This window comes from Pinus tabuliformis, chromosome 8 (assembly GCF_031772625.1).
Source record: "Pinus tabuliformis cultivar Carrire ecotype Pingquan chromosome 8, CPIR1, whole genome shotgun sequence".
Taxonomy (NCBI): domain Eukaryota; kingdom Viridiplantae; phylum Streptophyta; class Pinopsida; order Pinales; family Pinaceae; genus Pinus; species Pinus tabuliformis.
The window spans coordinates 367160036-367232124 of record NC_142294.1 but is presented as its reverse complement, the minus strand read 5'-3'; the positions used below and the strand labels follow the sequence as shown (position 1 = coordinate 367232124).

The 72089-nt window shown below is 38.2% G+C and overlaps 3 pseudogenes; 2 read left to right on the top strand and 1 right to left on the bottom strand.

The window, feature by feature from the left end:
- The first annotated feature begins 32240 nt into the window (after positions 1–32240).
- Positions 32241–34025, top strand: LOC149235642 (pentatricopeptide repeat-containing protein At2g13600 pseudogene; annotated as a pseudogene).
- A 4144-nt stretch (positions 34026–38169) lies between these two features.
- On the top strand, positions 38170–39411 carry LOC149235641 (mitochondrial carnitine/acylcarnitine carrier-like protein; annotated as a pseudogene).
- Positions 39412–67353: 27942 nt separating this feature from the next.
- Positions 67354–68273, bottom strand: LOC149235640 (putative pentatricopeptide repeat-containing protein At1g26500; annotated as a pseudogene).
- Positions 68274–72089: the final 3816 nt, after the last annotated feature.

The window sequence follows — 72089 nt, the reverse complement described above, 5'->3', positions numbered from 1 at the left end:
GGAGATTGAGTGAACACGGACGACTGACCAGACATATTTACAGGAGTATAAATACCTCCAGGTGGAAAAGGAGTACGAGGTGGAGAAAAACTTATCCCTGAGTTGTCTAAATAATTGGTTAACGAAAGGTACCAAGTAGTACTTCTAGGAGGACTGTAAAAGATAGATTCACGCTCCCTTAGATCAATGGTAGGTTGATCTTCAAGGATAGATACGCCAAATTCTTCCTCTAGAGCAAGTTCTTCAATAGCTATCAAACCAGCAGGAAGATTTTCGGTGATGACTCTTTCTACCCTAGGTGAATCAGGTGCACTAGAAGTTGGAGTAACAGGTTCAGATATTTCAGGTTCTTCGCCTATATCACTAGTAGATGAAAAACTACCAGCAAGCTCGGAAACTGCAACAGCTTCGGGATTATAACCTGTTTCTAAACCTTGGTAATCTGGATGGACTACCAACGACGACTCTCCTTCTTCGGGTGAACCTACTTTACTGCCACTAGGAGTTACAAGGACTTTCAAACCTTCGTAATGACCCGGAACCTCTTCAGGAGGTTCGCCCCGAAGTCTACGGGACTTCCTCAACAAATCGGCCATGGTAACAATCTCAGGAGACTTGCCCCGAAGTCTACGGGACTGTCTCGGTAATTCAACCACAGTTAAAAACTTTTAACTACTGCACACGCAAACAAAGTAAAATCTCAAAGCAAACCACCTAAAGTCTCTAAAGAACCAAACAAATTTGAATCACACGCCTAAAGAATCTAGGGCATCAAACCATACACAAACAGTAGCCTTCCGGACTGAAAACACTAGTTGGAGATGAAACCCAACATCGCCGAATTCAGTACAGAAGTGGTGGGCGGAACAGTTACCCCGACAACCTGCTTAATGAATAGACCGACACAAGTTCCCACTTTAACCGTCTCAAGTGAAGTGAATCCCCCGGAAAATCCAAGTGAGTCTAGCTGACGTCTGCTCCAGGTACAGTGGGATCTTCCCTCCACCGTCACCTCGGTAGAATCCTAAAGATAATGGTCACTAAGGTTACCAACAGCAACAAATATACCTGGGGGAATAGTCTACGACCCGATAGCACGCAAGGGCAGAGTAACAAGCTCAATCCCCTTGCCGGCTCCTTGACAATAATCTAAGGTTTACCGACAAGTGACCCCAGGCTCCTCGACAATAATCCGAGGTTTACCATTTGTAGTACATGCGTATCTGGCGTCTTTCCCAATGAAGGAGGATTGATCCCCTCACTGGTTCGGACACGGTCTCGTGCTTCTCCTTTAAGAGGAGCTTTCCCAGAGTACAAATGAAACAGTTGGATTTATCCTACCACAAGATGAGCTACTTGTTTGGTTTTACTGTCTTGGAGAGTTAATTACTCTCCTACTCCAAGACACTAGCCTGATCTATATTGGTGTTTCAGAGCCCTAGTAAATAAAAAGTTACTAAGTTGATTTTACTTTAAGCGTTAATTTTTATGGCTTTTCTTTAAGACAAAAGGTAATGGAGATGAAACTGATGGTGTGTAGACTCGACCGAAATCCACTAAAAAGATGCACTCAGGATGATTTATACTAACTTTTTTTTTTCAATGAATTCCCTAGCTAAGAGAGTTGGAGAATGCAAAATTGATATAAAGACAACTTTCTTGGCAATGAAAATCAAAGAAACAAAACTCTTTATCTTTTCAAAACATGCAACACATGACCACTAATCACTTCATGAAAATTCCTTTTTCTTTCAAAGATTCAAATGCTACCAAGGCAAACTTTCCTTCAAAAGATGTTTTTTGTATTTTTTCCTAATTAATAAAGCATGTAAAACTTACTTTAACAGAAATCAAAATTAAAAAAGCTATGGCAATCAAATCAACTCAAAATCAAATCTAAGAGAAATGCACCTAAAAGTAAATCTAACGAGGCAAAAGCCTACTAAATGTGATTCCTGGATGTTTTACTCAGTCAAAATGTAACTAAGGACTAGTTAATGCAGAACCAAAAACCAGTCAAAAACAAAAATCAAAGTCTTTTGTTCTTTTTCTCAAGAATAAAATTCAAAGTTCAATCAACAAACTTTTTCGAGATTTGAAAAGAGAAGACACAAAGGTAGGTTTCTCACAAGGGTGGATTCTATGAAAGGCCCGACTCCTAAGAGGACTGAACAAAACCAGGGAGATCCAAAGTTTGACAACCTCTAACGCCAAAGTCACTACAGGACCAGTTAAAAATCAAACCCTAGAGCAAAATCTCTATGAATTTCACTAAAACTCTCGACACTGACGAAACAAGCTTAGGTGAAGATTTATGGCAGAAAACTAGTGGATCTGGGCAGAAAAAACAAATTAAAACCAAAATCTAAAAGGCAAAAAAGAAGAAAATTGAAATTTTCTTAATTTTGACAGTGTATGCAGGCGACCTGTTTGCACAGGTGCGGGTACGCTCTGTGCACAAAGCTGCAGTGCGTACAGGTACGCACTGTGCTCAACGCAGAGGCTGCGTACTTCTAGCAAAACAAAGAAAACCAAAATCTAATTTAACCCTAAGCTAGCCCACCCAAAAACACAGTCAGACAGCCAAAAACCAGAAAACAAACGACTTTTCTCATATCAAAATTTCATACAAAGGAAAAATCATTCACTTCAATGGATTCCCCAGTGGAGTCGCCATTTTGTCATGTGGAAAGAGTCGATAGTGCGGACACGACCGACCTCCCTAGAAGCAAAGGCTTTCTAGTGACAAACAAGACAAATAAACACTACCTTTCTCTAAACATGCATTGAAAATACAAGTAATCAGGTGATTTTAACATACCTTTAGTCCAACGCTTTGTAGTAGTCCAGCCTCGCCGATCCGGATGAGCTCCTCCTTCTCTTCGAAACTTGCATTCACTAACAAGCCAAAAGATTAAATAGCACCTGATAAACTCATAAAACAATACATATCCATCATACAGACCAAGGATTATATGAAACAAATCATGAATAACAATCTGTTGAGAAAAATGAGTTCATTTGTATTAAGTGGAAACAAAAGAAACCATTACAACCTGAGCCTTGGTGTTGTGCAGGTCCCTCCTAGGGTCCATCAAGAGTTTTCCTTTACTTTGATCAGCTCACCCACTCTCAAATAAGGCTAGGAAAGGATGGGAATCTCTCCTCTCAAGCTTTACAAGGGAGTCCTAATTCCAGCAGCATCTACCCTTAGGAATGTTCAGCTTTCAACCTCCCCTCCCTCTGGCCCAATGCTTGTATTTATAGTGTTCTAGAGGAAGTTATTCAGGTCCACCATCAATGGGATAAGCCCCTCTTTGAATGGGATAGCTCCCCTCTTGATGGGATAAGTTCCTCTTTGATAGGGATACATGAACCATTTGGAGGCGCTCCATACACGTCAAACAAGCTTCTAGAATGCTCTAGAAATGACCACAAGTAACTTTTTTGGAGTGAAACTTGCGCCTTTTGACCTTTACAGGAGTACAAAACCATTGCTTTACAGACAGAGCGTACAAGTACGCAGGTATTGTGAACTTGGGGTGCGTACGCGCAGGTAAGGCTAAGAGAAACTGCGTACCCAGAGATATATAGATTTTTAATGACTTTCTCTCTTTCTTGGAGTTTGACATGGAGAGAAGAGGTATGAGGCTTGCCAAGGAGGATAGTATGACAGTTGATGGAGCCATACTAACTGAAAATAGTCATGGTGACAAATTTTAGTGTAACACTAATAGCATCCAATTACCAAAAGTTACTAACTCTTACAAGGAAAAAAGACCATATTAAATAAGTAATAGTTTTGAAGTCAAAGATCGAATGTGAGTAACATGATAACATCCAATTACCAACAGTTTTGGATAGCTTAGATGAAATACACGTGAATGGAATTTATTTCGACTACAACTCAGTTCATGTACACATTCACCACCTTTTCCATAACGAAAATACCATGCCCTAACATAATCCTCACTTACATGTGTAAAATATTCTCCACTTGTATCTCATCAAAATTGAGTGCACATGATTTGTATGCCTCCGAAATAATAAATATATTAGAGATACTAATCATTGCCAAGCCTTTCGTTATCTAAATCTGATAAATGTCTACAACCACTAAAGATATTTCTAGAAAATATTTAAAAAATTAGAAGATATGGGCATCACATGTGGAAACTACAAATACCTTAAGTAAACCAATTTAAGAAAAACTAAGAGAATCAACAAACTAAGAATCTTCATCCAATATTACTTAGAATTTTGCATAACAAAAGACTGAATGTGAATGCAAGATAACACAAAACATACTTTTAAGAATCCAAATTATACCTCGACCTGTGAAGATGAATTTCTCCCCTCCTTTCCTCAAACCATATTTATTTGATTTTTCATTACTGATCCATTCATAGGGGACATTCCCATCCCAAAAAAACATTTAATAAGAAGTAAGTCTTGAAGCAATTCTAATTTATTATCATAGATCCTCTACAGCATTTGGGTGAAAGAATATGCAGTTACCATTCCTTTAGAACTTCAAGATTTTTGTACTTTTTTAACATTGATGAAGAAACAATAAATATGGATCAAGTATGTATCTATATAAACGCTCATGCTTTCTCTTTGGCTATCTAATAGGTATCTTTTGGCCTTCTAGAGGAGGGATTAAGCACTTCACTCTTTTGGAAAGTGGGGGGCAATGTCGCTCCCTAAATGCAAGCCTATGAGCATCATACTTCATCTATCTCTTGAAAGATGAGACTCGAACCATTTTAAAAGAATGAAATTGAATGACATAACTCAGAAGCCATACACAAAAACCTAAAAAAACTATTTCACTACAAACTAACAATGAAAAATAAGATTAAACATTTTTCAATAGCAATGCTTTTCCATGAAAAAATTATTGAGAAGACATGCCAAGTAGTTTATTGGACCTTGTCTCCGAAAAAAAGAGATTAATATCCAAAAATTACCAAAATAGGTCAATGGGACTAGAAAGTACAACACATCACAATATAGAGAATAAAATATGTAGTGTGCATCCTATGCCCCAACATGGGAAGACCTAACTAGTTCATCCAATGTGGTTCATTGGTAACAAACAAGAAGTTGTGATATATATTGTCTTATAAACATTAAGTCATTTAGTAGATTCACCAAGAAATAAAAACTACTATCTTAGTTATATTTAGACCAAAAAGTAACGAAAATTGTGTATCGGTTACAAATTGAAAGGTTTATGTAATTCTAGCTCCTCAAAGGAGTCAAATGTCCAAATCAGGCAAGGTATGTTTCAAACTCTTAAAATTATTACAACAAAACCTATCACAATATAAATACCTTTGGATCTATGCATGGAGTAAAATCTTGATAGTCACTGATGCACTCTTCAAAATCCATGGACTTCACTTTGGAAGCATTGCAACCAACTTGTAGAGGGGCAAGTGATGTTTTATCTTCTAAAGAGAATCTATTCTTCTGAAAGAAAAAGATAACCCCAAGGTAAAGTGAAATGGCACTTATGGACAGGAGCATCACAATTATAAGAACCAATCTCAAGGACTTGTCCACGTACATTGTTGGTTCAAAATATTATTTATCCTTCATTTTTTTTTATTGAGAAGTAGCTTGTGATTAAATATTTGTTGAAAATTGACACAAGAGATGAGAACCAGATAAAAACAAACATTTATACTATATGATTAAGATTACTGAACAAAAGTATACTATATAGCAATTTACTATCTCAACAAAACATACCCCAATTCTTGATGAGCCTCATCATTGGGTAATTATATGGGCCTTAATTCACCTCCTAGCTTAGTCAAACCAACTATTCTCATAATTTATTGCATACTTTTGATTATATTTTCTTTATGAGATGAGTTAGAGTTGGATATTTTGCTTTGTGGTGTAATGTGCATTTAATGCAGGATTAAAGGATAACAGCAAGGAAATTTTGGCAAAGACCAAGGTCAAAACACGAATAGGACAAGGGAGAGGAATTATAGGAGGTAAATCCTCCTTGTTTACTACCCCTCCATTCAAACATTCCTCCATCATCTTGGAGTGAAAATAGCCAAGTCATGAGGACTAGAAGGAAGCCGCACAAGTGAAAGACAAAGCATCAGTTGATCTCGAGTTTGGGATTCAAGCCTCCCTTATTTTGAGGAAGTCATTGGAGACTTCAGATGTATAAGTAGAGAGGCCTAGGACCTCAGTAGGATTCAGACTTTTTATTGTAAAACTCTACTCTATTTTAGAGCTACAAGACTTGTGACAGTTTTGGATGTAATCCATTGTTTTAGTAATAAGAATGCGTTTTGTTTTGAGCTAGCACTAAGTTAACTCATAGGGCCGCCGAAGCTCTTGGGTTAGGGCCCAACCTAGCAACCAAGTCTTCTTTTTATTGTACATGTATGCTAGTATAGATTCATAGCTTAATTGTTCATTTCCTTAGTAATTCATTTCCATTACAACAGTATAGATTAGATTGGTTGTGTGATAGTTTTCTTCCATTTGTGCCTTCTTTCAAGTAGCAGGTTAGAAAGGAGAAAAAGGATCACTGCAAGTTTTCTAGTAGGTGTCTTGGCCTCACTTCCTCCCTCTAGGACCATGACTTGAGGAAGGGACCCTTCAACATCCCCAAAAACACAGATTTCTAGTTCTTGTATGAGATTTGGAGTATGTTGTCATTCATTCAGTATTTGGTTCATGTAGCAAGGCATATTTCATTGTCATCTCTTTCTATCTCTATTTTTACAATAAGATCTCACTCATGCTTTCATTCCCTTCAACAACTTTCTTCATGCATAATATAGGCAATTGATTCATGTTTTTCTAGTTTATGAAAATGTATCTTGTTGCAGAGTTCTTGGAAGAAACACACGTTTTAAGCAGAGTAAGTACTTTAGGAGGAGACCCAGACTTCATCACTAGAATCCACCTTCCACTTCATCCACCATAGCCATCTCTTGTTTCACCATCACCCTCACTAGTTTTTCATCACTTTTAATTGAAATTCCCTTAGATACATTGAGTGAATATAGCCATCTCTTATCTTGGATATTGACTCCTTAGTGCTCCTAGAGCTTCTAACACCCCATTCCACTCATCACACACCATTCCAAAGCTTCCCAACACCTCCAAAACATCACAATTAGCTCTCGGCTGTATCTTGCAGGTTTCCTATAATTCCTAAATGATCATCCTGTAGATTTCTAGTACATCCTGTAGGTTCTCATGAAACGACCTCTTTTGAGGCCGAATTGATAGGAAACGTTTAGGAAGTCATAGAAAGCCGCCTAGGACCCCTCCACACCATCCAACCACTTCATAAACATTCTAGCCATCGTCAACCACCTTCCATCCACCTGTCACATCCACAAGAACAATTAGTTTGCATACTTGATTTTGCCTTAAAAAAACCAAAAAAGTGAAAACAGATTTAGTTTAGTTTTTGCTTGCACATTAGTATGGTTTGATACCCTTTACTTCTACAACTCAAATAGTAGCATTTGTTTAGTGTTGATTTAGCAATTTTGCTTAGCATAGCTGCTTAAATGGTTAGTTAGGGTATGGTGTGATTTAGAATTACATGTTGTTTTTTTCATTACTGCAGTATGGTAGCTCTCTTAGAGTAGATTTTCCCTTCTTCCATTAAAGAATCAAGCTTCTTCTGACTCTATAGAAGTCTGGCTTGGAACTCTCGTGGTCTCTCACCCGCTGAACAGTGACAACAGGCAGGGCCATCACTTTTACTTGTGCATACAACACTATCAGCAACAAGTTTGTACGAACCCCGAGTTAATAAGTAAAGTTGCTAGCCCAGGAGTTGCAGCATCCTTGCTACAATATTGGCGCTCATCACTTTTTTACGCCATTCCCAGGGAGGTGTCAGAGTAGAATGTGATTAGTGCTTTCTTTTCTTATATTTCTTGTCTTGAATATTCTTTCGTTAGTTTATTTCTACAAAAGTAATCTAGTTGCTTCCTTTCTTTCATTTTTCATTATCTGCCTTCGTTTCCATTCTGCAAGTAGGATTTCAATTCAGCAAGTAGCTTTTCCATTCTGTCAGTGATTTTCATTCAATCAGAAAATTCATTTCTACAAGTACTTTCCAGGTTCAAAGAAAAGAAAAAAAATTACAAAACCAACCCAAAAATTATTCCTTTCATGCCTCGTAGGAATATGGACAACTTAGGGAAATTTTTTCCAAATACCACCATTGCATCCGCATCCAACAACCAACCTTCTCTCTTCTTCAGTGGTTGTGAACTGGAGGAACCTTTAGGTGGGAAACCTGGCATATTTGAAGAACCTACAGGGGAAGAAGAAGAAGATAAACCCATTCCTACTGAACCAATGGATGAAAACCAAAATGACAGAGGTAATAGAGAGAGAGTCGAGGGTGCCTTCCCCATTAGGGAAACCAACAGGGACACTGAGATGAAAAATATAAGCCCCTCTATCATACATCATTTCCATGGCCTGACCATAGAGGACACCAACGCTTTCCTATTTGATTTTTTTGTTATATGTCGAACCTATGACTATACAGATGATGAGAAAAAGTTAAAACTATTTCCATCTACCCTCAAGGATGTAGCATTGCGCTGGTTCATGGGCTTCCCTGGAGATAGCATCACAACATGGGCTCAGATGCAGCACGCCTTTAACAACAAATATTAGGTCTATTGTCGGTCAAAGGATACTAAAGAAGAAATTTTCAGGATGACCATAGGCCATGATGAATCCTTAGAATACTACAAAGAAAGATTCCATCTCAGTGACAAAAGGGCCAGGTGCACCTGAGTCACTAAAGCTAGTCCTGCTCAGGGGAGTAAGAGAAGATCTTCTGGATACCTTACATTTGTTAGAAGGAGGAGATATCTACAAATTACCCTATGAGGATATCAAGACTGTCTTTAAAAATGATTCTAAGGCAGCCAGAAAAAAGGGTAGGGGTAGTCAACCTATGGGTAGTACATCATCTTGCAACTCATCCATCAAGGGTGAAATTGGAAACATGCTGGAGGATTTCAAAAGCAAGATGTTGCAAACCCTTGCCTTGCAAATGGACACCATGAATATTAAAAGGAAGCATGAGGAAGCAGAGAGAGCTTTGGCCATATTTTGTCCTAGATGCACCAAGAGGCATCCTAAGAACAAATTTCCATTGAAATGTATTGAAGTTTGCTCGGTTTACGAAGAAAACCACTCCACAGACAAGTTCCCTTCTTTACCCAGACACAAAGTTATATATCAAGGAGCTAAAGGGGTCACTGAGCAGCTTTTCTATATTAACCAAAGGAGACCTCCTGGGCCTAGGCCATACCATGAGGGCATGCAAGGGTCATCCCATGCACATTACAACCCCAACCAAACCATAGCTATAACTTCTTGGAGAACCTGACTCATCCTTCCTTGTCTACACCCCCTCCTTGGTCCTATGGATCTCCAGATCATTCCCAGCTAGCAAGCCTATCATTTCAACCTTACACTCCACCACAACTTCAGTGTACACCACTCCAGGGGTGTAGGCCCCATTACAACAATTCTCCAGCTCTATTGCCTCCACCACCTGCCCAACCACAACTCCTACACTCTACTCCACCTAAGCAACCCTAGATTAGGGAAAATTTTAAGGATGGAACTTTATCTTAATGTTTAGAAACCTTGGCGAATATTACTTGTCCCTAATATGTAAATTGTAAATTTTTTGTTGATATTTTTGTAGAAATATTTAGATTTCCAATGATTTTATATTAGTCAACATAATATTTTGGTGATTTTTAAGGTAAAATAATGGTGTACTATAAAATTTGGGCGAATCATTTTAGAAAAAAATGGAAATTGGCAAATCTTTTTTTAGGAAAAAACATGGAAAATTAACCCACTTGCAAATATTAGCCCCTAAAGTTTTCCCTGCCCCAGATGCTTGCCCAGCCAGATCCGAACCCAAACAATAGGCAGGCTCAACAAGTATACAGTGGAGAGACATCATATCCAGCTTATGATGTGGAAATCTAGGAGATTAACCTGAGATCTGGGAGAGTTCTCCTAGACAACCAAACTCCCTCGCCGCTTAGGGAGGTTGAGGAAGAAAGAGAGGAAAAACCACTCTTAAAGTAAATACACCCTTTCATGAGAGATTAGCCCAACCACTCCAACCTACCACAGAAGAGACTCAACTTCTGGGAGAATTGAAAAATCTATGTGTAAAGATCCCCCTTCTCCAGGCAATAAAAGATGTTCCCATTTACAATAATTTGATTAAGGGGAAATGCTTCAGACATCCATGGAGGCAAAAAACAGATTCCCCTACCATTAATGTAATTGGGTAGCTATCCGACTTAATGCTGGGGTAGGTAATATGTCCAAAATATTTGGAACCTAGAAGCCCTATAGTAGATGTGCACATGAATGACACCATTGTGCCACACACTCTAATCGATCTTAGGGCTGCCATTAATGTGATGACCAAGGACACCATGCTCAAGCTCAACCTCCAAGGGTCATTAAGGAAGACCAAAATACTTCTGCAACTTGCAGACCATTCCACAGTAACCCCTGATGGAATAATGGAGGATGTGATGGTCTCCATTGACTCCTAGGAGTACCCTGTAGAATTCCTATTTCTCCAGACTAAGGCTAAGCATACTGGTTATCATCGTATCCTTGGGAGGCCATGGTTGGCCATATCCTATGCTTACATTAGCTATAGAGCTAGGAATATGACCATCAAGAATGGGCATATGTCCAAGCACTTAGTCCTATACCCTCCTGCTCAACCATCTCTAGAGCATGATTTACCTTTATGGTTGGAGGAGGAGGAAGAAGATGAGGTTTGTTCTGCCCAACTTTATGCTTTGGAAAAAACCTTTGGAGGTGGACAACAATATGAGGATTACTTGATTGAATACCTGCTCCAAAGTCCAACTCCTAGTTCATTACCTTTTCCCCCTTTTTCTAAGACTGGTAGAAACTGTTGAAACTAAATTTTTTGTTTTGGATGGTGAGTGCATGGATGATGATGGTGGACAATGTGAGGTGTTAGATCATGCATAGGGTGAATTTTAGGGACCTAAAAAATCCATCATGTGCATTCGGATTGCTTCCTGTAGGATTTCTGGGTCACTGTAATGATCCTGTAGGTTTTCAGGGGATCCTATAGTAAACACAGTCTTTACATAAATCGAAGCAATGGAGTGGAAAAATGATAGAAATGATGGAGGGATGCATGGTAAGGAGTGGAGGAGATGAATATGTGAGAGGCAGGGTTCCCTTTGGATCCTCTTTTGCTCCATGATTGTCTTTCTTGCCCACCTGCAAATGGAAATTTCATGACAATTATATATTTTTCTCTTCTTTTTTTTTGAAAAACAACTAGGCCACCTCAAGGAAAGTTTTCATCCAGGGTTCTTCTTATTCTCTTTTCCTTTTTGTTCTTTCTTTCTCTTTTTTCCTTTTTTTTCATCAGTGGGATGCCTCATGAGGTTTTGAACCCAAAGATGGGACTTAGGCACCTCATGGAGGTTTTCAGATGAATCCTTTTTTTTCTTTCCCTTTTTCGGTGATTGAATGGGGGGGGAGCTAGAACTTGCTCCACCATCATCACTGTTTTATTGGTATTATCATTGAGCTCTTGTTTTGATAAAGGTATCTTGTACATTTTCAATCGGTGTCCATTAACAAGCAAAGGAATGGCTTCTTCATCTATAGTTCCGATTTGCTATAAACCATTATCATGGAATCTTTCCACAACATAAGGTCTAAGCCATCTTGTCCTTAAATTGCCCTTGAAGTATTTATACCTAGAGTCATATAACAATGCCCAATCACCCTCCTAAAATTGCTTCTCCTTAATATGTTTATCATGCGAGATCTTCCTCTGAAGTTGAACTATCTCTATATGTAGGATGGCCTGCATTTTGAATTCATCCAAGCCATTCAATTGGAACGATATGTCTTTCTGTGCATTGCTGAGATCCAAATATAGTTGGGCTACCATCCTTAATGTGTTATATTCAAACTCAATGGAAAAAAATGCATTTTTTCCATAGATCAACTCATAGGGTGTGAGTCTAGTGGTGGTATTCCATGTGGTATTATAGGCCCAGGTGGCCTCAACTAGTCTTTATGCCCAATATTTCTTGTTGCTACTCACTACCTTGGTTAAGATGCCCTCCAGTGCCCTGTTGGTCACCTCCACTTTCCCATTAGCTTGTGGAAGATAGGGAGCGGAGGTCCTATGCTTGATCCTATGATGGCTGAGCAGGTCTTCAATCATGTTGGAGGTAAACTGGCTGCCTTGGTCTGTGACTATCTCTCTAGGGTACCCAAATTTGTAGAATACATTCTCCCTTAGGAACTCAACCACCTTCTCTTCTGTTCCTGCCTTAATTTCCTTGGTTGCAGCCCACTTAGTCAAATAATGAGTGCACACAATAATGTACTGTTTTTTATTTGAAGGAGGGTTGATAAGCCCAATGAAGTACATTCCCCACTTGTCAAATGGCTCGAAAGTCACTTGAGGGTGGAGGGGCATTTCATCTTTTGGAGTAGGCCTTCCCATCCTCTGGCACCGATCACACTGACTATTGTAATTTTTCACATCCTGATGAAAAGTGGGCCAATAATAGCCTAATTGTAACACTTTGAATGCTATCCTCTTTGCTGCAAAGTGCCCTCCTCAAGGCCCATCATGATAGGTCAGAAGGATGTCAAAGACTTCCTCTTCCCTGACACACCTTCTCAAGATGTGATCTGGTCCAAGTTTGAAAAGATTTCCCCCAATCCAAGTGAAAGGGGTGCTTTTCCAAACTATCTTGCTCTTTTCTTTAGAGGGCAAGTTTGGTGGGAACTGTGCTGAAAACAAACAATTTTCTATATCAACAAACCATGGAGAGAAAATTGAAATAAAAAACAAGTGCTCATCTAGTAACTGGTCATCCACCATTCCTTCTTCACCTGCAGTCACATTTACCCTAGATAAAAAGTTTGCAACAACATTTTCCTTACGAGGCTTATCAACAAGACAAATAAAACTGTTGTAATAAAAGCAACCATATTATAATTCGAGCATTCACATCTAGTTTTTTCATTAAATATTTGATTACGGCATGGTCAGTATGCACAAATGTTTGATAGCCTGTAATGTAATGCTTGAATTTTTTTAATGAATACACAAGAACCAGGAGTTCCTTTTTAGTCACTGTATAATTTAGCTCATCCTTTGACAAGTTCTTATTGATAAAATAGATAGCATAAGGCATTTTTTCCTCTACCTAACCTATGGCTGCTGCTATGGCTTTGTGTTAGGCATTAGCATGAATATGAAAGGGGAGGGCCCAGATTGGGCCTCAGAGAATTGGTGCAGTGGCTAACTTACCGTTTAGAATGTCTAAGGCCTCTTGACATATTTTTGACCATATAAACATAGAATATTTGGCCAACAACCCATATAAAGGAGAGGCCAACTTGCTGAAGTCCTTTATGAACCTTCGGTAGTATCCACCTAACCCTAAGAAGCTTCTAACATCTCTCTACTTTTGATGAGGTGGGACACTTTGGACGATGGCTATTCTTTTTGGGTCTACCTGCAATCCTTGCTGAGATATTGAATGACCTAACACGGTCCCTGTAGTCATTAAGAATTCACATTTTTCAGGACTAAGATACAGGTTCATTTCAATGCATTTGTGTAGTACTTTGCCTAGGTTAGTGAGGGCTTCTTGAAAATCACAGCCATAAGGTGTAAAATCATCCATATAAATCTCCACTGCATCATGGACTAATTCGATGAAAATACTCAATACTGCTATCTGGAAAGTGGCAGGAGCATTGCACAGGCCAAAAGGAAGGACCCTATAGGAAAAATTACCCCAGGGATAGGTGAATATGGTCTTATCCTGGTCTTCCGGGAAGATTTAGATTTGGTTGTACCCACTGAATCCATCTAGGAAAGAGAAAAACATTTTCCCTGCCAGGCCATCTAGCACTTGGTCAATGAAGGGTAGAGGAAAATCATCCTTCTTTGTGGCTTTGTTCAACCTCTTGTAATCAACACAAATCCTACACGTACCATTTTTCTTTGGAACTAACACCAAAGGGGAGACCCACTCACTGTTGGAGATAGGGTAAATGAATCTTGCATCTACCAGTTTTTGCAGTTCTTCTTTGATAATATCTTTAAGAGTTGGATTCATCCTCCTTTGTGGTTGTCAGACAGGCTTGCAACCTTCTTTGATGTATATGTGCTGAGTACACACTAAGGGGTGTACTCCCTTCATTTCCTTGTAACTCCAAGCGAAGGCTTCTAGATTTTCCTTTAACATGTTGCATAACTTCTCCTCTTTGAGAGCAGAAAGAGATGGATTAATTTTCAAGGTCTTCTCTGGGCTGAATTCTGTGGTTTTGACATGGAGTGGATTGGAATCAGCCAAGCATAGTTCAATTGGATGATTGTTCTGGGTTTCCTTTATTGCTTCTTCTAAAGGTAATGAACCATGAGTTGGACTTTAGAGCAGGTGTTCAGTCAATTCATCCTCATCTTGTTGTCCTCCTCCAATGGTTGCTTCCAAAGCATAAAGTTGGGTGGAAGAAACCTCATCTTCTTCCTCCTCCTCCAACCATAAATATAAATAATGCTATAGAGACAGTTGAGCAGGAGGGTATAGGACTAACTTCTTGGACATATGGCCATTCTTGGTGGTCATATTCCCAGCTCTACAACTAATGTAAGCATCGACTCTGGCAAACCATGGCCTCCCAAGGATGAGAGAATAACCAGTAAGCTTAGCCTTAGGTTGGAGAACTAGGAAATCTACAGGGTACTCCCAGGAGTCAATGAAGACCATCACATCCTCCACATTTCCCTCAAGGGTTACTGTGGAATAGTCTGCAAGTTGCAGAACTATTGTGGTCTTCCTCAATGACCCTTGGAGGTTGAGCTTGAGCATGGTTTCCTTAGTCATCACATTAATGGTAGCCTCAAGATCAATTAGAGTGTGTGGGAAAATGGTACCATTGATGTGCACATCTACTACAGGGCTTCTAGGGTCCAAATATTTTGGACATATAACCTACCCCAGCATTATGTCAGACAGCTACCCAATGAGATTATTGATAGGGGCATCCCTTTTTTTCCTCCCTAGATGCTTGAAGCATTTCTCCTTAACCAACTTATTGTAAATGGGAACATCTTTTATTGCTTGGAGAAGGGGGATCTTTACACATAGATTTTTCAATTCTCCCAGAAGTTTAGTCTCTTATGTGGTAGGCTAGAGTGGTTGGGCTAATCTCCCATGAAAGCGTGTATTTACTTTAAGTTTGGTTTCCTCTCTTTCTTCCCCAACCTCCCTAGGTGGAGGGGGAGGTTGGTTGTCCAGGAGAACTCTCTCATATCTCAGGTTAATCTCCTGGATTTCCATAACATCAGCTAGATATGATGTCTCTCCATTGTAGACTTGCTGAGCCTACATATTGTTTGGGTTTGGATTTGACTACGTAGGCATCTGGGGTTGCTTGGGTGGAGCAGAGTGCAGGAGTTATGGTTGGGCAGGTCGTGGTGACAATAGAGCTAGAGAATTTTTGTATTGGGGCCTCCAACCCTAGAGTGGTGTATTCCACAGAGGTTGTGGCAGAGCATAAGGTTGAAATGACGGGATGGCTGGCTAGGAATGATACGAAGATGCATAGGACCAAGGAGGGGGTGTAAACAAGGAAGGATGAGTGGGGGGTCCCCAAGAAGGTATAGTTGTGGTTTGGTTGGGGTTGTAATATCCATGGGATGACCCTTGCATGCCATAATGGTATGGCCTAGGCCCAGGAGGTCTCCTTTGGCTAATGTAGAAAGGTTGCTCAGTGAATCCTTCAGATCCTTGATATATAGCTTTGAGTCTTGGTAAAGAAGGGCACTTGTCAATGGAGTGGTTTTCTTCATAGACCGAGCAAATTTCAATACAATTCAATGGACATTTCTTCCTAGGATGCCTCCTGGTGCATCTGGGACAAAAGATGGCCAAGGCTCTCTCTGCTTCCTCTTGCTTCCTTTTAATGTTCATGGTGTCCATTTGCAAGGCAAGGGTTTGCAACATCTCACTTTTGAAATCTTCTAGCATGTTTCCAATTTCACCCTTGATGGATGAGATGGAAGATGATGTATTGGCAATAGGTTGACTACCCCTACCCTTTTTTCTGGCCGCCCTAGAATGGTTTCTAATGACAATTTTGATATCCTCATAGGATAATTGGTAGATATCTCCTCCTGCTAACAAATGTAACATATCTAGAAGATCTTATCTTACTCCCCTGAGGAGGACCAACTTTAGTGACTCAGGGTCAAGTGTGCACCTGGCCCTTTTGTAATTGAGATGGAATCTTTCTTCATAGTCTTCTAAGGATTCATCATGCCCTATGGTCATCTTGAAATATTTTTCTTTAGTATCCTTTTGACCGACAGTAGTCTCGATATTTGTTGTTAAAGGGTTGTTGCATCTAACCCCAAGTTGTGATTAAGCCCATGAAACAATGAAATGTTGCATCCTTGAGGGTAGATGGAAATAGTTCTAAATTTTTCTCATCATCTGTATAGTCATAGGTTTGGCATATAACAACAAAATAAAATAGGAAAGTGTCAGTTTCCTCTGTGGTTGGACCATGGAAATGAGGTAAGGTAGAGAGGCTTATATTTTTCATCTTAGTGTCCTCATTGGTTTCCCTGATGGGGAAGGCACCCTCAACTCTCTCTTTATTCCTTGTGTCATTTCAGTTTTCAACCATTGGTTCAGTAGGAATGGGTTCCTCCTCTTCTTCATGCCCTGTAGGTTCTTCAAATATGTCAGGTTGCTTACCTAAAGGTTCCTCCAGTTCACAGTGTAGGTTTTAACCCCGTACAAAAATTACCTGCATACAAATTATAAACACAAAAAATAAACAATGCGAGAGCATAACACATAAAACACATATACACAGAGATTTTCCCGTGGATCGCAAAACCAGGACTACCAGCTTGATTTTTCATTATGTTCCTTTCAATGTTACAATACATATTTATACATGCCGAAGCATCCAATACCATGGACCGAAAACCATCGCATCCAAAACCATGGACCGAAAACCATAGGTATGTCCGCTAGTCGTGGAAAGAATATAACGCAACACAACATTCTCCCACTTGTTGTTTTCTTTCCACAGGGGGCCACAGGAGAGCTTAGTCATTTATCCAGCCCTGAAATGCCCATTGTTTCTCTACACCAAGAGAACCTCTTAGAGCTCACAGATTTTGTCAATGCATCTGCACAATTCTTCAAAGTGCCCACCTTTACCAGTAACACCTTTTTGTCTTCTATCATATCCCTCGCAAAGTGATACTGAACATCAATGTGCTTTGTCTTTGAATGATAAGCAGGGTTCTTTGCCAAGAAAATTGCACTTTGGTTGTCACAGTCTATCCTTATAGCTCCCTGTACTAACCCCATACTTAAGCACAATCTCTACAACCAAACTGCTTCCTTGCTTGCATGAGTGGCTGCCATGTATTTTGCCTGTGTAGTTGATAGTGCCACTACAGATTATTTCTTACTCATCCAACTCACTGCACCTCCAAATAGGTTAAAAACATACCCACTTGTAAATCTTCTCTAATCCAGATCTCCAGCCTAGTCTGCATCAACAAAGCCATGAATATCCAACACTCTGTCCAATCCTGGTCTTCCTTGGTATCACAAACCATAATCACTAGTGCCACGCAAATACCTAAAAACCTACTTTAGTGGTGTCCAGTGCTCCTTCCTGGTTTTGATATAAACCTGCTCAATACTCCCACTGCATGTGAAATGTCTGTTCTAGTACAAACCATCACATACATCATACTACCGACTGCACTTGCATATGGAACACAGGACATGTCCTCTTCCTCTTCTTATGTCTTGGGACATTGTTCAGTAGATAACTTTACACCTAGAGGAATAGGAACTTTCATTGCTTTACTATCCTTCATATTAAACCTCTAGAATATTGTCCCAACATACTTCCTCTGGCTTAGCCAGAGCTTCCTCTTTGTCCAATCTATTTTAATTTCCATACCCAAAATATAGTTTGCAGCACCAAGATATTTCATGTCGAATTTGGAGGACAAATGGGTCTTCAAATCCAGGATAATGTCTTTGTCATTTCCAACCAGCAACATATCATCCACATACAAGACCAGATAAATAACATGGTCACCAATTAATTTAAAATACACACAATGATCTCCTTTGCTTCTGGTGAAGTAAAGTCCCCATATAAATGTATCAAATTTCTAATACCACATCCTTGGTGATTGTTTTAACCCATACAGAGACTTCTTTCACTTGCATACCAGTTCTTTCTTAACCTTCACCACAAAGCCTTCAGGTTGCTTCATGTAGATCTCCTCTTCCATATCCATGTGAAGAAATGATGTATTCACATCCATCTGTTCTACCTCAAAATCAAAAGTAGCAACAACAGATAAAAGTAATCTAATAGAAGTTACCTTGGCAACATGAGAAAAAGTATCACAAAAATTAATTCTCGGCACGTGGGAATAACATTTTGCTACCAACCGAGCTTTGTGTTTCTCCACCTTTCCTTCTGCATTCATCTTCTTCTTGAACACGCATTTGATGCCAATGGGTTTCCTTCCAGCTGGAAACTCCACCAAATCCCAAGCCTCATTTTTGTGCAAAGATGCCATTTCATCAACCATGGCCTGTTTCCAGAGTTTTCCATCCTCTGAATCTACTGCTTCCTTCACAATTCTGGGATTATCATCAATAATAGATAAAGAAAAATTTGAATAGAAAGTAGATGGACTATAACTTTCTAACTGCCTTCTTTCTCAAACTGATCTTCTCACACCGAGATTTTGTGGCTCTTCATCTTCTGATTCCTCCTCTACTATAGAGTTTGATTCTTCCTCCTTTAGCTCAAACTCTATCTTCTTAGGTTCCTCTGGTTGGACTTCATGTTTAATAACATCTTTCACCTCTCTGAACACCACATCTCAGTTGTACACAACCTTCCTTATTACTGGGTTCCAAAGCTTATAACCCTTTAAACCATCGTTATACCCAATAAATATGCACTTTTCAGATTTACTATCCAACTTGGTTCATTTCTCCTTTGGAACATGTACATATGCATCACATCTAAATACCCTTAGATGTGAAAGAGAGGGTTTCTTACCAGTCCATACCTCTTGCGGAGTCTTATCCTCCAACACTGATGAAGGCGATCTATTGACCAGGTAACACGTTGTCTCCACCGCCTCTGCCCAGAATTCTTGTCCTAACCTGGCATCACTAAGCATGCTTCTTACCCTTTCCATCAATGTCTTGTTCATTCTTTCTGCAACTCCATTTTGCTTAGGTGTATATGGAGTAGTCTTCTACTGTTCTATACCACACTTCTTACAAAATTCTTCAAATTCCTTATTGCAAAACTCTCCACCCTTATCTGTCCTCAGCACCTTTATCTTCTTCTCTGTCTGGTTTTCCACTAGAGCCTTAAATTCTTTAGATCTCTCAAAGACTTCATATTTCTTCTTAAGGATGTATATCCATGTATTCCTTGAGAAGTCATCTATAAATGATACATGGTACATAGACTTACCCAGTGATGGAACCTTCACAGGTCCAAACACGTCAATGTGAACAAGCTCTAATATATGTTTCGCCTTCTTACCACCAGAGGGGAAACTCACTTGATTATGCTTCCCATATACACAATTTTCACAAAAATGAAAATCGAGAGAGATATTACTCATACCTTTACCATGAAGTATTCGAAGGTTGTTCTATCCAATATGTCCAAGCCTTTGATGCCACAGCATGGTCTTCTATCCAGAGACCACTAGATTTCCTGCTTCACTTTCAGGAACCACATAATTGTTGCACCCATCAACAACAGTGCTACCTTGCAGCTTGTACAGAGTTCCGGTCTGAACTCCCCACACCAATACCAGTGCTCCCCGAACCATCTTACAGGTATCCTTCTCAAACATTGTTTTTACACCTACATCATCTAGCTTGCTTACAGAAATCAGATTTCTGGCTAATGTAGGAATATGCAGAACACCCGGAAGTGTTCTAACCCTTCCACCTTGCAACTTCAACTTTACTTTTCCGCAACCAACGATTCTATCCTTCCTATCATCCCCTAAGAAGACATCACCACCATCATATTTATCATAGTCGCAGAACCACTCTCTATGGGGAGCGAAGTGAAAGGATGCACCTGAGTCAATCAACCATGCCTCATGATCTACATGTGTACTTGAAGAACCCAAGTACACATCCCCACCTTCATCTGAGGTGGTTTTCGCCTCTACAGAAGAAGCATCATTAGATCACTTTCCTTTGTCAGGAGCTTTAGATTTACAGTCGCTTTTGTAGTGCCCTTCCTTTCTGCATTTCCATCACACCACCTTTACAGGTTTTCCTAGAGATTTAGATCTCCCTCTAGATTTAGATGTCCCACTCGATGACATACTTTTTGTTTTTGTTCTGGGACCGTCCTCGTATAGACAAGGAATCACCATTCTAGCTCTCCATATTTTTCCGTCTCATATCCTTCGTCAGCAAGGATGAGACTATTTCATCAAACTACAAGGCAATTACATTGCTACCTATTGCAATAACCAGACTATCCCACGAATTTGGTATAGAACACAACAAACTGATGCACTTATCTTCATTTGAAATTTTAATATCAACAGATAATAACTAACTTACCACAGCATTAAATGCATTCAGATGCTCAGTCACCAAGTCTCCATCTTTCATCCTTAGGTTGTATAGCTTTTTCCGTAGGAACAATTTATTCACCAGAGACATAGATTTGTACAAAGTCCCTAACTTGTCCCACAAAGCCTTAGCCGTAGCTTCCCTTGATACATTCAACAATACTGAATCTGAGACACACAATCATATTGTGCTCTTTGCCTTCCGATCCAACTTCTTCCATTCTTCTTCGGACACTCTCATTTCTTTAGTACCCAGATCTACCACGATCCACTCATATTTATCCACCAACAGATCCTCCATCTTGAGTTTCCACAACTCAAAACTCTGAACATTAAATTTATTTATCTCTATCTTTCCACTGCTCTCCATATTCTTTCACCACTAGAATCGATCCCGCAGTTCTCCCACTGAACAGGGTCTACCACATGTCAGAGTGAAACCCCTTAGCAACAAAGGAATCCCCTTGAAGTCAAAACAGCTCTGATACCAAATGTAGGTTTTAACCCCATACAGAAATTACCTACATACGAATTCTAAAACATAGAAAATAAACAATGCGAGAGCATAACACATAAAACACATATACACAGAGATTTTCCCCTGGATCCCAAAACCAAGACTACTAGCTTGATTTTTCATTATGTTCCTTTCAATGTTACAAAACATATTTATACATGTCAAAGCATCCAATACCATGGACCAAAAACCATCGCGTCCAAAACCATGGAATGAAAACCATCACGTCCAAAACCATGGACCGAAAACCATAGGTAGGTCCGCCCATAACACAACCCAACACAAAGCCACATAAGAAGAGAGAAGGTTGGTTGTTGGATGTAGTGGGGGTATTTGGCAAAAATTTCCCTAAGTTGTCCATATTCCTTCGAGGCATGAAAGGAATTATTTTTGGGTTGGTTTTGTATTTATTTTTTATTTTTTTTTAACCTGGAAAGCACTTGCGGAAATGAAATTTCTGATTGAATGAAAATCACTGACAGAATGAAAAAGCTACTTGCTGAATTAAAATCCTACTTGAAGAATGTAAAGGAAGCAACTAGATTACTTTTTGGAGAAATAAACTAATGACAGAATATTGAAGACAAGAAATATAAGAAAAGAAAACAATAATCACATTCTACTCACACACCTCCCTGGCGAGAGACCACTAGGGTTCTAAGCTAGACTTCTATAGAGTTACAAGAAGCTTGATTCTTTGATGGAAGAAGGGAAATTCTACTCTAAGAGAGCTACTCTATTACAATAATAAAAAAATAACATGTAATGCTAAATCACACCATACCCTAATTAACCATTTAAGCAGCTATGTTAAGAAGAATTTCTAAATCAACACTAAACAAATGTTACTATCTAAGTTGCAGAAGTAAAAAGCATCAAACCATACTAATGTGCAAGAAAAAAACTAAACTAAATCTGTTTTCACTTTTTTTGGTTTTTTAAGGAAAAATAATGTAAACTAATTGTTCTTGTGGATGTGATAGGTGGATGGAGAGTGTTTTAGGATGGACGTAAGGTTTATGAAGTTTTTGGATGGTTTGGAGGGGTCCTAGGAGGCTTTTTGTGACTTTCTATAGGTTTCCCATCAATTCATCCTCAAAACAGACCATTTCAGGAAAACCTACAAGATGTACTAGAAACCTATAGAATGTTCTTGTAGGAATTACAGGAAACCTATAGGATCTAGCCGAGAGCTAATTTGTGAGGTTTTGGAGGTGTCAGGAAGCTTGGAAAGGTGTGTGATGAGTGGAATGGGGTGTTAGAAGGTCTAGGAGCACTCAAGAGTAAATATCCAAGATAAGAGATGTCTAGATTCGCTCAATGTATCTAGGGTAATTTCAATGAAAAATTATGAAAAACTAGTGAGGGTGATGGTGAAACAAGAGATAGCTAAGGTGGGTGAAGTGGAAGGTGGCTACTGGTGATGAAGTCTGGGTCTCCTCCTAAAGTACCTTCTCTGCATAAAACATGTATGTCTTCCAAAAACTATGCAATAAGATACATTTTCATAAACTAGAAAAGCATGAATCAATTGCCTATATTATGCATGAACAAAGTTGCTGAAGGGAATGAAAGCATGAGTGAGATCTTATTGCAGAAACGGAAATGGAAAAAGATGACGATGAAATCTGCCTTGCAACATGAACCAAATAATGATTCAAAGACAACAATCTACAAAGCTCATAAAAGAACTAGAAATCTGTGTTTTTGGGGGTGTTGAAGGGTCCCTTCCTCAAGTCATGGTCCTAGAGGGAGGAAGTGAGGCAAACACATCTGCTAACAACCTTGTGGTGATCCTTTTTCTCCTTTCTAGCCTACTACTTGAAAGAAGTCACAAATGGATGCAAACTATCACACAACCAATCTAATCTATACTGCTGTAATGGAAATGCATCTACTAAGAAAATGATCAATTAAGCTATGGATCTATACCAGCATACATGTACAATAAAGAGGAGCCTCGGCTTCTAGGGTTGGGCCCTAACCCACGGGATTCAGCCCTCTGAGTTAACCTAGTGTTGGCTCAAAACAAAACTCATTCTTATTACCAAAACAATGGATTACATAAAAAAATTTCATAAGTCTTGATGTAATCCATTGTTTTCGTAATAAGAATGAGTTTTGTTTTGAGCCAGCACTGAGTTAACTCAGAGGACTGAAGCTCTTGGGTTAGGGCCCAACCCTAGCAATGAGGCCTCCTCTTTATTTTACATGTATGCTAGAATAGAAGCATATCTTAATTGTTCATTTGCTTAGTAGATGCATTTCCATTACAACAATATAGATTAGATTGGTTGTGTGATAGTTTGTTTCCATTTGTGCCTTCTTTCAAGTAGGAGGTTAGCAAGGAGAAAAAGGATCACCACAAGGTTGTCAGCAGGTGTCTCAGCCTCACTTCCTCCCTCTGGGATTATGACTTGAGGAAGGGACCCTTCAACAGCCCCAAAAACATAGATTTCTAGTTCTTGTATGAGCTTTGGAGTTTGTTGTCTTTGATTTAATATTTGGTTCATGTTGCAAGGCAGATTTGATTGTCATATTTTTCCATCTTCATTTCTGCAATAAGATCTCACTCATACTTTCATTCCCTTTAGATCCTTTCTTCATGCATAATATAGGAAATTGATTCATGCTTTTCTAGTTTATGAAAACGTATCTTGTTGCATAGTTCTTGGTAGACACACTTGTTTTCAGCAGAGCAGGTACGTTAGGAGGAGACCCAGACTTCATCACCAACAACTACCTTCCACTACATCCATTGTAGCAATCTCTTGTTTCACCATCACCCCCACTATTTTTTCATCATTTTTCATTGAAATTTCCCTAGATACATTGAGTGAATCTAGCCATCCCTTATCTTGGATATTGACTCCTGAGTGCTCCTAGACATCCTAACACCCCATTCCAGTCATCACACACCTTTCCCAAGCTTCCCAACATCTCCAACACCTCACAATTAGCTCTCGGCTGTATCCTGTAGGTTTCCTGTAATTCCTATAGGGTCATCCTATAGGTTTCTAGTACATCTTGTAGGTTTTCTTGAAATGGACTGTTTTGAGGCCAAATTGATGGGAAACCTTTAGGAATTCACAAAACGCCTCCTAGGACCCCTCCACACTATCCAACGAATTCATAAACCATCTAGCCATCTTCAAACACCTTCCTTCCACCTGTCACATCCACAAGAACAATTAGTTTGCATACTTGATTTTTCCTAAAAACCCAAGAGAAAAGAAAACAGATTTAGTTTAGTTTTTTGCTTGCATATTAGTATGATTTGATGCTCTTTACTTCTACAAATCAGATAGTAGCATTTGTTTAGTGTTGATTTATAAATTCTGCTTAGCATAACTGCTTAAATGATTAACTAGGGTATGGTGTGATTTAACATTAGATGTTGTTTTTTCATTATTGCAGTAGAGTATCTCTCTTAGAGTAGATTTGCCCTTCTTCCATCAAAGAATCAAGCTTCTTGTGACTCTATAGAAGTCTGGCTTGGAACCCCCATGGTCTATTGCCGGCTGAAAAGTGACAATACACAGGGCCATCACTTTTACTTGTGCATACAACACTGTCACCTCCAAGTTTGTATAAATGCCAAGTTGATAAGTAAAGTTGGTAGCCGAGGAGTTGCAGTATCCTTGATTTATCAACCTGGGGTTCGTACAAACTTGGAGGTGATAGTGTTTTATGCACAAGTAAATGTGATGGTCCTTCCTATTGTCACTGTTCAGCCAGCGAGAGACCCCAGGGGTTCCAAGCCAGACTTCTATAGAGTCAGAAGAAGTTTGATTCTTTGATGGAAGAAGGGAAAATATACTCTAAGAGAGCTACTCTACTGCATTAATGAAGAAAACAACATGTAATACTAAATCACACCATATCCTAATTAAACATTTAAGCAGCTATGCTAAGCATAATTGCTAAATCAGCACTAAACAAATGCTACTATCTAAGCTGTAGATGTAAAGAGCATCAAACCATACTAATGTGTAAGAAAAAACTAAACTAAATCTATTTTCACTTTTTTGTTTTTTTTTAGGTAAAATCAAGTATGCAAACAAATTGTTCTTGTCGATATGACAGGTGTATGGAAGGTGATTGAGGATGGCTAGAAGGTTTATGAAGTAGTTGGATGGTGTGGAAGGGTCCTAGGAGGATGTCTGTGACTTCCTAGAGGTTTCCTATCAATTCGGCCTCAAAACAGGCTGTTTCAGGAAAACCTATAGGATATACTAGAAACCTACAAGATGATCCTGTAGGAATTATAGGAAACCTATAGGATGATCCTGTAGCAATTACAGGAAACCTACAGGATATAGCCAAGAGATATTTGTGAGGTGTTGGAGGTTTTGGGAATCTTGGGAAAGGTGTGTGATGAGTGGAATGGGGTGTTAGGAGGTCTAGGAGCACTCAGGAGTCAATATCCAAGATAAGGGATGGCTAGATTCAATCAATGTATCTAGGGGAATTTCAATGAAAAATGATGAAAAACTAGTGAGGGTGATGGCGAAACAAGAGATGGATACAGTAGATGAAGTGGAAGGTAGCTGCTAGTGATGAAGTCTGGGTCTCCTGCTGAAGTACCTGCTCTTCTTAAAACATGTGTGTCTTCCAAGAACTATGCAACAATATACATTTTCATAAACTAGAAAAGCATGAATCAATTGCCTATATTATGCATGAATAAAGTTGCTGAAGGGAATGAAAGCTTGAGTGAGATCTTATTGCAGAGATGGAGATGGAAAAAGATGAAAATGAAATCTGCCTTGCAACATGAACCAAATACTGAATCAAAGACAACAAACTCCAAAGCTCATATAAGAACCAGAAATTTGTGTTTTTGGGGTTGCGGAAGGGTCCCTTCCTCAAGTCATGGTCCTAGAGGGAGGAAGTGAAGCGAAGACCCCTGTTTACAACCTTGTGGTGATCCTTTTTCTCCTTGCTAACCTGCTACTTGAAACAAGGCACAAATGGAAGCAAACTATCACACAACCAATCTAATTTATACTACTGTAATGGAAATGCATCTACTAAGCAAATGAACAATTAAGCTATGGATATATAGTAGCATACATGTACAAAAAAGAGGAGTCTTGGCTAATAGGGTTGGGCCCTAACCGAAGAGCTTCAGCCCTCTGAGTTAACTCAGTGCTGGCTCAAAACAAAACTCATTCTTATTACCAGAACAATGGATTACATCCAAAATTGTCACAAGTCTTGCAGCTCGAAAATAGAGTAGAGTTTTACAATAAAAAATTAAGGCCTATGACCATCCTTCAGCACATTAAACCTCTCTTTTCGCATTAGATAATTTATTTTTATCTTTAATATATTCATTAGGAAGGTTTGTGAATAATTGAATATTTGTGCCTAATATTTTTTTTTTTTGTTGAATATTATGAAAATATTGGGCAAATTATGAAGACTTGGAGGAGATAATTTAGGGAATTTTTCCCTACTACTGGAGGATCAATAATAAATAATAAGTCAACAAGATATTATGGAATTATGGCACAAATTGTGGAACTCCAATGATTGAGAAAATCTAGGAATGTGTTCCACTAACCAGGGGAGTAGATCCACCAATCAAGGGATCAGATCCACTAATGAAGGGATTTCGGTAGGGAAATACTTCTCCACTAATGGGTAATGATTCCTTGTCATTTTTTATAAGTACCAAGTCGAATTTTCCTCTAGGGAATGATTGAGAAAATCTAGGAATGTGTTCCTTGCCATTTAATGCAAATTCCTATTATTGGGGACTAAATCCACTAATCGAGGGATTTTGGTGGGGAAAGATTCCTCCATTCACGGGGAATGATTCCTCATCATTTTGTATAAGTACCAAGTTGAATTTGCCTCTAGGGATATTTTATTAGTGTTATTATGGAGAGAGCTTGTATTTTTGCAGATCCATTGTATCTTCTTGCAGGGATGTAATTCTATTGATGAAAATAATGAAGAATGGTGTCATGTTCAGCTTCTAAATCTTGTTCTCCTCCATAGGTCTCTGACTTTCCTTGGGCTTGGCCATCCCGGGAAGCTCAGATCCCTTTTGTATCATTTTCTTTCCTTCTTTTCATTGCTTATTCACATGCATCTCTAGTATTTATTTCTTTCTATTTCTGCATTTAGGATTAATAATTTCTTGTTGTAGGATTGAGTTAAATGGTTGATATAAGTTCTTTTGTAGGATCACAAGTGTCATTTCATCCTTGAAAAAGCTTTTTAAGTTTATAGAAATCATTGAGCTTCTTCGATTAGTCTTCTTATTCCCAAATTTGGATTGTTGGACCTCATTTTTGGCAAAGAACAGTAAATTTCTGTTATTTTTTAGATCAAGAAAACATTCTAGTTCATAAAAAAAGTTACCCCATTGAATTTTCACTTGATTGAGTTAGGCATTTCTTAGATTTACTAGCTCACTAGTTCTCAAATTTCTACACTTTCGACTACTAATGTTTTTTTTATTTTCTTAGAATGGATTAACATAGTTCTTTTTGAGTCATTCCACTTGGAATAGGGACCTAAGACATCCTAGTTAATAAAAAAAATGTCCCATCCAATTTGGATTTTATTTTCTTGGTCATTAAACCCTCTACAATTTCATCATTTCACAAGCGTTTTGAGCGAATACATCCATCTCCCGAATTTGGTTATGAGTTCTGAGTGATCCTAGGAATTTTCATACTCCATTCCATCCATCACACACCTTTCCTAGGCCTCCCTTCACATCCAACACCTCACATTTTTCTCTCAGTTGTATCTTGTAGGTTTCCTATAATTCCTACAGGATCATCCTATAGGTTTCTAGTACATCCTGAATATTTTCCTGAAATGACCTCTTTTGAGGCCGAATTGATGGAAAACCTCTAGGAATTCACCAAAAGCCTCCCAGTGGTCCTCCATACCACCCAACCATCTCATAGCCCTTCTTTCCATCGTCAAACATCCTTAATTCACCTACCACATCCACAAAATCAATTAATTACATACATGATTTTGCATAAAAAGACAACAAAGAAAACACATATTTAGTTCAGTCTCTTTAGTTGAACATTAGTGTTGTTTGATACTTCTTACTCCTACAACTTAGATAGTAGCATTTGTTTCATCGTTATTTAGAATTTATACCTAGCATAACTTCTTAAATGGTTAATTAGGGAATGGTGTGATTTAGCATTCAATTTTCGTCTCTTTCCTTGTGCTTTCTTTCTTGCAATATGTTAAGGTTCCATTTCGAATATTTCATTTTCTGTAATTAGTTTAGGATTTGAATTCAGTACATGCAATCCATTACATCATGACAACAAAGAAAGGACACATTGTATGACGCACATATAGTGTCGACACCTCTTAAGTTTATACGAACTTCAGGTTAATAATTAAAGTTGGTAGCCTTGGGAGTTGTAGCATTCTTGTTACAATACCAAGGCTCATCACTTTTTGGCACCGTTGCCACGGAGGTGTCAAGGTATGCATTGTTTTATTCCCTAGTTGATTCATTCTTTTAACTTTTTGTAAAAACAAAATATTTGTATTAGGCATATTTAATTTCAAAAGTAGAAAATTGCATTGCATTATAGTTTTCATTCAATCATAAAAACAAAAACAAAATTCTCCAACACTAACCCCCCCATTCGATCACATGGTGCTATAAGAGCCATATCGCCATTCACTTTTGTAGGTAGAAGAAGAAGATGGCAAAGAATGTAGAAGAAATGGATTGAGATGATGACAATAAGGAAGACCTCTCGGATTTCCCATTCAATATACTGATGGTAGTGTGCACATGAAAAACATCCCTCCATATTTTCTTCCAAAATTTCATGGTCCAAGGTCAGAGGATCTCGAAACATTTCTCTTTGAATTTGAAATTGTTTTTAGATCTTATGGTTACTTATTAGAAACTCAAAAACTAAGATTGTTTCCAGAAACATTGACAGTGTTATATGCACAAGTAAAGGTGATGGTCCTGCCGGTTGTCAATGTTCAATTGATGAGAGACCCCAAGGGTTCCAAGCCAGAGTTCTATGGAGTCAGAAGAAGCTTTGTTCTTTGATGTATGAAGGGAAAATCTACTCTAATAGAGCTACTCTACTGTGGTAATGAAGAAAACAACATGTAATGGTAAATCACACCATACCCTAATTAACCATTTAAGCACCTATGCTAAGCAGAATTTCTAAATCAACACTAAACAAATGCTATTATCTAAGCTACAGAACTAAAGCGAATCAAACCATACTAACGTGCAAACAAAAAACTAAACTAAATATGTTTTCACTTTTTTGGTTTTTATAAGGCAAAATCAAATATGCAAACTAATTGTTCTTATGGATGTGACAGGTGAATGGAAGGTGTTTGAGGATGGCTAGAAGGTTTATGAAGTGGTTGGCTGGTGTGGAGGGGTCCTAGGAGGATTTTTGTGACTTCCTAGAGGTTTCCCATCAACTTAGCCTCAAAACAAGCTGTTTCAGGAAAACCTGTAGGATGTACTAGAAGCCTACAGGATGATGTTGTAGGAATGACAAGAAACCTATGGGATACAAGAGAGAGCTAATTGTGAGGTGTTGGAGGTGTTGGGAAGCCTGGGAAAGGTGTGTAATGAGTGGAATGGGGTGTTAGGAGGTCCAGGAGCACTCAGTAGTCAATATCCAAGATAAGAGATGGCTATATTCACTCAATGTATGTAGGAGAATTTCAATGAAAAATGATGAAAAACTAGTGAGGGTGATGGTGAAACAAGAGATGGCTATGGTGGATGAAGTGGAAGATAGCTACTGGTGATGAAGTCTAGGTCTCCTCTTGAAGTACCTGCTCTACTTAAAACATGTATGTCTTCCAAGAACTATGCAACAAGATACATTTTCATAAACGAGAAAAACATGAATCAATTGCCTATATTATGCATGAAGAAAGTTGTTGAAGGGAGTGAAACCATGAGTGAGATCTTGTTTCAAAAATGGAGATGGAAAAATATGACAATGAAATCTTCCTTACAACATGAACCAAATACTAAATCAAAGACAACAAACTCCAAATCTCACACAAGAACTAGCAATTTGTGTTTTTGGGGTTGCTGATGGGTCCCTTCCTCAAGGCATGGTCCCAGAGGGAGGAAGTGAGGCCGAGACACTTTCTAAAAACCTTGTGGTGATCCTTTTTCTCCTTGCTAACCTACTACTTGAAAGAAGGCACAAATGGAAGAAAACTAACATACAACCAATCTAATATATATTGTTGTAATGGAAATGTATCTACTAAGAAAATGAACAATTAAGTTATGGATCTATACTAGCATACATGTACAATAAACAGGAGCCTTGGATGCTAGGGTTGGGCCCTAACCCAAGAGCTTTAGCCCTCTGAGTTAACTCAGTGCTCGCTCAAAACAAAAGTATTATTATTACCAAAACAATGGATTACATCAAAAACTGTCACAAGTCTTGCAACTCGAAAATAGAGTAGAGTGTTATAATCAAAAATCCAAATCCTACTAATGTCATAGGCCTATCTATTTATACATTTGAAGTCTCCAATGACTTCCTTAAAATTAGGGAGGCTTGGCTGCCAAACTCGAGATAAACTGGTGCTTTGTCTTTCATTTGCTCGGCTACCTTCTAGTCCTCATGATTTGGTTGTTTGCACTTCGAGCTAATGGAGGAATTCGAATGAAGGGGTAGTAGATGAGGAGGATTTACCTCCTCTAATCCCTCTCCCTTGTCCCATTCAAGTTTTGACCTTGGACTTTGCCAAAATTCCTTGCTTTTATCCTCTAATCCTACATTAAATGAACTTTAGACCACAAAGCAAAATATCCAACTTTAACTCATCTCATAAACAAAATATAATCAAAAGTGTGGAATAAGTTATGAGAATAGTTGGTTTGACTAAGCTAGGAGATGAATTAAGGCCCATATAATTACCCAATAATGAGGGTCATCATCACCCCCTACTGAAAGTGTTGCTCATCCTTTAAGCAACCTTGACAATATCCATATCCTTCATGGCTTTTGTAGCCTCTCTGACATCCCATGCCTCTATTGTGGTCTCTTCTTCTTGTTCATAGAAGCCTACTTTGTTTTCTACTTCTTCCCACTGCCTCGTTTCTTCTTCTTCTTTTCTCCATTCTAGCATCCCTAAGAGTAGTGGTGGACTGAGTTTTAGGCCTATCCAATTGACTTTCAACCTTTACATATATTGCTTATACATAGGTGTGATGTTGAGTTCCTCTCTCAAACTTTGAGGGGAGTGATATTCTCTTATCATTAAGATGTGTGGCAGTGTGCTCCATCTCCTTAGGCAAGCATGTAAACTATCATCTCCTAGCATCCTAAAAATGTCATAAAAATGTGAAATTGCTTGCTCTGGGGCAGCAAGATATCTAGGTGGCAGCTAAGGATCATTTGCAATCAAATTATGGATACTGATGAGGGCCATGGTATTTTATTGTTCAAATCTGATCAAATGAGGTTCATTTTTCTCTCTGGCAAATATCCTTTTCATCTCTGCAACTCTTGACTCCTCATGGTTCATCCATGATGCCAAAGCCATTAATTACGCCGTAAGGCGTTTCCCTCTGAAATGAGCTCCCCCAAATGCCCTTCTGTCCTAATCGTAGCCGTTAGATCTTTTGTTAGAAGATTGAACAAAAATCAGCCGTCGAATTTAAAACATTAAAATACCCTTAAAAAAACTCGGCTCGACATCTGTGCTGTGCTTTTTACAGAGGAGTTACAGGTAGAGTCCATTTGAATTCTTAGTGGAGTTTATGGCAATGAACCATGCTCTCCGCTCCACATCTGTGCGCTTTTTACGCAGCAGTAACATATTTTTCATTTGATCAGTGTCGTTTTCGTCGTTCTCGAATTTGAAATAAATCCGCCTATATTCGGCAGATTTATGGAGCAGGGATGCCATAGATTTGAACTTTAACATATTCAGATGAACAGGTTGCTAAGGAGACAGCCATTAAGAAACCCGAAAAAGAAGAAGACTGTAATGCTCGTTGGGTTCGTGCTTAATCTTCAAGTTAGGCAGTCTGCCATTGCTGTACTTGAAACAGGAGCTAACACAAACACTCCGTCTGTACAGAATGGGGTAACACTGCGTGAAGTGGGCCTGCTAAAAGACGCCCTCGGCTTCTTGCATGCTACCGACAACGTTGTAGATAGAAGTGCATGTGTTTCTCTCCCACAGGGCTGCGTTAAGCTTAAGGCCTTATCGGGCGGCAAAATATTCCACGCCCAAATGCATCAGAGGGGTTTTGTCGGAGATAGATTCTTACTTAACACTCTTATCACTATGTATGCTACGTGCGGGAGCCCGGAGGATTCTCGGCGAGTGTTCGACCAGATGACAACACGAGACGCCTTTTCATGGAATGCCATGATTTCAGCATATGCCAGACATGGATTTTCCCAGGAAGCTTTGGTTCTGTTTCGTCAAATGAAAAAACAGAGTGAAATTCAACCCGATCAATTCACCTTTACCGGTGTTCTTCCTGCATGTAACACCTTGGAAACCCTCGAGGAAGTTCATGAGGCCATAAGCAGACGAGGGTTTCAGTATGATGTTTTTGTAGGCACTGCCCTCTTGGACATGTATGCAAAATGTGGTATTATTGAGAAAGCACGCGATGTGTTTGACAAAATGCCTGAACGAAATATTGTTTCCTGGAACGCCATGATTACGGGATACCTGCACAATGGATACATAGATGAGGCATTGAAGCTTTTCAGAGAAATACCCCAACGTAATGTAGTCTCCTGGACTGTGATGATTGTTGGGTATGTGCAGAATGGACTCAGTTTGGAAGCCATGGAGATGTTTAGGCAAATGCATCTGGCAGGCGTTGAGCGGGACGCAAAAACTTTTGCCAGTGTTCTCCCAGTGTGTGCGAACTTGGGAACTATGCAGCAGGGTATAGAGATACATGGAGAAGTAATCAGAAGTGGGTTGGAATCTAATGTCTTTGTGGGAACTGCCCTTGTAGACATGTATGGAAAATGTGAGAGAATAGACATTGCACGCAAAGTGTTTGACAAAATGCCTCAACGAAATGTTGCATCCTGGACCGCCATTATTGCAGGTTATGCACAGAATGGGCACAACATGGAAGCTCTGGAGATTTTTCGACAGATGCAACAAGCAGCAGTGCAGCCAGATTCGAAAACCTTTGCCAGTGTTCTCCCAGCATGCGCTAATTTGGCAGCTCTGGAACAGGGCATGGAAATCCATGAAGAAATAATTAGAAGTGGTTTTCAGTGCAATGTATTTCTGTGTAACGCGCTTCTGGACATGTATGCAAAATGTGGAAGCATAGACAAGGAAAATGAAGTTTTCGACAAAATACATGGAAAAGATGTGGTTTCATGGAATTCAATGATTGCAGGATATGCAATGCATGGATGTGGCAAGGAGGCCCTGAAACTATTTCAAGAAATGCAACAATCTGGTATGAAACCGGATAGTGTTACCTTCGCCAATGTTTTGTCGGCATGTTGTCATGCAAGCCTAGTGGATGAGGGCCGAAAGTACTTTAATTCTATGAGTCAATGTTACCAGATCACACCTGTGATAGAACACTATGGCTGCATGGCTGACCTTGTTGGCCGTGCTGGGCACCTAGAAGAGGTTAAAGACTTGATAAGCAAAATGCCAATAACCCCTGATGCTACAGTCTGGGAGTGTTTGCTTGGTGCCTGTATCATACATAACAATACATAGTTACGAGAATACGCTACAGAACACCTTTTTGAGTTGGATTGGAAAAATGCAGCAACTTATGTTGTGCTCTCAAATATCTATGCCTCATTGGGCCGGTGGGATGGTATTGAAAAGCTGAGAAAAACCATGAAAGATAGGGGGATTAAACCAATGGCTAGATGCAGTTGGATTGAAGTCAACAAGCAGGTGCATGCTTTCCTTTCACGAAATGGGTTGCACCCGCTATAACATAAAAAGCTGGAACTAATCCATGGTCACAAAATAATTTTAAGCAGGTCATTGCAGCATGATTTTTCCAGCATGCTGTGGAGAATCAGAGATGAAGTTTAAAGGGCAGGGTATTCCTTTTTATGGAAAAGGCTTTGCCATTGGGAAGAAGTTAACCTGTTAACTCCAAAAATCAATAATAATACTCACGGTCCAAAAAGTGAAAATCAAACCAATATCTCCTACCAATTGGAGTAAAATTCAAATGCAGCTTTTCTAATGGAGGCAAAATATTCATGATTGATCTATGAAGAGCGAAATGATAGTTGGAGGTTATTGAAGTCTTCAAATTCAATCCTCGAGGAGCTGAATCAACAATTTCTTTTTGCAGCGAGATTTAAGCATATCTGGGCTTTAACTAACAACACTTGGGGACAGGATGTTGGGGATCTAATAAGGAAGAGAGCTCCCTTATTTGCACTACAGATGAAATTGTTCATTGCGTTCAAAAGATGGCCACCATTTTTAGCATGGATGATATCTTTTTGAACTAAAGGGCATTCAAAATAACGAGCAGTAATCAAAAGGCTAGGAAATGTTTGCCATGTATGTACTTTAAGTGATGTGCTATTCGCTAGAATCTAAGCATTTTTTTCCCTTTTCTAACTCCTATTAGATGGCATTATAAATGATGCACTATTCAGAAGAATCTAAATACTTTTTCCTTTTGTAACTTTAGAGTGAAGCGCTTGGAGAAGAATGAAAAGTTTCAACCAAGATGAGATTTATCTTCAATAATTGCTGTAAATGAATCAAGATGAATTAAAATCTCTAAAATTGGTACGACTTCATTGTAGTGTACTTGTAATAAATATTGAGTATTCTTTCAGAGTATGGGCTTGTTTATGCAAATGTGAAATATCAACCCCTGAGTACTTTTAACCTCTCTTAATCATTTACAAGCATTTAGCAATACACCATGGATTAATCCAACCCGTGCACCATTTCGCTAGCACCTATGAGAGGCCACAGAGGCCATGTACAAGTTATATATAGAAATCGATAGGCGAGATTAGTAAACAATTTTGCCTGTGACCCTCCTAGGCAAATTTGTAATTTCTATTGATGAGGTGTTGGCTTCGTTAGATCTCATCAATTATATTAGTTGATGGGATCCAAAAAGATGAGTTGTTGTCGATAACTTGATTAGCTCCAGAGATAACCTCCACAAACTGAGTTGGAGATTAATATTACATCATTGTAGTACTATGTTGCTTAGAGGGAACCTTTACCAGACTACCAGTACACCATGGTAAATCCATGTCATCCCTCTGAAAGGCCAACTACAAGTTGTCTATGGAGCCCGATAGGTGACATTAATAAACGATTTTACCTTGATATACTTGTAATTTCTATTGATTTGAGTGGTTGGTTTCATTGAACATCATCAAGTACATTAGTTCACAGGAAACCCAAAAAGATGAGATGTTCATTGTCGTTGAGTACATCATTACAATACATTTGGTGGAACTTTCACTTTGTGGGACAGTCTTTTCGTTGCTTAAGAGGCCCACACCAACCCTCATCTACAAGATGTCAGGGTCTGTCTGAGTAAAAACGTGAATTGTGTGTTTGACCTTTCCATATTGGTAGGTAATTGATGTTTTGATAGATAGAAGATGGACGCAGAAACATTTTGTTTTTTTTTTCCCTTTGTAATTTGGCGATATGATTTTTTTCATGAGACAGTGATGGGCTTTTATTTAAATTGTATGTTTTAATCCTAAAATGAATTTAGTGTCTTTTTTGTAAATTTATATCATAAAACTATAATTTTCTGATTTGTAAAATAGATAAAATATAAATAAATTTACTCTAAAAATAACAAAAAAAAAATGTAAGCAGAATACAAAATATATAATACTGAATATATTTGAATGTGGATGCAAATATATTTGAATTATCAGTCATTTGCACAAAACCGAGGGACATATTATGTAAGCTGAATATATAATATATAATACTGAATATATTTGAATGTGGATGTAAATATATTTGAATACAACTCGAATTATCAATCATATGCACAAAACCAAGGGACATAGTGCGAAGGAGTTGATAAATCATTCTTAAAATCTACGTTTAATATTTTTTATCTTATAAAAATTTTATTATTATATTAAATAAAAACTTATATATATATATATATATATATATATATATATATATATATATATATATATATATATGCGGTAAGGCATTTCCATCTGAAATTAACTCCCCCAAATTCCCTTTTGTCCTAATCGTAGCCGTTAGATCTTTTGTTAGACGATTGAACAAAAACCAGTCGTCTAATTTAATAAAATATGTTTTAAAACATTAAAATACCCTTAAAAAAACTCTGCTCGACATCTGTGCGCTTTTTATGAAGGAGTTACAGGTAGAGTCCATTTGAATTCTTAGTGGAGTTTATGGCAATGAACAATGCTCTCTGCTCCACATCTGTGCGCTTTTTACGCAGGAGTTCCAGGTAGAGTCCGTTTGAATTCTTCATGGAGGTTATGGCGATGAACAATGACGACACTAGAATGCTCACAAGGAGAGAATTGCAGCGAAAGGAGCTCAGAGCAATGTGGCGCTAGTGGCCTAAGGTCAATGGGAGCAGGCCCAGGGCTGTGGTGTTGCAGAGCTTCAAACCACCAATGTCGGAATGCCAGAGACATCAATTTCAGCAACAACAACAGTCCAAGGCCACTGCGAGCATCAGAGGCCAGGGTAGGAAGCGGGGCATGCCGAGGACTGGGGATTGCGAGAAAATTGCTGCAGCAGCAACCCAAGGCCACTGGGAGCTCCAGATGCCAAGGCAGAAAGCGGGGCAGGAAGCCCCGCGTTGTGGCCTGTGGAATTGCAGTGCTTAAACCCACTAATGTACCAATGTCGGAATGCGAGAAACATCAAATGCAGTAGCAACAAGAGTCCAAGGCCACTGCGAGCACCAGAGGCCAGGGTAAGAAGCGGGGCAGGAAGCCCCGGACTGTGTTACATGAGGGCATTGATGGTGGTGTGAAGAAGAGAGGGCGGAAACGCAAGGTCAAAGAGGAGCAGGAAGAAATTGGGGCAGAATTTGGGGTTTTGAAATTAATGAATGCGGGTAACGAAGATGATGTTAATTGACGAGGATCACAATAAGGAAGCAACCAATGGCTTTTTGGAGTACAGTGCATCGGTTTCGAACACAGAGCCTAAATGACCTGCGCCACTGAATTTAAGCAATGAGGGGTTAAATATTACCCCAACTCCTGATGTTTTCAAGGTTAAGAATACCAAGAATTTTGTCAGAAAAATGCAGATGGGGGTGGATAGTATATTCCAGCATAGGAGAATAAAATGAAGGCAACATCACAATATTCCAGCATAGGGGAATAAAATGAAGGCAACATCACAGAACACTGTGAATACGAATTTCCATCACTGTAAAAGAAATGACAAAGGCAGAGTGGTCTATTGTTCCAAATGTCCAAAGAAGTATTGTCTTATCTGCATTCGAAAATAATACTAAGGAGCAAGTATATATATATATTTTTGTTCTTTCTAATGGTTTTTCTTTCCATTTCTATACATGTACAGAGGGCCATTGTGCCTACTTACGGTAACTAATATTTTTCCTGTTATGGCAGGTCAAGCCTTGTGTTTCCAAGCCACCACAGGTGAGAAAGTTGTCCTCTGGCATAATTCAATGCCCTTTCCGATTTGCTAACCTCTAATTCCTCTAAGCTTAATATGGGTTTTTAATGGATTTGATATTTGTACAGGTGGGTACTCAACTCCTTCTAAGCTCAACTTTATCTGCCGCAAATGCTATCGAGGATGAGCGCCCCAACCAACAACTGACTTCCAGGTTCTGCTGCTTCCAAGTTATTGAATCTTGGTCCATCTCATGCAGGGTTCTGCTTGTAGGTTTTCCGCTAGGTTACATTAAGTTGTTTTTACTGTTGGACAAGGCATGTTGATCAGGTGAGCAATTCATCCGCCTTCTTTGTACAATTTGAGTGGACTTGAACACCCATTTTAAGGTTCTATGTACAATTTGAGTGACCTTGAACACCCATTTTAAGGAAGCTTTCTGCATTTAGAATACTTCCGTTTATTGAAAACTAAATAAAAGGCTGGATTTTATCGATATTAAATGTCAGATAGAGTTCCACATAAAGTAAAGCCGTGTGTTGTAGATATTAGGTTTTAGGATTAGTCGCTTCCAATTATGGTAATCGTTGTAGCAAAGGATCTAATTTCTAGCACTGTTGGGGGAACAACACAACTGATATCTGGGCATCCCTTTGACACAATTGAGGTGAAGCCCCAGAGTCAACCATTGCTTCTTCCTGGCCAGCATCTTCGCTATGTCGGTGCAATGGATGTTGTCAAGCAGACCATTGCCAAAGAAGGCCTCACAGGGATGTACAAAGGAATGGGAGCCCCTTTGTCCACTGTCGCAGCTTGCAATGCAGTTGTGTTTAGTGCAAGAGGTCAGATGGAAGCCCTATTTAGGGTTGAGCCTGGTTTGCCACTGTAGGGCAGCAGGTGGTGTGTGGAGAAGGGGCAGGGATTGCTTATCTTTCTTGACTTACCCAACTAAGCTTATCAGATGTAGATTGCAAGCTCAGAGTGCTTTGGCTACTGCTTCAGTTGCAACTTTAGGGGTAACAAGAGTGACAACTTCTATTAAACACAATGGCCTAGTTGATGTAGCTAAGCATGTCTTAAGATCCGAAGGAGCCAGAGAATTGTTTAAGGGCTTTATCCTACTTTATTAAGGGATGTATCTGTAAATGGCATTGCATATGGCGTGTATAAGGCTCTAAAGCCGTTCATGGCATGACGACATGATGCATCTCAATTGGGCATGGGTACCCTGCTTGTTTCTGGTGGGATTTCTGGCGCTTCTAGCTGGACACTTGTATATCCAACTGATGCTTTGAAGAGTTGAAGAGTGTCATTCAGATTGATGAATTTCACCATCCAAAGTATGTTGGTACAATTAATGTCATCAAGAAACTTGTTGCTTTAGAAGGGCTTAAAGGCTTGTCTAAAAGGCTTGGTCAAAGCCATGGCCAGAAGTGTTCCTGCCAATGTCGCCTGCTTCCTTGCTTATGAGATTACCAGGTCGAGCTTGGGATGATGGGAACTTCAAATCAACTTGTGTCTAGTTACAGGAGTTCAAAAGAAACAAAGCAAATTGGGAAATGGCATGTTCGTTATTTGAAAGTTGTTTAGGGCTCATTTTTTATTCTCCATTCTTGGTTTGGGTGAGCTCTGTCGTCTTTGATTTTATTCTGCTGCGTAAATTTCTAACGGGTTTCCATCTTCCTCTCTCATCAGGCATAATAGCTAGACGTTCAATGTTCTCTTTGGTGCCTCTGAACAATTTACAGTCGTACCTCTATTCGGTTTATACACGATTGAATCGAAAATAAAAAGCATGAGGGGCCTTCTTCTCAGAAGCGAGGAATTCTGAGAGTGAAGTGCATCTGGTTAATCAAGTATGTATCCATAAGATCGCTCGCTTTTCTCTTTGAATTAGTATAATCTATTATATATTTGCAAGTTCATTTTCCCAGGTGGTTAGATATAGTAGCTTGTAATTGGACAATTTAATGGAAAATGCAAACACATGCGACATCATTTCTTCTTTACAAGTTAGAATAGTTCACTTTCCCATGTAGCTACAAGTTAGAATAGTTCACTTTCCTGTGTGGCTACAAGTTAGAATAGATCACTTTACCGTGTGGCTAGATATTATAGCTTGTAATTGGACAATTTAATGGAAAATGCAAATGCATACACCATCATTTCTTTACAAGTTATGTACTCTAATACTGGGATGTCAAAATTGTAATGCAATAATTTCTTTTTATTAAAAAATAAAAATAAAATAAAATAAAATAACAAAAATAAAATATTCATGAATATAGGATACACTTAGAGGCTCACTTCTTTAATTGAATAAAATAAAATAAAATAACAAAAATAAAATATTCATGAATATAGGATACACTTAGAGGCTCACTTCTTTAATTGAAGTTGGGTTGTGAAAAGTGTGTGATGTTTTTTTATTTATTTTTAATAAAACTATATAAAAAATAGATAAAATTAGATAAAATTGGATAGTCTAAATGCTTTATATAAACAACTTCATTTTCTTATTTTTAATATTTGTTCAAAATTTCACCAATTATTCTGAAGTCATATATCTCATATATTTATGAAGAAATTTAATGATATTACAATTTTGTTTAATTATCAAAACTTTAAAACATAGTGCTACCTTAAATTTTCATATTCAACTACTTGAAAATAAGACCTTTACAAAATTAAGTAAATTAAGTAACTGTGATGACCATTGGACTCCCACGATAGTGCATGCTAGATGGAGAAGACATTATGCTTTATTTTATAGGTAGGTAGGAGTTTGGGTTTGAACGAGACACTTTGTTTTATTTCATAATTATGAAGTATTTCATAATTATGAAGTCAAAGTGAGTTTCAGGTCAAATTCAAATTAAATTCAATATGGAAAAAAAATTAGTTGTCTAACAAGAATATATATATATATCTATATATATATATATATATATATATATATATATATATATATATATATATATATATATATATATATATATATATATATATATATATATATATATATATATATATATATACATATACATATACATATACATATACATATACATATACACATACACATACACATACACATACACACACACACACACACACACACACACACACACACATATATATATATATATATATATATATATATATATATATATATATATATATCTAGATATATATATATATATATATATATATATATATATATATATATATATAATTGAAAAAAATCCAATTCTCAACCATTATTATCTAATTAAAAAAAAATCCAATTTACTATCTAGGAGGGTGAAAAAGGAAAAATCCTTAAATAAATTCAAATAAAAGTTTGGAACACAAGGAACCAAAGTTAATATTCTATGGTAAATGCTTTGGAATTTTTGTCCTTGGAATATCAATTGTATTTCAGACTGGAGATGGATCAAGGCTTTAAAGGCATGACATGATAAGGTTTGTGTGGATGCATTCTACAATGCGACTTAGACTACTTTTGAAGGAATTTTCCTTACCATTGAAGATAGAAATACACATGATAGTGATTTTCATATTGTGGCAATTTAATCAGGGGTTCCAAGACATCCTTCCACTGGAAAAATATCGTTTGATATTTCACAACATCCAAGACTAGTCGAGCTTTTTCTAAATAGTCCAAAAATTGCTTCAGATGTGTTACATGAGATATCATGGGAAAAGCTTGGTTGTTACATTTCAGAAACAACAATTGGATCAATGGATCAATTTATCTCTGGAGATATTGACCAAAACAAATTTGTGCATGAGTTCAAGCCAGCTTTCGTGGAGGATTAAGAGAAATGATGAAGTTGCAACCATTCATATTCAAACTTCACCATAAATTGGATGTTTTGATAAATACATTTCTAAGAAAATATCTTCCAGGGGATGACAAGAAAGAAGATTCTAGGGCCACTAAATTAGGTCACATGCATTCATCATTTCAATTTTTTTCTTTCCAGTGATTCTTAATCCTCTTCACTCAATATTACCAGTAGTCTCCACAAGAACACAAGCCGAGAGATAAATGTGGCCTATATGACTACTGATAAATCTGTTTTGCTGAAACCACACCTAGAATCCAACACCCCATTAGTGCAATGTGTTGTTTATTGAATTTATAGGGTTGATTTGTGAACTACATTGCTGATTCATAGGTTTTAGAGCTGCTGAGTGCATCTTTTTTTTTTCCAATAAGAAAAAACCCACATATTTTCATTATCAAAAATTAGTTACATATTCAATATTTTTTATGTCATCCCCATACATCTTTGATCCCTTTATTATGCCCCTCAAAATTATATCTTATTTCATCATTACATATAAATAATATATAAATTCAAAAGATCTACCTTTCCATCTTTATCGATCTTCCTAATCTATCTTACCTTGGTTGATCCTATTTAAAATATCTAAAAGTTTTCTTCACAAAAAGAGAAAATAATCTTTTTAAGTATCAACAATATCAAACAGTTGTTTATAGAAATTGTCTACGAAGATCCTTTAGATTTTTATACTTCTGATCTTTGAAATGTTTCATTATCAAAAGCAGAGTAATTAATCATACCCAATAATCCACAACGTCCATCCTTAGATAGGATATTTTCCACACATTTTTTCTCCTTGTAGATGAGTGAGAAGGATAATCTCTAAAAAGACTTGATTAATGTTCTAATCCATTCCATCCAATGAGTAAGTTATGGAAAAAAGAAATTAGTCAGCAAAATGAACATGTTAGCATTGCTTTGCAAAACAATCATGCAGGGCTTGTGTCTGATTCTCTACAAAGTGTCTCTACAGATGCATGAACACCATTTCCTACAATCAAGTTGAGTATAAGAAGAAAATATACGAGTGAAAAAAGAATAGACCAAGGTGCAATTGATCTAAAACATGACAAAAGTGTTGGAAATATCTGTGAGATTTTGGAAGAATTATTTGACATAACAAAGATTACCAGTGAAGAGGATGGTGAAGAAGTGGGTAAATGGGTTCTCTTTTCCACCATGAGACATCTTTCCAAAGAGCTTATGGCAGAAGAATAAAAAACACTCTACATCTTGTTCCAGTTGGACATATTGTTGAACTATGGGATATAATCAATTGCAACATATTACACACTATCAACAAGGTTGTTTTTCAAAATGACTTGAAATGGAAGCATCTTGAAACTGTAATTAAGTCATGCATCCCACGCCTTCAGTCACTTATCAACAAAACAATTGTTGAAATCATACCAGAATCAAGTCACCTCAGAAAGCTGATTGTTATATATGTTGGAAGACAACTAGAGATTTGTCAGGCTTTCGACTAGATATTCAAAGCCCACCCCAATGGAGTGCGCCTAGGTGGGGAGTACACTGTCTTTGTTGGATTAGAAGAGCATATACGTCTCGTTGCAATTTTCAAATTTAAAGAGGAGGAACATTGTCTTTGTTGGATTAGAAGAGCATATACGTCTCGTTGCAATTTTCAAATTTAAAGAGGAGGAAATTGATCTCCTACGCACATTCTTTCCCACATGTGAGGACAAATTCTTTAGTTATCCGTGAGAACCTAATTGTTTAGACATTGAGATATATGCAATACTATAGAGTTCCATTGTTTTTCCTAAGATACCCCTTCGGAGAGTCGATGGCTCAATTGCAGTTTTACAATTATTGGAAACACCATTTGTGAATTTGATCAATTATGCATCATTGGTTTCTACATATGTCGTAAGGCATAGGTGTGTTGCTTCGGAATTCTAAGATTTTTTCTGGACTCCACCATGTTCAAGGCCCTGTTGGAGTGATCAATGCATCAAAATATTGTTACCTAGAAGGATTTGATGCAATCAACAATGTTGATGTTGGGAAATGATTTGGAATACCTCTTTGAGGGACACATTGTCACGATTTTGTCAGGTTATTCATGGGACCTGATGAAATCCCAGATAGGGCACTTCCTAGATTTGATGGCACAAGTGTTGAAATCTGTATGCTCGCCGAAATTTTGAGGAGGTCTAGGACACTGATTGGAATTGATATTGTTAAGCATCGTCTAGCAGCATGTCACACTATGTTACAAAAGGCCGTTGTCGACTTTTTGTCATTGACGGGACTTCATTTTTCTTTTACTTTAAAGAAAACGTACGAGGCTATTAGGCAGCAGTTAACATGAAATTACTGGAAAATACCTTCATTCTACCCAAGAGACAGTAATTAATGGATCAAATGCAACAAATCTTCAGGCTATCTCCTATGGCGAGTTTGGTTCACCTCAAGATGAGTCAATTGATATTATCATGAATGGGCATCCAAAAGGACATGTGTTATAGACATTTTTGTGCCTTACAGCATGAAGCATGAAATTTCCATAATCTAAGGGATCCAAAGTCCCTAAACATGTTGTTCCTACCCCTAGGGGAACAAGGTCAGCAAACCACAGCAATCCAAATAAGTTCTCCACCGAAAATCACTCAAAAACAAGGCAATTCTGGATCATGTCAACTGCTCCACTGAGCATCTGCGCTGAATGTCAACTGCTCCATGGACCACCTGCGTTGAATGTCAACTCCAACAAAGGCTACCTGCGCTGAGCGAGTTTGTACATGTGGAAGTCTCATTCCTCAATGAGTCAATGCCCAGGAAGCTTCCAAAATGACACTTGGATCAAGGAATTCGACTGGTGATGAGTAAGAGGTTCTAGATCTCCAAGTGGAAGCAAGAACCTCCAAGTGGACTCAAAAACTGAAGAAGAACTGGAGTGGGAGAGGACACTAGTCACATCTCAGGCTGACTCATCCTCTCTCCAAACTCCTATATATGGATCTCTCTCCCATGAGATCCGGGGGCTGGAATCTTGTGAATGTAAAGAATTGCTGTTGGTTTGAGTTTAGAACTATTGGGTGATTTGCTTGGAAGGAGGTGAAGAGGAGATTTCTTTCTGCTGGGAAGGTGATGCTGGATTGGGCCTCTTATGGTTGTATCACTTCCTGAACCTTACTTCTTCCATTAATAAAGCATTTGAGGTTCTTCTATATGCATGTGTCTCAATGGTGTATTGTTATACTTGTGTATTTGATTTATTCTAATCCTTGAATCAATTATGAATGTATGCTTCTTGTAGTTTCCCTCTCTTGCCATTTTGCAGGATCTTAGTGTAGCTGGGCCAGTGAAAGAGCAAGGAGCTGGGGGCAAGCAGCAAGGAGAGAAGATTGGATCAATCATTAGCGAAAGACATCGGTTAGTGGATCTCTTTCTCCCCTCTTTTACATCTCATAAAGAAGTAATCTCAAATAGCTTTGCTTTGATTGTTGTTAAGGAACTATCACCCTTAGAGTGGGATAGGGTCATTCTGTATTGGATACTTTTCCCAACAACAAATTGGCGACTCCGCTGGGGATTGTATCTTGTTGGTTGTTTGTGTTTTTGCTATTCATTTCCTAAACACGGGGAGTACCGAATCGAACTGCATTTGGATCTTTCAAATGCAAAGTAGAGGGCAGCTACTCTAGCTCAGTTTCTGGGCATGTTTATGATTTGAAGAGCTGATCCACAAAGACTCTGAACAGCTCTTAGTGATAGCTTTTCATCCTCCTTTGAATCACCCTTTAGTGTGTACTTGATTGGTAGCTTTGATTTGGCCAAAAAATTGTTGATTTTTGAGCAATCTGTGACCCAGAAACCAAGAGAAACGAGAGTTTCTCTCTTCATTGCAGGCACTGTGAAGGCAGTCTGCATTTCAACGCAGGTCCCGAAGGGGCTACCTGCGCTGAATGTCAAACTGACAGTGTTCTACCTGCGCTGAACTAGTGTGGCCTTGTGCAACTGGGGTTCTCTGCTTTCTGTTGCCCTGTTTTCATCCCTGTTTTTGCAGCCTGTTATCAGTCAATGTACCTATCTGAAACCACCTTTCTTTGCCACTATTCCACCTCGGTTGTATAAAGAAACTATATTTGTTCTTTGTGTATTTCTTACATCATTTGCAGTTTCCCATAACGAAAGTGAACTAGTCTTGCAGTGGCCTCTTAGATCTAGACCTGTGATAAGTGTCGTTCTGATCTTAAGAGTTAGTTTGTTTGTTGTTCATAGATGATTGAGCTTTTGCTTTCGTCATATGGTTTGAATTTATGTATTTCTAGTGTTGAAACAAGTAAATCTTAAGGTGCCTTTTGATTTTGGACAAAAGCTTGTTTGCTTTCACTTGAAATTGGATTCAAAGTTATACAACAGCTTTCTTTTTGTAGTACATCAACATTAAGAAAGAGAAAAGAAATACCTGCATTGTGCATATGCATTTTGACAGCTTGCATGTTGATTTAGGAAAAAGTGCATTAGTGTGTGCTCTATGATCTGTGTGAAAAGATGATGTCTTTCTTTTCCCTTAGTAGTTAAGATTTTCATAAGTTGAAAAGATTGAAAAATCTTGCTTCTCATCTTTAGACTGCATTTAGGAGTTGTACCATACATCTCGTGGTGATCAATAAAGGCAAACTGCTAAACAAGATCAACCTAAAATAAATTGAATTTACATAACAACGCTTTGAAACATAACGCAAACACATAGAGGTCTAAGCTAGAGACATGTTCTGGCGTCGTTAAACGTGATATCTTAGCGTTGAGTGGTTGGGTGATTCCTCCACGGTGAAGCGATAAGTATCAATACGGACTTGTGCTCCCACGTACCGTCGCGTATATATTGGGAGACCCCTATAGGAATAAAGCCTTTATCCATAGGAAGCCGTGTCGGCCGCCCTACTAATCGCAATGCAGTGAACACAGCATTCATGAAGATCGACCACCCGTACCGTAAAACGTATTCTGTGGTTTTGCGAAAAGTTTGGCACACACTCTGCTAAGAACTCCAGAGCAGTTTCTTTTGGCCTTTTTCAGACACTATAACAGAAAAAGTCCATCCGAGCATTTGTCACTTCGGGCTCGTTAAAACATCGAAGGAGACTAGAGTCATCTTTAGCTTTTTCTCGACTGTTTAAAAGTGAAAAAGAAAGTTGTGTCTAAGCGTCGTTAAAATTTATTTTAAACGGGATACTCATCACCATTCCCTCGTTGATCTTCGAAGTTAGTCTTTTGGTATCGTAAGTTCTTGTAGAAATCGCCAAGAAATCTTTTGGATAGACTAGATATGTCTGAACAACCGTCGACATCTAGGACTGTGTCGTCCGACACAGCAGCAGCAGAGCCTCCTGCTGCTACTCCAACGATGTTTGCTGGTATACCATCTGTCCCGGCAAATTGTCAACAACAAGCCAGAGTCCAATCAGGAACGATGACATGGTTAGTTCCTATTTCTTCATCCGGATTATCATCTGGTATTTCTTATGTTGAAAATCAACAAATTGATCCAATGTGTCTTCAAAGGCCAATTTACCCTTTAAGTACTGGATTTCCACCATATGGAGGGCAGTATGCTCTTTCATTGTTCCCTCCCAGAGAACAACCATATGGGAGTTTACAACAAAGTTCAGGTCAAACTGGAATTACATCCAGCGGTTGGGTACCAATACTGCCTCAATAGCCAGGGGTTGTATATTCAATGCAACCAGTACACCCTGTGTCGAATATTCCCACCATACCTGCTATAGTGAATGTGTCGCAAGTACAAGCTCCACCTGTTGTATGTCAACCCCAAGTTTCTCAGGTTGCAATACAACAACCTCTTGTCTCAACGACTCAATCACAATCTCAGGGTAGTGCCTCCTTATCTGGAGCGACTCAGGCTCAAACAAGTACTGTGACTCCTCATCCTGGTCAATCATCCAGTATTGGTCAACAGAAAATGGTCCAACAACCAGAGCTGGTTCAATCTCAACAACCGCCATTCCAGCAATCATATCAAGGACCTGAGCAACAAGTCTTTGTAAGTAATGGGCAACCATACTATAATGGTTATGCCCATCAACCTTGTCAAAGTTGCCAGCATTATGCTGGTTTGCAAAGACCCATCGCTCAGGCGATCCCATCTTATCCTGGGTATGCTTCAACTAACCTGAATCAACAGTTGCCCTTTGTAGCAACTCTAGAATTACCAGATCTAAACCGGCTGATGAATGATCCAATTGCTTATGCCCCTTGGTGGCCAGCGATTCAACATAAACTTCCATCAGATATTCCTAAATTTAATGGAAATCCGGGTGAAGACCCGTCGAATCATGTGATGACATTCCATCTATGGTGTTCATCGAACACCCTGAATGATGATTCGATAAGACTTCGCCTCTTTCAGAGGACGTTAACGGGTCTGGCGGCAAAATGGTACATTGAATTGCCTAGAGCTTCGTTCGACAACTTCAATACCTTAGCCACAACATTTTTAACCCATTTTCAATTACCAATAAGGTATGAAACGGGAACAGAACTCCTTACCAACTTCAAACAGACGACTGCCACCCACATATCTGATCATATACATGAGTGGCGACGTCGTCGTAGGATGGTAAAAACGTACGTTCCCGATCAGCTATTAGCCGAATGGTTTATCAAGTCATTACTTCCTGCCATCATGAAAGATGTGGCAAAGGGGGGAGTCGTAACGGAAGAGCAGGTTATCGCTCGTGCGCAATATCTGGACTTGGTCTATACTCAGTCCGGCACGCTCTACGAAAAAATACCTGATGCCCCTAGACCGGAATTCTCAATTCCTCCTCCTCCTAAATCAAACAATGACTCTCACGGCGGCGATGGCATGATTAGAAAACACAAAATTTCTAGTCAAAATGCAAATGAAGAACTTCTTGCCTCAGAAGTAAATGCCATGTCGACCGACAAGGGCAAACAACTGAAGCAACCAGGGGGCAAGAAGAAAAAGAAAGGGAGAAAAAGGAAACCCCCGGCAGGGTGTCATATATGCGATGAGGATCATTGGACGAAAGATTGTCCACATATAGCTGAAGTTAAGGAACTCTTTGAGAATTCAAAAACCCCAGCAGTACTGACTGATCCGTTTCCCAACCCAGGTCAAAATCTGGTTGCTAATCAAAATGCTTCCCGATCCCAAGTGCTTATGTTGTTTGTCTCGAAGCAGCAAAATGATGCTTTGACAAGGAATAAAGATTACGGGAATCCACGGCTGTCGAATAACAAGGCTGATGAACAACCTAGTAGTTCGACGACAACTTTAACCAAAGTTGTGCCACCCAACATTCCTGGAACAATGATAAAGTCGCCAAAGGGAGTAGTACACAAATCGACATTTAATCCTCATGCCAAAATAGCACAGAATTATAATATAATAGAGGACCTGGCTCAATCGTCGTCCGCTATGTCGACACTTGAGGTACCGCAAAATTGCCCCTCCCAAGAGCAAGCTTTATTATCAGCAATAGGTGGGATTGGCCCAATGGATTCCAATCTTGTGGCCTTTGATCATAAAGGATATGACCCTCAGTTACCAGCTCAACTAGATTTCCTTATTCAAGTGAAAGCCCTCAACAAAACTATTCATCGAACAATTATTGATGAGGGGGCATCTACATGTCTTATGTCGATGAGTTGCTAGAAAAATTTAGGCTCACAACCCTTGTCGAAATCATCAACTATGTTAAAAGCATTTGATGGATGATCATACACTCCATACGGGATTTTAAGTAACTTGCAAGTTGAACTGGGGGGCAAAACAGTAGGAATTGATGTTGAAGTAATTGATGGAAACCTCGATTACAACATCCTACTGGGAAGGCCCTGGATATATGCCATGGCCGCAGTTGTGTCGACCTACTTCAGGAAGATTGCATTTCCCTTTCAAGGAAGAATTACAGTCGTCGACCAACAAACTTTCCTCCCCGACAGTTCACAAGTTACGGGAAGCATTCCAATGATCCATGGAAGCGATCATTCACTTCAAAATATTGGGGTAGGCCTCCTAAAAGACCCTGCCTTAATGGGTACTTTCGCCCTACCGACTCCAAGTAATCTGGCGGGAGTGGCCACGGTGGAAACATACAAAATGAAATCTTCTGTATCTAATGGATTCGGAAGATTCCTAAATATTTTGTCGGCATGGATCATCGCCCTAATAGAAATACTGTAAATATAGTGGGCTCCGAGGACGGTTCTTATCTCGTGTCAACCTCGTTAAAAAATGAAACAAGGAGTCATGAGGATAGTTTTTTACTGTGTCAACCTCATTAAAAAATGAAACAAACCCCCCTTTCCAAATCTCAAAGGTAAACCTTCACTCCAACCACCGAGTTGAATGCAATGAAGCTTGGGGGGCATGCACCTCGATTTGCGTTATTATGCTGGGGGCATGCGAATTTATCAACGAGCAGTTTTAGCAAAGTTCATGCTCGTTAAAAAATAAATGCACAATTGAGCAGTTTTAGCAAGAGTTCATGCTCGTTAAAAAATAAATGCACCTGTTAGCAAGCTTCCCCTCAGAGTTCAAGCTCATCCAGAAAAAATGAACCAGTAAATAACCATTTGAGACCGTAAATTCATCAGCCATAAAAGCCTTGTGAATTTATCAACGAGCAGTTTTAGCAAAGTTCATGCTCGTTAAATAATAAACGCACAATTGAGCAGTTTTAGCAAGAGTTCATGCTCGTTAAAAAATAAATGCACCTGTGAGCAAGCTTCCCCCCAGAGTTCAAGCTCATCCAGAAAAAATGAACAAGTAAATAACCATTTGAGACCGTAAATTCATCAGCCATAAAAGCCTTGGTCGTGTTTGCAACGTCACCTCCACTTTTCATTTGGCCAATCATTCACCTCCACTTGATTGTTTACCTATTTTGAGGAACAGCTGCGAAGAGTGATTTCACCTAGCCATCCTTGTGACACTGCCGTGATTGGAAAATTCCAACCTGTACCTAGAATCTGCTGCTATCCCTGTTTATCACTCGTTCCTCAAAATACGAGTCTTCTTTGAGCTCTTTTCTTCTGACTCGTAAAATATGAAAAGTTTGCCGAGTTTTGGCCTTCCAGCTCATTAAAATGACCGGAAGAGCTATCCCTCCTCTAGATTTTAATCTTTTTGGACCTGAGGTATTATTGCACAAAAAGATCGAGCGCTTGTCTGGTTCGGCTCGATAAAACTATCGAACATTCATCCCTTCTATATTGTTTTATACTTTTTCGGACTTAAGGGATTAGATGACGAAAAAGGACCTTTGGAGTTAACTTTACGTACCTTTTCAGACTCTCTAAAAATTAAAAGGACTGAGTTGTCTTTGTTGCTAGACTCGTTAAAACGCATTAAATAGCGACAAACTTGTCTTTAGACGAGAATGAGTTTCCCTATCGCTAGGCTCGTTAAAACATAGCGATGGGTTTGCCCGAATGGCAGGTTATAGAACAAGCATATGTTATCCTCCTCAAGCTTGACAAAAATAAAGAGGTACTGGTCAGAAATGACTGGGGAAAAAATTTGGAGAACCTCAAAGCTTTAATGGTAGCGAGTCGCTCTTGAACATGACACTTTTCCTCCGTACCACATCGGGTTGGGTTGTTTCATTCACGGTCTCATCACCATGGTATCGCCAAACCATCCAAATTTGGGGTAATGCTACCGATCCATCGCATCAGTGTCGTTATATGTTCAAGAGATGTTGTTCATAAAGAGTCAACTGTGTCCCATCCACTACCGTACATCATCTTTCATCCTTTCATGACCGCCACCCTGAATCATATTTCACAGATCGTTTTCACCTTCATCACAATCATTAGCTCTGTTCTGTGTCACTGATGTGGGATTCATTAAGGCCCTCCTTTGACAGATCACTTCTTGTCGACTTCAACTCATTATCCAAGAAGTTGATCTAGGAACAACCCCCTCAGTACTTTGAAACTTGCATGCCTCAATGGCAAGTTTCTCACTTCCGGCGACAGGTATACATCAATGACCTTCGACCGAAAGATTCTGCGTGGTGTTCGACGCCAAGTCCTTTATTCACACCACATGGATTGTACTGCCGTACCTTGAGGGTCATCATCATTATCGGTGATTCCTCGCGCGCTTGTTAACAGTTTACATCATTGACTGGTAATCAAGCGATGTCTTTCCATGTTCGACTCCAAGAAATTCTCACATGGATTGACTTGTACTTAGAGTGAAGATCGGACGAGTTTGAAGACCCCGGATCTAGTTTCATCCATCCGGGCTGCGATATATATTCAGGAAATAAAAACATTGACATGTGCAGCAGATGATCATCCTACTCAAAGGATGATAATTTCAACAGACAATTATCAGTCTACCATCAGACGATTGTCTGTTCTATGTACAGAAAAATGTATTTATAAAGCTGAGCATGGGAATACCCGCCTCAGCTAGATCATGAAAGCAGTATGAAAAATAATGTATTGTATTGTATCTTATTACAGGTCACCTCTCAGCGATTGAATGAACTTCGGATCCTCCTGATAAAGCATTTCGCCCGATAAACGACCGCATACTTTAGGGGGAAACTGTTATAGACATTTTTGTGCCTTACAGCATGAAGCATGAAATGTCCATAATATAAGGGATCCAAAGTCCCTAAACATGTTGTTCCTACCCCTAGGGGAACAAGGTCAGCAAACCACAGCAATCCAAATAAGTTCTCCATTGAAAATCACTCAAAAACAAGGCAATTCTGGATCATGTCAACTGCTCCACTGAGCATCTGCGCTGAATGTCAACTGCTCCATGGACCACCTACGTTGAATGTCAACTCCAACAAAGGCTACCTACGCTGAGCGAGTTTTGACATGTGGAAGTCTCATTCCTCAATGAGTCAATGCCCAGGAAGCTTCCAAAATGACACTTGGATCAAGGAATTCGACTGGTGATGAGTAAGAGGTTCTAGATCTCCAAGTGGAAGCAAGAACCTCCAAGTGGACTCAAGAACTGAAGAAGAACTGGAGTGGGAGAGGACACTAGTCACATCTCAGGCTGACTCATCCTCTCTCCAAACTCCTATATATGGATCTCTCTCCATGAGATCCGGGGACTGGAATCTTGTGAATGTAAAGAATTGCTGTTGGTTTGAGTTTAGAACTATTGGGTGATTTGCTTTGAAGGAGGTGAAGAGGAGATTTCTTTCTGCTGGGAAGGTGATGCTGGATTGGGCCTCTTATGGTTGTATCACTTCCTGAACCTTACTTCTTCCATTAATAAAGCATTTGAGGTTCTTCTATATGCATGTGTCTCAATGGTGTATTGTTATACTTTTGTATTTGATTTATTCTAATCCTTGAATCAATTATGAATGTATGCTTCTTGTAGTTTCCCTCTCTTGCCATTTTGCAGGATCTTGGTGTAGCTGGGCCAGTGAAAGAGCAAGGAGCTGGGGGCAAGCAGCAAGGAGAGAAGATTGGATCAATCATTAGCGAAATACATCGGTTAGTGGATCTCTTTCTCCCCTCTTTTACATCTCATAAAGAAGTAATCTCAAATAGCTTTGCTTTGATTGTTGCTAAGGAACTATCACCCTTAGAGTGGGATAGGGTCATTCCGTATTGGATACTTTTCCCAACAACAACATGGAGAGAGACTCCATGATTCAAGAAAGGAAAAATCCTTAAATAAATTCAAATAAAAGTTTGGAACACAAGGAACCAAAGTTAATATTCTATGGTAAATGCTCTGGAATTTTTGTCCTTGGAATATCAATTGTATTTCAGACTGGAGATGGATCAATGCTTTAAAGGCATGATATGATAAGGTTCGTGTGGATGCATTCTACAATGCGACTGAGACTACTTTTGAAGGAATTTTCCTTACCATTGAAGACAAAAATACACATGATAGTGATTTTCATATTGTGGCAATTTAATCAGGGGTTCCGGGACATCCTTCCACTGGAAAAATATCGTTCGATATTTCACAGCATCCAAGACTAGTCGAAATTTTTCTAAATAGTCCAGAAATTGCTTCAAATTTGTTACATGAGATATCAGGGGAAAGTCTTAGAAACAACAATTGGATCAATGGATCAATTTATCTATGGAGATATTGACCAAAACAAATTTGTGCATGAGTTCAAGCTAGCTTTCATGGAGGATCAAGAGAAATGATGAAGTTGCAACCATTCATATTCGAACTTCACCATAAATTGGATGTTTTGATAAATAAATTTCTAAGAAAATATCTTCCAGGGGATGACGAGAAAGAAGATTCCAGGGCCACTAAATTAGGTCACTTGCACTCATCATTTCAATTATTTTCTTTCCAGTTAAATGTTGTAGGTAAAGAATGCTTGAAAATGGGGAAACCACAAAACCACAAGATCTTGCATATACTAGTGGTATAGGTTTACAGGACTTTCTCAGTATCCATTCTCAAAATCACCTTATAAGGATAACTTAGAAATGTCACCATTTTTCCAGGACAACTATCATGGAAAATATCCAAAAGGAAATAGTGATTCATGTCACAGTATATCCCTGACAGTTAAATTGAAATATTTGAACAAGATTTCAAAGCTTGATAGTGAACACATTTTGGAAAAGATGGCTTTGCTCTCTTAGGCTGTCGGCTCAGAGCGGCCATCACATGTTACAGAATATTTTTTATTGGTGGATCTTTGGCTTCAAGGTCTATAACTACATTACAGTTTCTGGATGTCACTCATGTTCTATGCTTTTGTGCTAATCAATTTAGTCAATCAGAAGCACAATATCGAGACCTTTTTTAGTATAAAAAAATTGGGATGTATAATGTTGATGATGCAAATATTAGCTATATTTTTCAAGATGCATCTAATTTCATAGAGAAGGTTGAAAAGATGGGGGATTTGATTATTGATTCCATATGGCAGTGGGTGAAAAATAGATTGATTTTCCTAGAGTTGATCGACATTTTCCAATTGGGAAATTTATTCCACGAAGAAACAACAATTTTGATATTGCCTTGTTTTTCCTTATCATCCGACATATAGGAAGAGGCCCTTGTACACTGAAGATGGTGAGCGTGCTTGATCATTTGAATTCAAGGAACTATAGATCTCACATGTGTGATAGGTTTTAATATGATAACAAATTCTTAGTTTGTAATTATATCAGGCTTGGATTGTCAGTAAGTGAAATCATATTAGTGTTGTAGATGGTTTTTTTGTGGGCCTGCAGCCCTTCATAATGATCTTTAGTGGAAATCTCTATTTCAGGGGAGCCAATTTTGGGGTCTATAGCTACATTGGTTTTTAATTGGTGAAGACTGCATTCTGTTTAGCAAAGCATTTGTGACTGCTTGTGTCAATTTCATAGAGTTTGATCTGTATGGAAATAGACACAATTTGTATTGTCCAAACATATTCATTCTATTGTTTTGAATACACTTCGTCAAACTGCTAACAGTTTTAAGGTGAACAAAAATCAAAGCACTCCAGGTTGCTTAGTATGCCTAGCATAGTAGTTTTCTTTGTTTACATGTATTTCCATGATTTGGCAGACATTTATGTTGCACTGGTTGTGAGTTGTTAATGGTTTCGTATGTGGATTATGATTAAATAGCTCTTCGAGGAAATGTAATGGTATGCTGGATTGCATTTGAAATATTTGTCTGGTGAGGCTTAGTTTGATGTTGAATTTGTGTATCTTTGGATCTCAAAATCTGGAACTATCTTATGTTAGGTTTGTATTATAAACAATGACTGGAAAACTTCATTCACCTCTTTTTTATGCATGTCATGATGTGGGTGTCGTTTGGTATTGTGTTGTGATCCATGACTCGTATAATGTGCTAACCAGGGGTTGCTTTAGCATGATAAATGTGTGGCTGACACATACAATGCTTGCTATTTTGTTTTGACTATTTTACTTGTCCTCTGGAAGGAACTTGCAAAAGAAGAATGGAGATCAAGATGGGAAGACCAGCTATACAATTTAAAGCAGAGAGCTAATGTTAGAGATGTGGGTCAAGCATCATCTTGGGGTGCCAGGATGTGCCAGCAGAACTATTCGACTTCCAGCTTTTCTAGATGTACTTATCATACAACAGACAAAGTGAAGAGAGGCTCTGTAACCAGGAGAAGTTGCATCAGCTTCAAACCTTTTCTGTTGTGGCCTGCCCTATTTATACTTACCCTGTTGCATTGTATGCTTGTAGATATGCAAGTTAATAACTGAGAATACTTTGAAATTGGTTTCAAAGTATGAGTTTAGTGAATGTCATGTTCTAAAGCTTATTGTGTCCATTCTATTTAGAGATATCTGAGGCTAAGGATGTGTTGACACTTTAGCCTTTAGGTGAAGGCTTATCATCCAAAGATCATATTGTATCTACACTTTCTTTGTATCATAAATATGCGGTTTCACTAAGATCAATAATTTTCATAGTGGAGCAATGCCAACGGCTTTGGGACTTTATAACCTGAATTTTAGTAATTACCTTTGCTGATTTGATATGTCAAGTCTTAGGCCATCCAAAACAACTTACAATTTTAGTTATAACTTTACAATTTTCCTTGGAATGTAAATGAATGGAATGTCAACTAAAGCAGGAGGCTTATGGGACTGTACTAAAGTTTTCTTGGTTGCTTCCTTAAAGACTATATGTTATATAAGAATCACAAATTGACAGAATGAGTTCAACCAGACCAGGAGGCTTGCAGTACTACATTGAACTTTTATGCTTGCGTCATTTTAACCCTAAGTATTTTATAACATTTTAACAAGCGTTTGTAACTTTTTTTTGAAGTGTTTATTTAAATAATTTACTAGATTGTTATAAACCCTAAACCCTAAGCATTTTATTACAAGTTAGCAAGTGTTTTGTAACATTTTAAACCCCTAAACCTTAAACATTCTATAACATTTTAATCATGATGGCTCCAACAATTTTTCATGCATTTTCAAATATGGAACGACGACCATGATGTTGTTCACAATGTCATATCGTTTCTTTCACCTCTTCCATTACAATATAATAGTATTTTCTAATAACACCATAAATAGGTAGGATATGGAAAAAAACCTTTAAAATAATGTACAAAAACATGTTCACATAAACAAAAACAACTACATGGATAATGGATAACCTCTACATGACATTACTATTATTTACCAAATAGCCATATTCGAATACACATAACTAATCATTTCAGGTATAACTCATTATCATCCACCCTAGCTTTCAACAATGTCCATTCACATGTTGCTATTTTTCCACACACTACTATTATTTACAAAATATCCATATTCAAAATACACATAACTAATACTTTCAACTCTAACTCATTATCATCCACCCTTTCTTTCAACAATGTCCATTCACATGTCGCTATTCTTTCACAAACAATTATTATTTACAAAATATCCATTTCCAGAATACACATAACTAACTATTGCAATTGTAACTCATTATCATCCACCCTTGCTTTCAACAATGTCCATTCCCATGTCCCTATTATTCCCCACTCTATGCTATTCTTCCCCACTCTATACATGTCCCTATTCTTCACCACTCTATGCTATTCTTCACCACTCTATGCCTTACGGCGTTTCCTTTGCAACATAAGGTGCAAATGCTAGTTGTAGATCTCCTAGCTTGGCATTAGGGTCCCAAATATTCATGTCTATGAGGGCCATGTTGTGCAAATAAAACTCAGCCATTTTGGCCCTATCCTCTAGTGTACTTTGATCACAAAGATCAATAAACTACTTATAGTCCTGAAATGGCATGGTTCGCCTCTGTGCTAGTGCCTTAATTTGAAACTATAGCCATTGTTCCTTGAGGTAAAGAGAATAGGATTTAGCTGGCATCCTACACTGGATTGGCTCCAAGGAGAGGCTGGCCATACATGCTACTTGGTTCTCTCTTTCCTGCAGTTGTCCCCTTAGCCATGCATTTTCTCTCTCAAGTTGATTTCTCATTATAGCTTCTCTATCCCTTAAGCCACTTAGCTCTCTGCCCATTTCTTTGAGTTTCTCTACCATGTGCCCAATGTCTTCAACCCCCTTTGATTTGGCGATCTGCATCCATTAGTGGATTCTGACCCTCTCCTTCTCAAGCTCAAGGAACAGTGGGATGTCAAATTTTTGAGGTATCACCCTACCTCCTTCAATAAAATGGTAATAGGATTCCAGGTTAGGTTGGGGGTTGGATTCCTTTGTCTCTGGGTCTTCCTCTTTAGCTTCCTTCTACTCCCCTACCTTTCTTTCCAATTTTTGTGCCTCCTGTATATTCAACAGAGTATCCTGTAGGACTCTTTTTACTTCCTCTAGATTTTGTTGTGGATCCTATAGGATTGCCTTACCCTTTGAGGAAGTTGATCTAGTAGTAGGCCTCCTTACATAGCTGATAGGGGACTTAAGGGAAGGCATTTTGTCTTTTTGTGTAGGGGAATATTCAATCTCAATAGGAATTTTTGTTGATGTTTTTGGCTTCCCCTGTTTTATTCTTGTGCTCTTTCTTGTTCTAAAATATAGTGGGGTCTCCCTTTGCATTTTTCCTTTTTTTTTTTTGACTGGGGTGTTGAGAGAAGTGAGGTCAGTTGTTGCCCCTCTCTTAGTGGATTTTGGAGACACCCTAGGTTACTCCTCCTTGTGTTCTTTCCCCTCTATTTTATTTCCATCTTCCTCTATGTTTTTCCTTCCTTCTTCCTCTTGTAGATCTTCATCATCTCTATCATTTTCCTCCTTAATTTCCTCCTTTGTTTCTTCATCATCCTCCTTCTCTTCTCCCTCCTCTTCTTCAGCTTCATTATTTTCCTCTATGTCAGCTCCTTCTTCATCCATCTCATTCTTATCTTGCTCTGTATCTTCCTCTTCCTATTTTACCTCCTCTTCACTGATTGTAGGACTAACATCATAAGTGAGGGCTTTGATGTCATCCTCTGTTGGAAATTCTTTGAAGACTAACCATGTTAAAGGGGTTCTAAGGTTTTTGAGGGAATATTCAATGAGGATCCTAATCAACCCATGGTGAGCCAATTGTTGGGAATTTCCCTCCTTCACTTTGATGCTTGAGTTTATGAGTGATTGCAATAAGAAATATGGTATCCTAAGTCTTTGGTGAGGTGGTGTTTCTACCCCAAATCTTAATTCCTTAAGGATCCTGAAATGATAGCCATAGACAACACTATATCTACCCTCAGATGAGATATATTTGATGAGTTGATAGCCTACATCACTCCATGGGTATGGCAGACTTTCCTTCCTTACTCCATTTTTGTCCTCACTGGGTTCTTCACCTTCTAAAAAGAATTTTCTTTTTGCCACCTCGTTGTCTCCTTTGTCTTCTTTTCTCCATGGGATTCCTAGGGTAAGTGTGGTGACCCTGTTGATGAGATATGGGGTGAGATCTATAGTGAAGCCCCTTACTACAACAGTGGCATGTATTATTTTGTGTGGAGTGAGGGAGAGAGAAAATTATTGAGCCACCTCATCATTATACCCTCTGAATTTTTCGAAAAACCCCATCTAGTTGTGCCTTGTAAAGATTTCAAGCACTTGGAGGTGTTGTTGGATTCTCACAATGTGTGTGGGCTCTCTCCTATTAAACCCTCTTGTCATCTTGCTGGTGAAGCTTGAGGAGAAAATGAGAGGGTTGACACAATTTTTCAAATGCAAGAGCAAAACAGATTTGACTGTGTATTTAATTCACTTCACATGGTTGCTAAATTCACTCAAATTTAGAGTATCCCTGGTTCATTGAATTGAAAAGGGGGATGAAATTGTGGAGCCTACCTCTTTACACTAGTTGCAATGGCCGATTCCCGTGATATCCCTTCTGAACGCTTCTCTACCAATCCTGTAGATAGCATCTATTTATCCTATAGACTATATCCTGTAGGAATTATTGTGCATGCTCCTGTAGGAATTCTTGTGCAGAATGATGAATCTTTTCTTCTAATGGGTGGCCTGGGTTATGAGAGCAACTTGAGTGAGCGATTTTCGAGGAGGTGAAATGCGTGAATGCATGGGAACGATGTTTTATTTTGTCTTATGGTGATTCGAGGTGAGGTGGTGTGCTGGCAGCAAGGGTACATTTCCAGTTTTGGACTATTGGTCCCCACTACCATCTCATCATTTCCCACTCCTCGTAATCAACTCCCACCTCGTAGATCCATAGTTTAACCACTTTTTGTCCTACTCCTTCTCTCTCTTTGAGTTGACTACAGCCACGTGTGAGAGGACGCCTGATTGTGCACATGATGACTGAACGAATGTGGCCAAGTTAACTAGCCACCTTTTCACTTATAAACCAACTATCTCATAACGCTTACAATTTTTGACTATATGATGCATATGAGTGAGCGAGCGGGATACTTACCTGTGGTTTCAATGCTATGCTGCAGTTGTCGAAGACCAGAGGTGTTGCGTTGTATATTTTTTGCATGCCATCCTTCTTCCTCCTCTTGTTTTCTGCTAATTGTTTCTTTGCTTTCGTAGGTGTTTGCGGCTGAAGATATGATGTTGCTCCTGCTGTGGAGCTTCTGGATGATCCTAGTGAAGACCTATTGCTGGTGTGATATGCATTCTTTGGGATAGGCTACTATAGGATTTCCTACAGGATGTCCTATAGCTGCTTCTCCCTTATAATTCTTTAATCAGATTTCTGGCTAGGGCTATGAGTATGGTGACCTAGATGGAAAGAAGGAGTATAAGTGTTGAGAGAAAATGGTACTAACATAATTCTCTTACTCCTCTCTGTTTCCCCTTTTTTTTCTAAGACTGGCAAAAACTATTGAAATTGATTTCTTTTGTTTTGAATGGTGAGTGCAGGGATGATGATGGTGGGTGAGGTGAGGTGTTAGATCATGCATAGGGTGAATTTTATGGACCTAAAAAATCCATCATGTGCCTTCAGATTGGTTCCTATAGTAATTTCGGGTCACTGTAATTCCTACATGATCATCTTGTAGGTTTTCAGGGGATCCTGTAGAAAACACAGTGTTTGCATAAATCAAAGCAATGGAGTGGAAAAATGAAAAAAATGATGGAAGGATGAATGGTAAGGGAGAATATGAATATGTAAGAGGCCTAGGACCTTAGTAGGATTCAAATTTTTTATTGTAAAACTCTACTCTATTTTCAAGTTGCAAGACTTGTGACAATTTTTTATGTAATCCATTGTTTTGGTAATAAGAATGAGTTTTGTTTTGAGCCAGCACTGAGTTAACTCAATGGGCTGAAGCTCTTGGGTTAGGGCCCAACCGTAGTAGCCAAGGCTCCTCTTTATGGTACATGTATGCTAGTATATATCCATAGCTTAATTGTTCATTTGCTCAGTAGATGCATTTCCATTACAATAGTATAGATTAGATTGGTTGTGTGATAGTTTGCTTCCATTTCTTCCTTCTTTCAAGCTAGAAGATTGGCAAGGAGAAAACGAATCACCAGAAGGTTTTCAGCAAGTTTATCGGTCTCACTTCCTCCCTCTAGGACCATGACTTGAGGAAGGGACCCTTCAACAGCCCCAAAAACACAGATTTCTAGTTCTTGTATGAGATTTGGAGTTTGTTGTTTTTTATTCAGTATTTGGTTCATGTTTTAAGGCATATTTCATTGTCATCTTTTTCCATCTCCATTTCCGCAATAATATCTCACTCATTCTTTCATTACCCTCAACAACTTTCTTCATGCATAATATAGGCAATTCATTCATGCTTTTCTAGTTTTAGAAAATGTATCTTGTTGCATAGTTTTTGGAAGACACACATGTTTTATGCATAGCAAGTACTTCAGGAGGAGACCTAGACTTCATCACCATTAGCCACATTCACTTCTCCCTCCTTAGCCATCTCTTGTTTCACCATCACCCTCACTATTTTTTCATCATTTTTCATTGAAATTCCCCTACGTAAATTGAGTGAATCTGGCCATCTCTTATCTTGCATATTGACTCTTGAGTGCTCCTAGACCTTCTAACACCCCATTCAACTCCCAAGCTTCCCAAAACCTCTAACACCTCACAATTATCTCTTGGCTATATCTTGTAGGTTTCTTGTAATTCATACATGATCATCCTGTAGGTTTCTAGTACATCTTGTAGATTTTCCTGAAACGGCCTGTTTTGAGGCCGAATTAATGGGAAACCTCTAGGAAGTCACAAAAATACTCCTAGGACCCCTCCACACCATCCAACAACTTCATAAACCTTCTAGCCATCCTCAAACACCTTCCATCCACCTGTCACATCCACAAGAACAATTAGTCTGCATACTTGATTTTTGATTGTAAAACTCTACTCTATTTTTGAGCTCCAAGACTTGTGACAATTATTGAATGTAGTCCATTGTTTTGGTAATAAGAATGAGTTTTGTTTTGAGCGAGTACTAAGTAAACTCAAAGGGCTGGAGCTCTTGGGTTAGGGCCCAACCCTAGAAGCCAAGGCTCCTATTTATTGTACATGTATGCTAGTATAGATCCATAGCTCAATTGTTCATTTACTTAGCAGATGCATTTCCATTACAGCAATATAGATTAGATTGGTTGTGTGATAGTTTGCTTCCATTTGTGACTTCTTTCAAGTAGTAGGTTAGCAAGGAGAAAAAGGATCACCACAAGGTTATCAACAGGTGTCTCGGCCTCACTTCTTCCCTCTGGGACCATGACTTGAGGAAGGGACCCTTCAGCAACCCCAAAAACATAGATTTCTAGTTCTTTGATTCAGTATTTGGTTCATGTTGCAAGGCATATTTCATTTTCATCTTTTTCCATCTCCATTTCTGCAATAAGATTTGACTCATTCTTTCATTCCCTTCAGCAACTTTCTTCATGAATAATATAGGTAATTGATTCATGCTTTTCTAGTTTATGAAAATGTATCTTGTTGCATAGTTCTTGTAAGACACACATGTTTTAAGCAGAGAAGGTACTTCAGGAGGAGACCCAAACTTCATCACCAACAACTACCTTCCACCTCATCCACCGTAGCCATCTCTTGTTTCACCATCACCCTCACTAGTTTTTCATCATTTTTCATTGAAATTCTCCTAGATACATTGAGTGAATCTAGACATCTTTTATCTTGGATATTGACTACTGAGTGCTCCTAGACCTCCTAGCACCCCATTCCACTCATCACACACCTTTCCCAAGATTCCCAACACCTCCAACACTTGACAATTAGCTCTCGGCTATATCCTGTAGGTTTCCTATAATTCGTATAGGATGATCCTTTAGGTCTATAGTACATCTTGCGGGAGTATTGAGCAGGTTTATGTCAAAATCAGGGAAGGAGCATTAGATAGTAGTGAAGCAGTTTTCATGTATTTGCATGGCACTAGTGATTATGGTTTGTGCTACCAAGAAATACTAGGATTGGACAAAATGTTAGATATTCATGGCTTTATTGATGCGGACTGGGCTAGAGATCTGGATCAGAGAAGATATACACGTGGGTATGTGTTTAACCTATTTGGAGGTGCAGTCAGTTGGATGAGTAAGAAGCAATCTGTAGTGGCATTATCAACTACAAAGGCAGAATACATGGAAGCCACTCATGCAAGCAAGGAAGCAGTTTGGTTGCAAAGATTGTGTTCAAGTATGTGGTTAGTACAAGGAGCAATAAGGATAGATTGTGACAGCCAAAGTACAATTTTCTTGGCGAAGAACCTTGCTTATCATTCAAAGACAAAGCACATTGATGTTCAGTATCACTTTGTGAGGGATATGATAGAAGACAAAAATGTGTCGCTGTTAAAGGTGGACACTTTGAACAATACTGCAGCTGCATTGAAAAAATTGTGAGCTCTGAGAAGTTCTCTTGGTGTAGAGAAACAATGGGTGTTGCAGGGCTAGATAAAGGACTAAGCTCTCCTATGGCCCCTTGTGGAAAGAAAATAACAAGTGGGAGAATGTTTGGTTGTGTTATATTCTTTCCATGACTAGCCCACGTAGTTAACCACGGAGATAGAGGGGGGGGCGTAGCCCCCTCTTCGTTGCGCCGATTGTGCAACGGGGGGGTCACAGGGGGTTTGAGGGGGCAGGTAGCCCCCCTCTATGGGATTTGGGGTAGCGCCCTGTGAAAAAAAAAAATTGGACCCTATATGAGGTTGGGTGGACCTATGCATGGTTTTTGCACATGGTTTCAGATGCGATGGTTTTCGGTCCATGGTATTGGATGCTTCGACATGTATAAATATGTATTGTAAAATTGAAAGGAAGATAATGAAAAATCAAGCTGGTGGTCTTGGTTTTGGGATCTAGGGGAAAATCTCTGTGTATATGTGTTTTATGTGTTATGCTCTCACATTGTTTATTTTCTGTGTTTTAGAATTCGTATGCAGGTAATTTCTGTATGGGGTTAAAACCTACTCAAGCAAGATAAGCACCAATGAAAATATCTTATCTTTGTTCTAGGATAATGAAAAAGAGAACTAGAGAGATAATGTTGTACTCGAAGGGGTTTAACCCATTCTAATTTATAGCTAAGGAACATGGAGAAAAGTACTGACAGAGTCCTTGTCAAGAGTCCTTTGCATTTAAGCAGGAAGTTCCCTTGAGTTGTCTACTCTCAAGGAAGTGGAACACTGTGAGTGATAATATCCTAATGGAAAAAAAGGGAGAGATCCATTGGAAGCAAGATGATATGAAAGGATTATATAGAGACAAATTTTGGATGATTCTCCCACACCATAGGTTTGGCATGTAGTGGAAGTTAGAGTAGTTTGTTGCATATGAGCAGTTCTGGCAACATCAGAAATTGGAAATACAGTTTCTTCCAGAGAATACTAGGCATAAGAGAGATCCACTTGAAGCAATATGACCTGAAGGGTATGATCTAGAGAGAAATTATGGACGATTCTCCCACACCATATGATTTCCATGCAATGGAAGTTTGAATAGTCTGATGCATCTCAGCAGTTTTGGAAACCTTAAAACTTGGAAATAAAGATGTCCATAGAAAATAGTAGGCACGGGAATGAACTATTATTGTAATTTCCATGGCTCATAAGCTTCTTCGTTCATGTTGGCCTATGTAAAATAAGAGTCACATGAGGCAAAAACGTTGGGGAAAGATGATGAAAATGGAAAAGTATAATAGGTGTGGATATTGCTCAAATAGGAGAAACAGATGTCAAAGGGGTAAAAGCCACTTAACTATAACCCAAGGGTTTCTCGAGAATATATTACAGACCCTAAAACATAGCACTCATGTCTACAATATAATATAATAAAAAATGTGAATGGTCAATTTGAACCAAGTCACCCAAAAGTACAAAAGTGCACTATGTACAACAATAATACTTGTTCACTAGATGTCTTATTAGTATAGCATGCCACTGGATGAAGATTCAAATGATTCAATTGAATCTTCTCAATATTCCCTTGTAAAATACGATTTCCCATCAAATCTTAATTATGAGATATTGATGTTCCCATTTTGTGACTTGTTATATAAATTATTCTTTCACAATGTAGCAACATTTTTCTTTAGTCCAACCAAATAATCTTGAGAGAAATGGATGGGTTTCCTAAAAAGTTACAAACCCCAATTGAATGTCTCATCAAATAAATTCAGCTGGATATAAACATGCAAATGAGAAATTTGAATGATTTTTTATGTCAATTCCATTCCTTTGAATTTTTTTTTCATTTTCCATTTTAAAAGAAGTTGTTCAAGAAGGATTGAATTATGAGATATTCCCTTTATGTGTACTATTTTTGGACTTGTTAAATAAATCATTCTTTCATGGTTTGCAAACATTTCTTAGTTTCTTGAGAGGAAAGGATGGGATTTGTTGAAAAGTACGAACTCCATTTGAAGTCAAGGGGAAAGAAATATTGGGTCTTCAAAAATTTCTAAGAAGAAAACTAAAATAGGAAAAGAGGCTATCCCCTTTCTCTCCAATTCCCATATCTAGGTTGTCCATGGAATTTATATTGTTCAAATCAGGAAATATGATCAGCTATTACTTAGTCATTACCCATAAACTCCATCATGGCTTCTACATTCATTCATGGAAGTGAAACTATAGAAGCATACTCAACCTTGGCACAATACATTCTAAGCACCAGCATACCCAACCACAACTCAACCATCAAAATGTGAATGATTTTCCCAAAGGTGGAACAAATTCCTTCCCTGAGCCTTCAATGAAGATTACGCATCCACCCATAATAAGCTTGGGAAAATAATATAGAGTCACAGAAGACAAAAGGAAGAGGAAATAATTTGGTAATCACCTTTGCAAACAAATAAAATATTAGTATTTTATGACTCCCTACTTCCCTACTCATTGGTTCATTGCCCCATTGGATTTTTTTAGGAGTTCTAGTAAGTGCACATTTTATTCTTATGTTATTATTATTTTATGACAAACCCAATATAACAAAATGGTAAATCACTTACCAACTTACCACATACTCATTATTCTCAGGCTCAGAGGAGACATTACATTCATTCTAATTTGCAGTTGTTTGAGTCGCTTTGTATACTTCCAGTGACAAGACCTATTTTTCTAAATTATAAAATTACCTAAACAAGGGATGATCATTGTTTTAGTGTTGGAATTTGATGCTGAGTATTTTTTCCCGAAATTTGATTTTCTCCTTACCTTGACTCGCTTCATTTTCTGTAAGGGTTCCAACCATAAGGCTAGATGGTAGCTATATCTTGCATGTCACAAAACTACTCAAGCTCTTAAACCTAACTATCAATGCATCCGAACTCAACCTCTCTATAAATTTTGATTCATCTAACTTCACTGGTGCTCCTTATGTTGATATAGTTTCTAGGAACATCTTCATTGAGTCATGTTCTCTAGTTCGAATAGTGTCAAAAATCACTTCTCCATCATCAAAATCATCAAGATCTTAATCTCCTCTCTATGGCCAATAACCCTCTATAAAACTGATCATCCATATACCTTTTTTCTCCAATGATCCACATCTATCATCTTCTCCAACCAAAAACAAACCCTATTAGCCACACCAATTATTTTCATGATACCAACCCGATTTAGAAACAACTAAATTTCCTTCATGTCTTTCCATAGATGAAGTTGCCCTACTCTTTCACCTGCAATGAACAGCAAATAGACAAACATTTTGTTCTACACAACCAATGCTAGAGAGCTAAGGAAAGTTGAAAAAATAAGGTAGCGATGGTAGAAAGATCAAAAACTCTAATTCCTTATCATATTGCACAAAAAAAATATAAAAAGATTCAAAACAAAAGAAATTTACCCTAATATTGATGCATTGCATCCAAAAATCATGCTACATATGAGAACATTACATTGAGGTTAACAGCAGAAAGAATCTGCCCATTTGGGTTTAAATCAAAAGCTTGCCTCTGTTGTGATTTTAAGGAGAACTATTTACATATAGCAATGTTTGCTAATGAAACAAAATGTCTACATATAAATATGGTTTATATGATATTCTAACAATGGTTGGATTTCATGAATCGATTGCTAAAAAGTACATTGAAACCTGAAACTCCATTTCCATGGGAATAAGATCCATTTTACCTGACAAGATATAATAATCCTCAAATTTATCCCTAAACAAAGCACTGACTTGTAAAATCAAATCATCTAGAAAAATGGTTTTCCCTTAATGTCTATCTCTTTCTTCACAATATCTAGCTTGTATGGGACAACATAGCACAAAATACAAGACATATACATGACCCCTAATATCAAAGAGCTAGTGGAAAATGTCTGACTGAACCATTTACTCAAAATCTGTCTTATTTTGAACCTTTTTTGCATTTTCGATGAGCGCCTAAGGAACACGTATGATATATCCAACTTCCTTGCATGATTCATCTTCGCTGAAAGTTCTTAAAATATATCATGTATACCTACTCTTGAAAAACCAGTGAGGAATTTGTTGTAATCAAAACAAAGAGCCTTCATACCTTTGTCAATCATGATTTCTATATAGGAACAAGACTCCTCACATCTTCCGTCCTTGATTAGCCCACAATGAACAATGTAAGAATTAACATCAAGAGAACAACCATTCCAAGCCATTTGATCCCATATAGTGAAGCCCATCTTAGGGTTACTTGCATGGAAATACAATTTCATCATCATGTTGTAGGTGTGAATGGTAGGTTGAAACCCACATTGGCTCATTTCCTCAAAAAGTTTAGTGGCTTCATCTGGTTTGTGCAGAACCATCATCACTTTGATTAGAACATTGGAAGTCCAATAGTCATGACGAATCCCTTTCTCTTTCATCTCCTGTAATAACCCATAAACTTTATCCATATTTTTCTTAGTTCCATAACCAATTCTTAAATAGATGTAAACAATAGCATCAAGTGGGGAGCCATGTTCCTGCATTTCAGCAAAGAATTTTGAGGCTTCCTCTATCCTCTGTAATTTGGAAAGGGCACGAATAAAAATAGTGTAGCTTTTAGAATTAGGATAAGGACCATTTTTTTCATTAATTAGAAGAGCTTTAGAGCCTCCTCCTTCTTTCAACCCTTAAAGAGACCCCCCAACATAATGTTGTGGGTGACAAGATCAGGTTTGAATCCTTTATCAACCATCTCATTCCAGAGTTTGCCTACCTCTATCAGATTCTTTGCCTCGCACCATCCTGATATAAGTATGGTATAAGTATTTTCATTGGGACAAAATCTTCCCCTCATTCTTTCAAACAACATTTGGGCTTCCTTTGCTAGTTTTTATACCAAATTCCAAATAAACCATAGACACTATTAAATTTATTGAAATGCTACAAGTAACCGACATCAAAACAATACCCAAATACATCCAGAATTAAACATTTGGCCTCATAAAAACACCTCGACATTACATCAATAATGGAAAAAATCTAAATAATAATAAACTTCTAGTGGGGACTCTAATTTATATTTGATTATGGTCAAGAAGCTTCAACATTAACTCCAATTGAAATTTGATTAGAAGGATGAATCATTGTCAGCCATGGAATTAAACGTCGACATAGATTTAGGAGTTTCTTTTGCACTCCTACTTTGTATAACATTGGTTACAATATAGTCCCATTGAGCTAGTTTTGTGTTTATTTGTTGTACACGAACATAATTACCTATCTCACCCCATGGGTGGGAACAAACTATTAAATTTAATATTTCGAACTAATTATTTTGATAAATTGTAATAATATGAAAATTCTATTCACATCCATGCATTTCAATAGTCTAGTCTACAAAGTGGCAACATCATAAGAAGGAAACAAGGTTATTCTGTCACAAGAAAAATACATATATACATATATAAAACAAATAAAAAATACCTTATGCCCTTATTAATTGTATCAGATTGTAAAGAAGCCGAAATGTATTTTCTAACAGAAACGTATGGAAATCTGAAAACAAATAACCACAGTGAGCTTTATAGCATAAGAATTTGAGAAGTAAGGAACAATTTGAAACTCTAATTCTATTAGTAAGGCACCACATTTTGTCCTCGAAGTTGTTATTGGCCCCAAACTCTAGATTTCGAGATGGACTTTTGAAAACTTACACCAACTATTGTATAATATCCATAAGAAAATTGACAAAATATTGTGGTCTTAGCACATTCTTGATCTAGATAAGATGCAAGTTCACTTTTCTCTTGACATTATTTGAACATGGAGAACCACCCCTTTAAGAACATGGATTTCCTTGAGTAATAGTCAAATCTTGAGTTCCTATGGATACCCAATATTTTGACAATGATTGATCATTACTTGGTTGAGGTCAGTTACCTAGCATACAAATAAAGAACATGAAAAAACAAGATGCAAACCTCTCCAAAAGATGAACGAGTTTTAGCAATAAAATGGACATTAAAATTCATTTCATCCATGCCCAATGTGCGCAACACATTACTAATGCACCCAAACCCAAATCTTTCATCACATCCATGCCCAACATGACCATTAGTAATGCAGTTGTATTACTTGGTGTGTTAAAAAAAAGAAAATATAAGCATGCATCTATTATTATTAATCCATGTCACTAATTTTTCCATCACAATATAGACACTTCCCTCTATTGAGCACTGGTTTGACATTACTATTTAAAAAGAACTTACTCCTCCATTTTCCAAAGCAATGGACATCACTATTGCAGCTTCCATGACCAATGATAATTAATATTTTCCTCTCATTGAATTTGGTGATCTGTCTCAACTCATCACTGTGACAATGTAATCACAAATGGAAGGGGAATCCTATGGCCATATGGCAAATGTTGTTGTGGGTAGTCTAGATAAAGAATGAAACTATCAACAACTTTCAAGAACTTCTTAACATAAAATGCCATAATAGACATGAGAGGTTGTTGGTATGAAGCCCATGATATGCATGAACTACCAATAGATGTCTTCTCCCATTGACTCATCGATTTCCCCCTTTGAGGTGAAATATTTGGAGGGATTCCAGTGAAAACTTAGCCTAGGAACATGAAAATAGGTTGAGGTGTGGAAGTAACTTTAATGTAACCAAAGAATTTTAAGTGGTCAGCACATTAGGCTTGCAAGGCTAAATTTTGTAATTATTAATAAACCAAAGATAGATCAGTGGAACCTTTATCTTGGGAAAATAAATTTCAAGACCATTGGAGAGATTGGAAGCAATTGCCAACTTGCAATATTCAATTTCTAAGAATTCAGTAGGAGGAACAAGAAAAAATGTCTAGATCTGAAAAAAACTTAGATCACTTTTAACAATAGCATTTAAAGAATCATCCCTCTTGTAACAACACATTTGTTCACCTTTGAGAGCCAGAAGAAATCACCATTTTGTGAGTTGGAAGATCTTGTTCCTATCCAAGAAGAAAAACTTCCAATCACATAAATTGTCATTTAAGTGAAGGGTGTTGTAAGACTATTACTTGTCTTAAAGATGTTGTTGGAGACAAAATGAAGATATAATGCAGATCCCTTTTAAGATAGGAATTGGTAGAATTAACCCCCATCTAACAGGGCATTATTTTACCAATTCGAGACCTTAAAAACTTAACGTGTGATCATGATGAGGTAAAATATTTTTCCTGACAAGAAATTTATGCTTCCAGTGACATGGATTGACATTGAAGTAGCATAATATAGTTACTACCTCAAATTTGTTCATTTAGAGGTGTTTTCGGAGAAAAATGCAAGAAATAATTAGAAACTACAAGACAGTGGATGCTAGAAATCTTAACTATGTGTTTTTGTGCCTTCACCTAGCCTTCATTTGCATCAATTGACATTACAAAGCTAGAAAGCTTGGGAATTTAGAGATTTTTATATCATTGCACATATTTCATGAAATGCTGAAGTATGCTTAGAAATGAATAATTCCAAGTAAGTAAGTAAGTATATTTATTAATGTCCAATCAAGGACCATAGAAGTAGGTCAATGGGACTAATGAAGAGTATAGTCATCTATGACTACAATGTGGGAGTGCAAGCCCATCTCCAAAAATAATGCTCAAATATAACATATAGAGAGAAAGAAAGCAGTGGTAGTGTTGTCGTGAAACATATATAAGAGACCATGGTATAATACAAAATACTGAATAGTTTGTTGCACAATATAAAATAATAATGGCCTGCTAAAAAGGAATGAGTGAGATGGTAAGGTCTTGGAATGGAGCTAGAGATGTCGGAGGAAACTTCCAAATATTTATACTAAAGGTAGCACAAATTTTTGAATATACATTTGATCACTAAAAAAGGTATATATAAAGCCTACGTCAAATGTATTGAAAAATAGATTTGAGATTTTAATTAATGATAAGAAATGTCAAAAGGTGCAACTTCAAAACATCCATCTTAAGCCAGGTCAAAGTTTTAAATAAGCATTTAATGATTGAAAAATGTATACAAAAAAGTTAAAAAAATATCTAGTTTACTGAAAACTAGATTTTTATTTTCATATTTTGTAAGAGATTATCATAAATTGCAATGTCAAATCCCCCACCCCTACAAAGCACTTATAAGCCTTGGCCCTCTAGTTAATGTGTTTTCCTAGAAGTCATTTGGGGTCAATAGGGAAGGAGGGAATTCTTAACAATGTACTTCATGTTTGGTAAGGATTCTAAAATCCATTCTTCAAAGATCTTAATCCCCAAATTAATTTGCCAAAATTTGGATTCTACCTCCAATTGTTGGTTAAATTGTTCACCAATGTTATAAAACTTGTCTTCTAAGTTTCCTAAAATTTATCCAGAATATTTTTCCTCATCATGCAACATCTCTCTCATTCTAGAATGTACTCAAACCTTTTCACTAGATGACAACTGGAGAAATTTTAAACTGGAATGTGATGATTTTAAGCCACAATCCAGAGGAAAGAATAATTT